This window comes from Lathyrus oleraceus, chromosome 7, assembly GCF_024323335.1.
Source record: "Lathyrus oleraceus cultivar Zhongwan6 chromosome 7, CAAS_Psat_ZW6_1.0, whole genome shotgun sequence".
Lineage (NCBI taxonomy): Eukaryota > Viridiplantae > Streptophyta > Magnoliopsida > Fabales > Fabaceae > Lathyrus > Lathyrus oleraceus.
The window spans coordinates 45797145-45869233 of record NC_066585.1 but is presented as its reverse complement, the minus strand read 5'-3'; the positions used below and the strand labels follow the sequence as shown (position 1 = coordinate 45869233).

Here is a 72089-nt window from a genome sequence, read left to right as displayed (position 1 = left end):
TGGCCTGTTACTTGGCCAGGCACCTGTCTGAAGTCCTCCTTAAGAGGCGATGTTTGTGCTTGTTTACTTTTGTCCCCAAGCAGGTAAAGACCTCTATGAGGCAATTGGCGGATAAAAGAGATATGCAATCTATCTCCCGCTATTCTATTGAGTCATCCCTCTGCTCACACCAATGTGTTGATGCATGGGGATACAAACCCAAGATCTTGTACAGTTGTACAGTTGAGTCATTGTCTTAAGTGTAGAAGGGTTCCCACTTCCTGGACCCACACTTCATTGTCTATAGCTCTCCCTGGCCAGGGATAAGACTGTGAAGTCTTATCTTCACTCACCTTTCATCTGCTTCACCTTGGCTCTCAATGTCAAGGTTAAGAGCAAAACTCACCCTGTACAGTTGGCTTGCTCTTGCAGCCCCACCCTTGTTTGAGCCTCACTTGTGTGCATATAGTGCGTGCTGTTTGTGATCATTTGCTATTGCTTGTGCTTTAGGATAGGCTTGCTTCCTGTGCAAGTTAGCTAGAAACCTTGACTTAGGGTTTGTTTTCTAACAATTTATTGAGTGTGTAGACTTTGAGCTTACTTAAAGAGAAGTAAAGCTAAATCTTATCCATAAAGAAGTTGAATAAAGATAGCTCTGAACAAATCTGGATGCTAAACAATGTTGATCAAATCAGACTTTGAACTCTAGTCCTAGAGAGACTCTGAATGCATATACTCTATACTCTAATAAAAGAGACTATAAACTTCGGACTTCATCAGAATCTAAATCAATGCTACGCTTGTAGAAGGTCTGAAGATAATTTGAACTCTGGTTATCACCAATAAACTCTTCTGAAGAAAACTCCTATGATGCACTCCGTGTCATCCCAACCTTATCTAGTCATCAGACTTTGATAGGTTCTAAACTCTGAACATATGTTTATCACTCGTATGTAAAAACATTGTTCTAGAGTATTTTAATGGGTGAAAAGGTACTATGTACCGTGCCAATCAAACGTAAAATCAATAGTACTACTTCAAATGGCTATACAATATTTTCTACCTACTACCCAAGATTTACTATTGATCCTACCTACTATATTGCAAAAAGTGTACCTCGAAGTAAGCTCCAATCCTATCCTCCAACATATCTAATTCTTCCTATATAAAGAGGTCAAAGGATTTATGTAAAGTAGATGATGAAAATGGATGATCAATAAAGATAAAGACTCCTGAGCTGAAACTTCATACTGAAGAAGATCCATTAAAGAAAATCATCATCAAGAAAGAAAAGATTGAAGATACACCAAATTTTTATTTCAAATATTCTCAAGTGTATAAACTGATTTTTAGTGTGTATAATCTGCTTGTGAAGAAGCAATCTTATAAACACAATCAATTATATTAAAAATTGTTAATATCCTTCAGAGATTAAGTTTAGTAAGAATTCTCAAGAAGTCATTGACGATTAGTCTTTGAGATTGTTTTCCTTGAGAGACTAAGTTTAGTCAATATTTGTCGAGAAGTCTTAGACAGTTGGCCTTTGAGTTGTATAATCAGGTTGATTATTGGATTAAGTCCTTTTTGAAGGTGAAATCACTCAGGTGGGTGGATTGGAAGTAGCTTTGTTAACAGCGAACCAGGATAAGATTACCTGTGTTCACTTCTTTATCACTAGTTGTCTGATATATTGGGATGCAAAAGTTTTTAAATTCATAAAAAAATTCAAACCCCCTTTCTTATGTTTTTTGCACCTTTTAGGATTAACATCGTCTTCATTTGAATCTTGTGTCAATTGTAGTATTTGTTTAACAGGTGTTGATGCAAAATTGCAATCTTCCATCTCAAATTTCTTGAGTATTTCCCTAACATATCTTGTTTGGTGTATCATCAAACCTCAATCACACTTGTAGAATTAAATTCCAAGAAAGTATGAGATGTTGTCAAGATTAGACATCTCAAACTCCTTGCTCAACTTAACTTTGAAATCTTCAATCTCCTTCTTGCAACTGCCTGTTATTAGCAGATCATCTATACATAGACAAAGTATTAAAAACTCACCTTTGCTTCTTCTGACATACACACCATGCTCAGTTCCACATTTAATAAGTTCTTTTTCTCTTAGATAATTATTTATCTTATCATTCTAAGCTCTTGGAGCTTGTTTGACTCCATACAATGCTTTATATAGTTTGTACACCTTGCTTTATTGGCCTTCCTTCTCAAAATCAAATGGTTCTGACACATAAACCTCTTCATCTAAAGAGCCATTCAGAAATGCAAATTTCACATCCATTTGACACATTGACCAGTTGTGCATGTTTTTCAAACCAACAAGCAACCTTATTATTTTAATCCTGGCCACTGGTGCAAACATTTCATCAAAGTCGATCCCTTCTCTTTGAAGAAATCCTTTCGCCACAAGTATTGCTTTGTGCTTCGTCACTTATCCATTGTATTTAGGTTCATCTTGTACACTCATTTCACATTAATTGCTTTCTTTCCTTGTAGAAATTCAACTAGTGACCAAGTTTTGTTGACTTCTATGGACTTCAGCTCCTTCAGCATAACATTCATCCAATTTGAATCCTTCAACGCCTCAGCTACATTAACACACTCATATAGCATATAAGGTATAATATATCAACTCACCTTCATTATTAACCACATCATCTGATGTGATCACACAGTCTTGCAACCTTACTGCATGTTTCTTGTCCTTTGAGGTCTGCTTGTGCCTGCTTGAACTCTGCTACCTTCTAATTGAATCTTATTGTCAGCTTCACTGCTGATTTTATCATACAATATTCACACTGAATCCTTCTTGACATTGTTATTCCAATCCATTCTTTTATTTCATCAATGATCACATCTCTACTGATCACAATCTGTTTTCTCCCATGATCAAAAAACTTGTAGCCATCAGTTGAATGATATCCTATCAGTACCATTTGGCTTGACTTGCCATCAAGCTTTCTTCTCAACTGATTAGGCACATATCTATATGCAATAGACCCAAACACCTTCAAGTGGCTTAGACTTGGCTTAACACTACACCAACATTCCTTTGGTGTAATTCCTTCTATCCTTTTGGTTTGACATCTATTCAAGATATATACTGCAGTGGATACAACCTCGCCATATAGTTCATTAGATAGATGATTTACCATCAAAATACTCCTCACGATGTTCATGACGGTCCTGCTCTTCCTTTATGCAATTCCATTTTACTGAGGACTGTATGGTGGCACCAGTTCATGCACTATCCTCTTTCTCTCACATAATGCATCAAAATAATCTGACATATACTCTCCACCACCAACAGACCTCAAGATCTTAATCTTGTGACAAATTTTCCTTTCCATCATGGATTTAGTGAACACCTCAATCACATAACCCTTCTTCTTAATCAAATATGTCCACAATTTTCTACTGTAATCATCCATGAATGTAACACAATATTTGTCACCTCCAATTAAGTCCATTTGGGTAGGACCACACACATTTGAGTATATGACTTCAAGAGTGACTTTAGAATTACTTCCTGCAGGTTTGCTAAAGCTATTCTTGTGTCGTTTGGCCTGAAAACATTCCTTACACACTTTATTTGGAAGATAGATTTATAGTAGTCCTGGAACCATGTTTCTCTAGTGGCTGATATCTCTGAAGTTGAGGTGACCAAGCTTGTAATTCCATAGTCATTCATCTTTGTTGTCTGCAATAGCTAGGCATTTGTGTTCCATCACAACAAGTTGAATCTTGAAGGTTCTATTATGAGACATAGGTACCTAATGGCCATAGTTTTGCACAACACTCATTTGCATAATGGCCATACTTTTGGCAATTATAACATTGAACATGAGTTTTATCGAGTTTCCTTTAATCCCCTCTTCCTCTGCTTACAACACCACCTCTATGACTACTTTGGTTTATATGTTGCCTTTGATTTTAAGAGTTTCCTTATTATAGATAACTTATTCCATTTGAATTGTTGTAACCTCCTCTACCTTTGTTGTCATTCCATTTTCCTTTTCTCTTTCTATCTTTTGCTAATTGCGCATGAAATGCCACGTCACTCTTAGTCTTACTTGTAGATCTTTCATTCATTCTTTGCTCATGAGATTCAAGTATACCTTGCAACTCCAACTTTGTCAAACTTGATAGGTTATTTGATTCTTTAATGACTAAAACAACATGATCGAATTTTGGAATCAACAATCTCAAGATCTTTGCAACTATCGACCTCGATGTCATCAATTCTCCACACATCTTGATTTGAGTCACCAGTCGAGTCATCCTAGTGAAAAAGTATGTTATACTTTCATTTTCTTCCATCTAAATAAAATCATACATTCTTTTGTGAGTTTGTAACCTCACTTCTTTCACATCCTTAGAACCTCCAAACGACTTCTCCAAGATATCACATGCCTTCTTGGATGAATCTACATCATTAACCTTTTTTAAATTGACTGGATTAACACATTGGTGGATTATAAAGAGAGATTTATAATATTTATTCTTAAATTATTTATGAGCAATCCTTTGTTCATCTATGACATTATCCCCAATTGGTGTCACTCTATTCTTCATAAGATCCCACACATCTTAATAGCATAAAAGAACCTTCATCTGCTTACAATAATTGTCATAATTCTTGTTATTTAAAACAGGAAGATTTGCTGGAAAATGCCCATTCGAGTGAGAAGACATTGCTCTATGCTTCCCAAAAATCGCAGGCAACGCTGTAGATACTAGATGTTGGAACAAAACCAGCTTGAACAACAACCAATCTTCACTCGATTGATTGATTAACCTTCACACCACTCTTCACTCAAGTGATACATACACAAAGTTTTAATGATTCAATCTTGGGTCCAAAAAAGGAATAATTAATACTTAGTTCATTCACACCTTTCACACCGTTACTTCTTAATCTTATAATGTTTAAATATAGTGCTAAAAGGTTTGTATCGTTGGCTGCATGATTCCTACAATAGGTTTGATTCATCCATTTGTTGAGTCACCCTATTTTGGATTCATTTTTTAAAAATTATTTTATGTGAATTCAATTTCAAAGTAGATTAAGTTTCTTCAACAAACTGAAACAGAAGAGCTTCTTCAACTATAATATGAGGATGATCAATTGAATTCAATTTGGAATAAAGTGCAAAAGAAAGGAAATGAAAAATTTGAAAATGAAATTCACTATACTATCCCTTTTATAGAAAAATTAAAGTTTAATTTGTAAAAATTTATTAAACTTAAATGCATTTTTGGTCTCTCTTAATTTTAATATTTTTAATCTTTCAGTCATCTTTAAAAAAATTCAATTTTTTGAGATTTCTTTAGTCTCCTTTCAAATTTGTCATTATGTATGTGGCACTAACCTAACATTATGTATGTGGCATCACGTCATTTAAAAAAATATATTTAATATAATTAATAATTAATTAATTGATTAATATTTACTATATAATTATTGGTTTCACATGTCAAAGAATGATTGGCTAATAAAATGAGTAATTAACAAAATAAGTTTTTTTTTCATCTGTGTAGGGGAAAATTCTAAGGTGAATTCATCAAATTAACTTTTTTTGATAAAGTCATAAATTTGTCCAATCAGAAAATAGTGTTGACTTAGTCAATGTCATACAGGATAATATGGTGCATACCATTACTGTGTATCCTTTGTGTATTTCATAGATCAAAATCTTTAATCTTCATCTTCTCATCTAAATCCAGATTTTCATGTTCATCTTGTACATCTATAGATCAATCATTAACAGCATGAAACACATTTAATTAAGATTTCGGAAAATCTGATAAAAAACTCTCATGAACTCCAGAACACAAAAATGACAAAATCATGATTCTTAATTGTTTCAAGCAAATGAATACACCATTAGAAGCGTAATTTCACCATAAGCACGATTCTATGATTATTTTTTTCATAAAAAATCATAACCAAGTCGGATCAAGTGCATTTGCGCTTGATTTTCCCGCCATATTTTTGCTTCGATCTATCAAATCCACGACTTGTTTTGCAATTTTGAATACATATTTGAAATCATGGTGAAATTCTTGTTCCAACGGTATATAATTTGTGAATTAATTAGTTGATTTGGTGATTTTTAAAATATTTATTCATAAGATAAGATGTAATTGAAGATGATGAACACACCCATCTTGGCAAGGCCTAAATTAGGTTTCACACCCATCTTGTCAATGTAAACTTTTTTTATACCATCATCCAATAGTCACATACGCATTCTCATTCTCATGCCAGTATCAATGTCATAGAATTAGTCATGCAATTTTTTTACGTAAAATTGGATGCTATCCAATCTTAACTCTATCAATATTACTTTGATGCCTAGATTCCATGAGGGTGGATACCATAGAGAACTTTAGACCAATAGCATTGGAGAACTTCCAGTTCAAGATTATCACCAAGATCATAGTTGATAGGCTTGCTAGATTGACTATGAAAATAGTCTCAGAGCATAAAAGTATAATCTTGAACTGAAAAATCAGTGGGAACAAACCCAGAAGAGCATATACTTTAGATACAAAATACCAATAAAGTTTCATATTTCGTCCTCATTATGTCATGAAATTAATCACAGTCTGACATACATTGAGGACCATACCTGCTGGAAAATTGGGAATGACCGAAAGATTGATCTATGATTAGATAAATGGATACCTTATAAGATTAAAGACATGCAACTGATTCTCCCAAAAAAAAATACAATATCTATAATACTCATTTGACAATAAAATAATGCAAAATCATAACTAGAACATCCCTACCATGTTGCGAGATTATGTATCTAAAATTGTAAAGAATGTCTTAGAAGTGCAACTTCCCTATAATGATATGGAGAAAGACAAACTAATATGGTCTAGCACAAATAACGGAGTTTTAACATTTAAAGGTTCTTATGATTGCTTTAGTTTTCGTGTTCTTTTATGATTTGTTATCATCAAAACTTAGGAATAGTTGTAGAACCAAACTTGTTCTAACAATCTCCCCCTTTTTTATGATGACAAACATTATAACTTTGATGAACAATTTTGACTTTTTACCAAAACAATTAATCAACTAAAAAATAGAGTTAGGTTTGTAAGTTCCCCCTGAATTTTAGACATCAAGATTTTCTTAGCTTAATTTCACAGAGTTAGGTTTGTAAGTTTTCCCTTAGACTAAAACTTAGAAAATTTTGATTCACAATAATTTAACCAATAAATCTAGACAAGTTTGGGTTACCAATATAGGGAAAAACATGTACCAAAATCATATTTTTTTTTCTCCCCCCTTTTTCATCAGTAAAAAAGAATATGATAAAACGAGAACCAAACTTTTTATAAACTTGAATAAAGGGATAACATAAAGGACTGAGTCACAAAAAAAGTTTAAACAAGATTTCAAGGTTGGGGTGAAAGTCTAGAAAGGATTGTTGACATCATGTTATGAATCTAAGTGTTGATCTCTTCTTGGAGATCTAACATGGAACTTACAACTTCATTATCTTTATTCAACTAAACCAGAGTCTTCAGAATTACAGAGGTAGCAACCTCATAAGCAAGAGGTTTAGAAGATGCAATCCCAGAAGTTGATCTAACTTCATGTTGAGAATCTAAGTTCTGAGCAATTCCATAGGATATTATGGCAACAGAAGTAACAACAAAGTTCTATTCAGGAATAGGAATCCCAAGGATTACTTCAGCATCTTGCTTAATTGCTAAGAGCTGGGCAGAGGGAATTTCACCTCCAATCTGAGGTAGAACTTGTTCAGGTGCAAGGAGTGCCAAAATCTTAGACCTAGCTAAGGAATCATCAACATACTTCTTTTTATCCAGAATCGGAGTCATTAGTTCAGTGAATATGGGAAAAAACTTCTCCATTACATCCTCATATGAAAGATTCTTGAGGAATGTTAAGCAGTAGATTGACCAGTCCATGCACCGATCCCATAATGCATTGCTTTCAGCAGGGTTAACATAGTTTGTGATAACCTGCCTCATAAAGCTCAAACTTTCAACTATGTATAATTATATATTTGTTCATACTTCAGCAAAAGAGGGTTCAAGAGAGGTATGTTCAGGATTGATGGTGGGAATTCTTGTCTCTGAATTAATTTCAGTTTCAAAGGAGTGAGATAAAAGTTCAATTACAGGTGGATCCTTATTAGACAAAAATTCTCTCTCAATAAGGAATCCTATGATAGGGATAAGCCTTCAAGAATAGGATCATGAATATGTGTATCATTTTGATTGGATTGAGGAGGTGAGATGTTCATGGGTGTGGCTTCAGAGACGGTTGGATGTTCAAAAATTATGTGTTCAAGAGAGAGTGGTGATTGAGATTATTGTTGGGTTGATTCAATTGTTGTTATTATTTCAGGTTGGCTGGTTGAGATTGTTGTTTGATGAATAGATTATGCTTGTTGAGGTGATGATGGAGGTTGTGAGTGAGATGGAGATGTAGGTTATTATGGCATTGTGTTACTATGTTCTGTGAAGTTTGTTCATTTGTAGTTGTGTTTTATGGTTCGATTGTTTCAAGTTTATTTGTAGTATCTAAATCATTTATGGTTAAAGATTCATTTGATGTATTGGTAGTGGTTATGATTGGAAAAAGGACAGATGAAGTATCAACAGTTATAGAGTCGGAAATAGTGGAGGTCTCAGCATTATAAGACTTACACATATTCTGATGAGCTATGGTTACAGTAGAATCTTTTTCAACTTCCTTGCTCATATGAATTGATTCCTCAACAATTTTAGCAATCTTTTCAACTTCAACAGCCTTTGCAACTTCAGCAACTTTAGCAGCTTCGACAGCACTAGCAGCTTCTGCAGCTCTAGCCACTTTTGTAGCTTTAGCATCTTCCTTTTTCTGGACTATAGAAGCTTCAGTATCTAAAAACCTCAAAGTCCTTCTTGAAGATTCATACTTATTTGGTTTCTTAGATGGAGATGGAGGAGGATTTGAGGTTCCTTCACCATCCTTTTTAGATTTTCTTTTCCTATTGAGAGTTGCATCTGGAGCAGCATCCATTATGTTTTGAATGTCCACACCTGGATCAGTTCCATCTTTCAAACAACTTTTCATGTATGTTGTCAGAACATCTAGAGGATCCAGTTTAGTGAATAAGGGAAAGTCATCAATCTCTATCCTTCTGGTGGAGACGGATTCTATATCTATCCCAACAGGATTCACAACATCTTTGATCATAAGCATATTTTTAAGATCCCTTCCATTGAAGGATTTGTCCATATTTGTATAGAGGTCATCACAAAAGTTCATTTCTTCCAGCCTGACTACCAACTTGCTTTCAACCAGGATATCAAAGATCAGCCTCCCCAAAAGAATTCACTTCCTTGGTTTGTTTCCTAAGTTCCTTATTGATTTAACCATCTCTCTCAAGTATTTGAACAGGATGGAAGGAAGATTAATTTTGATACTTTTGGCTAGATAATTGATCGGTCACCATTTCCATTGAATTCCCGCCGCTAATCCGACATATTTTCATCACCTTGGTAAGATTTATGTTTGTTTTTAGTTGCATTTGAGTCAATTAGCATGTTTAGTTGGTATGGTATTGCATTGCATTCGATTATGAGTTTATGTCAAAAAGATCTCGTTTATGCTTCGTTTGGTAGTGTCATTGTTACAGGTTTAAAAGCAAGAATGGTGAAGTTCTGGACACTCTGAAGGACAAAAATATGAAAAAACAGCAGGTCAACACGGGCACCCGTGTGCCACAACACTGCCCGTGTTGTTGATCAAGCAGAGCAGAGAGGGAGCAGAAAACAGAGATCAACACGGCCACCCGTGTGCCACCACACGGCCGTGTTGATTAAAACAGTGCATTAACACGGGCACCCGTGTGTAGGGACACGGCCCGTGTTGTTGCCACTGTAACTTATGCTGAAAATAATTAATGCTGAAGAACAACACGGCCACCCGTGTGCCACCACACGGCCGTGTTGATTGAACGCAGTTTGGAAAACCTAATTTTTGCTGTGTGAACCGATTCTGCTCATTAAGGGTAGTTTGGACCTTTAGCTTGGAAGAGAGTCATCTGAAGCTATAAGAAGGCTTGGAAGAGAAAGAAGAAGGGACCTTTTGACAGACGAACGAAAGCATTGCATTGGAGAAGATAGCGAATACGACGGATTTGAAGACGGCGAGATTCAAGGGTATCAACCATTGAAGATCAAACTCTCCTAATTCTTTGTAATGTCTAATCTTTACTTTATGAGTTCTTTAAGTACTATGAGAGGCTAAACCCCCTGATGCTAGGGGGGTGGTCCTGATGTTATCGTATGCTATGAATTTGTACCAATGATTTCTTGATTAGTATGTTACGTATTTCAATTCAATTGTGTGATGTTATTCTGCTTTTGTATCGGACAAATACAAATTAATCTATGACTTCCAATAACAGGATTGTAATTGGTAGGGTTTTCACACAATTGGGTTTATGAATGCATCATCTAGGACTAGTAACTTTCGTAAATCACCGTAAACCTTGATATTTTGTATGATTAAAACCAATGATTAATTGAATGGACATTTGAGTAAGAATTGGTAGTTTAATAGTTTCTTCCTTAAGGACTTAAGTAAGAACATTCTGAGGTTAGGTGATTGAATGTATCATATGTATTAAGGAAATCGGGACTGAATTCATAACCGGTTAACTCAACCACTCACCCTAGCATCTTTTATCTTAATCAATTATTTTTACTATTTTTGTGTCTACTATTATAAATTCCAAAACAACCAAACCATTATCTTTTTGTTCTGATAGAATCAAATTAAAATAAGTAATTCCTACGCAATCCTTGAGATCGATACTTGGAAATAAAACTCCTTATTACTACATCGGTAAAAATAGTACACTTGCTATTTTTCCGATCAAGTTTTTGGCGCCGTTGCCGGGGATTGCCAAACTACATATTTTAATTTCTATTCTATCGAAATTTTGTTGCTTGCCAACCAAAATTTTATCTGTGACAATTTTGTTATTCAATTCTAATTTTTGTCTAACTTGTTTATGCGAGGTAAGGCCTCAGCGGATTTTCCTTTTGACGCAGATCCAGAAAGAACTCTTCGCGTTCGACTCCGACAAGCTAAGAGAAAGAAACTGGAATTAGCAGAGAAAGCGGAGGAAGAAGTTGTTTCAGTGCACTCAGAGAATTCGGATTCAGACACGGAAACAGTTCCTGAAATCATGGCTGCTAATCCACCACCACCAGAGAGACTCCTCGGTGACTATGGTGGAACCAACACCCCGGGTGGTCGTATGACAATTGTCAACCAACCAGTTACTGTGGAACAATTCCAGTTGCATCCCAACACCATTAATCAACTCGAAAGAAGGTCCTTCTCTGGAAGAGTGAATGAAGATGCCAACAAGCATCTGCAAAGATTTTTAACCATGAGCACAACACTGAAAATGCCTGGACATAGTGAAGAAGCAGTCCGACTTCGTATGTTCCCATTCACTTTAGCAGATGAGGCTGAAGAGTGGTTCTATTCCTTACCTGCTGGTAGTATCACTACATGGGAGCACATGGAAACAGCATTCTTGCAAGAGTATTTTCCCGCATCTGTGTCATTGCGGAAAAGATATGAGATCCTAAACTTCAAACAGAAGGAGGGTGAGTCACTAGGAGATGCCTACAAACGATTCAAGAGAATCCTAGTGGCTTGTCCTACTCACAACATGGATGAAACTGAACAAATGCAAATGTTCGTAAATGGTTTTCGAATTCAAACAAGACAAATCCTTGATTCAGCAGCTGGTGGCTCAGCCAACTTTGCAACAGCCACCGGTATGAAGAAGATAATTGAAGATATTGCCTCGAACGAGCATTTAGAGTTATATGACAGGGTATCAAGCAAATCTGCAGTTATTGACTTGAAGCTTGAGACAAATAAACAGGTAAAAATTGAAGAAGCTGTTGCTGCAGAGGTAGAGAAAAGGTTGAGAGCACTAAACATAGGTGCTCAGAAAGTGGCTCAAGTGCAACAGGCACCGAGTGAAGTGTGTGACATTTGCAATGGACCACACAATACTGTTCATTGTTTTACAACACCGCAACAGATCGAAGATATAAAATTTTTAAAGCAGAACAATCCCTACTCCAACACATACAATCCGGGGTGGAAAAATCATCCCAATTTTGCATGGAAAGACCAAAGAGGGAACGCGCAACAGTAGGCACAGGGTCAATATCAAAATCAATATCAGCAGCAGCAACAACAGGTACCTAAGAAGGCAGATTGGGAGATCGCAATTGAAAAAATGGCAGCTCACAACATCCAATTCCAAGAGGAGACTCGAAATAATCAGAAAAACACTACAGCATCCATAAAAAATCTTGAAATTCAGATGGGTCAAATTGCCCAACAGTTAGCTTCAAACTCCCATGCACCTGGCACACTTCCTAGTAGGACAATCGTTAATCCCCGTTGTCGCATTACGCGAAAAACCGGCGGGAAAACAAGAACAACAGAGCCGCCACCGTGCGTTATTTATCCCAAAAGAGGGAAAGGAAACGCTCGAAGTAAACCTGAAAAAAGCATGGTCTCGCGACCAAAGAGAATGGGATCGGGAGTCGGTTATGCGAAGGGAAGGTATTAGCACCCCTACGCATCCGTCGTACTCGACGGGATCCACGCACAATAGGAAGGAAAATGGTTGCTAAAACACTGCTCAAAAACAAACAAATACTGGCTGAAAGAGACACAAGGAAACAAACAAGGCTGACTCGGCAGGATATCGCATCCTGGGCCTACTTAGTCTATTAAGCATAGACATCAGAGTCAAAGTAGTTCGGACTGGGGGAAAACATGCTCGCTAGGATGTCGCATCCTATGCATACGTATCTTCTTGGACGAAGAAGAATCAGAGCATTCGTAGCTCGGCTCACGCACACCAACAAAACCACACAAACACGGGCAAACATGGAACCCGAATGCCAATCGCTGGACTTACATCAGCTTCCGAACCAAACACACGCACACTGGAACCCGAATGCCACTCGATGGACTTACATCAGCTTCCAAGCACACAACAAGACAAAACAAAGACACAGGCGCCCGGAGAGATCTGCTCATCTCCTGCCTACGTACCTCATCTGGTATGAGGATCAGGGCGACGTAGTTCCCCTACGAAGGGATACAGGACTAGCCTAACCAGATAACAGAGGGAGACACAACTAGGGAGACTAACTCGAGCCTAGATGTTATCATGCAAACTCCACAATTAAACAAGGCTTTGATTTGAAGTTAATCTCATTATTGGATATCACCATAAAATAAGGTTATTATTTGGAAATATAAATAGTGCCTACAATGTTTGTGAGAACAGTGGAACTATTTGGAGTCTCGTGTTTATTGGAGTCACATAAGAGTAAGGAGTAAAATTGCATAAGTTAGGAGTTATATGATGAGTGACACATATATCAATTATTCAATATACAAGTGTCTTACCATCCATTAAAGTGGAGACAAAGTTAATACGAGGAAGAGCATTGTTTGTCATGATAGGAGAAATATAGGATATCCGGTGATGCTGCAGCAGTTAAAGAATTTCAATGTATTGATCTTGGATGGTAGCAAGAGATTGATGAGAGTTATAGGAGGGATTAGATGGAGTGTCATCAGAGGTGGAAACAGTGGTAATGTTGATGGAAGACTTTGAACTCTTGTAGTGGTATCCGAGAGGGTATCCATGCTTAAGGAAACATGTTTCCACTGTGTGATTTGTACGCCCACAGTGAATGCAAACATGGTTGGGAGAGTTTCCACGTCCCACGGTAGATCAACACAACCACGACCACGATAGGAGTTGGTATCACGAGTTCCCCCAGAAATGGATGTGGGTTTGAAGTTCATGGCCATAGAAGGATTCTCAAAAAGAGTATAATTAATTAAACGGCGTTCTTGACCTATTACCATGGAAAAAGTTTTGTCGAGAGAAGGTAGATGGTCAAGAAGCAAGATTTGTGACCGAAACGTAGAAAATTATTCAGTAAGAACTTTATAAAACTTGATGACGCGAACTTGATCTTTGTATTTACGCAAGTCAGAGGCGGTACCATAAGTGCACGAGATGGCGCGAGTGCAATCACACGTAGGTATGTGAGAATCAATTTACTCCCACGAGGATGTTAATTTGGTGAAGTATGTAGAAACGTCAAGGGTACCTTGTTGAAGATGCGTGTGTTAGTTGGAAATTCGACGCTAAGAAAATGTTTGAGGTAAACTATAAAGACCAAGGGAAAATATTATGAAAATAATACATGAAGTTGATTCTTTCGACAGAAGGATTTTTGGTCGAAGGAACCCCTTGCGTACAGAGAAATGCTGGTTTGGGACTTAGAAACAAATTGGATTCAAACTGAAATTCGACAGAAGCATTTCAATTGGGGTTGTCTTTGATGAGGTGTAAATTCAAATAAGGCTCGCAGCTATTTTTTGGCCTTATCTGATTCTTTAAGAAAACACGTGGAAAGTTGTGGATGATGAAGTGCATGCAGACGAAAACATGCCATCTTTTGGAGAGGAGACCATTTGTTACAATTATTTCGAATTAGTATAAATATGAGTCTTAATATTTAGGATTCAGGGTATTCCATCCTGTACAAAAATCTCAAATTCACTTTAAGTATATGTGTGTTGAGAAACGAGTTGTTGAGAATGTATGTGTAATCACCATATTGTTGTATTTTTTTAATATAAAGTCATTTACATTGTCGAAGCCATTTATCTCCATTACCAGTTTAATTCAAAGACTTTTTTATACCGTTTCTTTATATTGCTTCCTTTTTACTTTTAAAACTTTTGAATATTTTTTTCAAGTCAAGAACATTATTGAAATATTCGTCCTTTGTAAGACTTAGATTAATAAGAGCACATGTCCTAGGATAAATCTAGTTGATCCTGTGAGTAACCAAACTATTTTTGTTGGAAGACTAGCGCTTGTTTACCAAATTCGAAGATAAACAAATTGGCACGCCCAGTGTGACCAGTGCTATTGTCAAAATCTTTTGAAATAATCAGAAGTTCTTTTCTTTATTGTTTATTATTTATTTCCTTTAACTTCATCGCATGAGATTAAGGAGTGGTAAAAAAACCACTGATAATGAGGCGGTAACGAGAAGGAAATATGTGATAGAAATGGAGAATCTGCCAAGTAATAATGGAGAAATTACGGCCGCAGTATCTGCGTCCGAAGCAATTCCATCCACGGTGAGTACGACGGCCACAACGTCGAATACTCACATCGGACCAATCTTGTCTCCTGTAAGGACGCAGGGTCAACAAATGAACCCTCCTCCAGTAGGATCTAGCGCATTCAGGCTCTATGTGACAGGATTTATGATGCCTTTAAATGGCCAAGAACAACCATATGGCATGCCAACTTCGATGATGGAAAATTTACATAATACGACTACAACATTCGGTAACCCAATGGTGAATACATTTTCGCTCGTACAAGGGTCTGGATTTGTTGTTCATAATATGGGTCGAATCAACCCACCCTCGGGAATGGGGTTCTCGACCCAACAGATGCCCAATCTTACAACAAGCTTGGAAGCGGTTTTGAGGCAACAAATGCACGAAAGTAACCATGAGATGGTTCATATGCTTGCCCAGCAAATGGGCACGATATTCAATTCTTTGATTCAAAACACCACCCAAACGAACCAATAAATGGAAGCGTAGATGACGCGCATTGCGTATTTCTTTGGGGTCCCACAAGCCCCTCGACAACTTCAAAGAGAGCATTTGTTAGAAAACCAAGGAGCGACCCTCGAAGAGGACCCCGCCATTAACTAAACCCAGTGAAATGCGCACATGGTAGATATGGGAAACCAAGGGGTTGAGGTCGAACCTCCCAGGGTCGAACAACCAGTACCAATAGAGAGGGAACCAAGAGTATTGGTGGTGAATAGGAATCAGGTTGCTGACGAATTCATACGTCAAGTTCGACGTAATAATATGGCAACAGATAAAAATTTGGCAACCATGGTCGAAAGGATTATGACACCAAATAGGGCAAACGTTGGCCTCCATAGGCCAAACTATACGTCACTATTATCTGAGTATATTTTGCGGTCAGAGTTACCCCCTAGATGGAAAGTGCCAAATTTTATGAAATTCTCTAGGGACACTAGCGAATCTACTGTCGAACATGTGGCAAGGTACCTAATAAAATTAGGGGATATCGCAAATAATGAGAATCTGATAGTAAAGTGCTTCCCCAGTTCCCTCACTAAGAATGCCTTTACATGGTTCACGACGCTCCTAGGAAGTTTGATTCACGATTGGACTCATTTAGAAAGACTGTTCCATGAACATTTTTACATTGGGGCAGTCGAAGATTACTCTGAAGGAATTGACTAACATTAAGCGTAAATTCACTGAGCTAATCGACGAATATCTTAATAGGTTCCATTTGCTAAAGGCAAGGTATTTTACACAAGTGCCTGAGCACGAGTTAGTCGAAATGGCAACCGATGGCTTAGATTATTTCATCAGAAAGAAATTGGACACCTAATACTTGAGGGATATGTCCCAATTGGCTGATAGAGTTCGACAAGTAGAGCACCTGAAGGCTGAAAAAGCCAGGGTGAATAAGAATAACATGAGAGAAAGAGTAGCCTATGTCGAATTATATGGAGATGATCAAGAGACATATAATGACTTTTTAGATTTCGACGAAAGTGAGATTGATCTCGTTGAATTAAAATAAGGATCACCCTATTCCTGCAAGGTCCTTGCACTTTCGAATGGGAAAAATCCAGTCAAACCCGAAAAGAATGATAAGTTCTCCAAGAAAACATATACCTTCGATGTCACTAAATATGATGAAATTTTTTATTTATTAGTCAAAGATGGCCAAATGATAGTGCCTCATGGCGCTAAGATACCTCCTTTAGAACAACGAAAGAAGAGAGGTTTTTATAAATATCATAATTTTTTGGGTCATAAGACCTCACAATGTTTTCTTTTCGTAGATCTTGTGCAAAACACAATTAAGGATGGGAAGTTGAAGTTTAGAGACAAGAAGAAGTCACAAATGAAGATTGACTCAGACCTATTGCAGGTGAGCCATCTGTTGTCAACATGGTGGAAATATCTGAGGTCCATGACAGAAACGCTATAATGTTTGGAACCACTGGGGGTTTCAAACAAGAAACCACTGAGGGTTTAACACAAGGAAACAACATGACTAAGGCCATTGAAGGCCTTAGAGCCAAGTTGGAAAAACTAGAGATCACTGATGGTGCCAGTTTGGAGGTCAACATGGTTGAAATAGGCCAAGGAATGAAAATGGAGGCTGATGAACAGAGCCTCAAGCAAGATGAAGAACAAGTCAAGGTGGTATATCCCAAAAATGATGAAATCCTACTCGAATTTCTCCACCGCTACCAGCGGAAGAGATCTGAAGTAATGTTGTGCCCCAGGTGCAGTTATGTCTTTGACAGAGAAGCGGCGGAAAATATCAAAAGACGAAGGGAAGAAACCAATGGGAAGGAATTTTTTTTCCTCTCGAAAAGGGGAATCTGAGGATAAGTCTGAACAACCAAAGGCAGAAGATGACATGCTAACGGATAACTTCGACACTGACTCAGAACCTTCGTTAGATATAACTTGTTACGTGGTTTTGGTGTTACCAAGAGAATATGATCAGGTGGCAGAGGTTGAAGAACCAGAAGACACTACTGAAGCAGAAATGGCCAGATACAGGCCAGTATGCTATTATGTAATGAACAACGGTTGTGTCGAGGAGCATAATTCCTTTTTCGAAAGGTAAAAGGAAGCCATGAAAAACAATTTGAAACCCTTCTTTATTATGGGTAAAGTGGAAAACGTCGGAATAAATAAGATTCTAGTAGACGGTGGAGCGGAAGTTAATCTGATGCCGCATTTCATGCTGAAGAAAACAGGAAAAGACGACACTGATAACAAGCCTCACAATATGGTATTGTCAAACTATGAAGAAAAAGTTGGCACCACCGTGGGAGTGATCCAAGTGGATCTCACTGTTGGCACTATCACAAGGCCAACAATGTTCATGGTCATCACGTCGAAGGCTAACTACAATCTACTTTTGGACCGTGAGTGGATCCATGGCGTGGGAGCAGTCCCATCTTCGCTCCATAAACGAATTTTGATCTAGAGAAATGATGGAATAATGGAGAATATAGAGGCTGACCAAAGCTACTATATGGCTGAGGTTAACCTCGTAGATAAACGAAATTTTGACAAACACTTGGAAAACATAGCTCCATGTGCGCCTGCAGGGTTTGATTTTACACCTAGTGATGAGGCGTTTTATTCTCTTTACTTGCACCTAACCCATGGGTTTCAGTGGGATATGCAGGTCATAGGAGATGAAGACCTTGGATTTGGAGGAACATCAGGAATCCAACCAACTAGTTGGGGGACGAAGACGATGATTATGTATGAGTCCAAGACCTTGGAAAAGATTTCGGCTTATATAACTGAAAACAGACTAAAAGCGGCCTTAGAGGCCGAAGTTAAATATATGGTTGTCGAAGCCAACAAGACTGAAGTGCACCTCGAAGGGCCTAGGAAAGATTTCGAACCAGAGCCACCTGATAAGAGTCATGACAAAGTGTAGGGCCAGAGGATCGACGCCATCTACATGATGAGCCTTTGGGATTCGAGAGAGACCTGCTGAAACCTAATATAAAAATGCTAGCGCAGGATCCTCTAGAAGAGTTGGGGGAAGGAACAATCAAGAGACCAACATATATAACTGTGAACCTTGACCAGAACTCAAAGTCGGAGTTATTCAATTACTCAAGGAGTACAAAGATTTCTTTGCATGGGATTGCGACGAGATGCCTAGATTAAGTAGAGAATTGGTTGAACTAAAACTACCCATCAAGCCTGGAAGGAAGCCAATCAAACAAACTCCAAGGAGATTTACACCAGAGATCTTGTCAAAAATCAAGGAAGAAATCGAAAGGCTCCTCAAATGCAATTTTATCTGCACAACAAGGTATGTCGAATGGATTGCTAACATAGTCCCTGTCATTAAGAAAAATGGGAGTTTGAGGGTTTTCTTTGACTTTAGAGACTTGAATGCTGCAACCCTAAAGGATGAATATCCAATGCATGTGGCCGAAATGCTTGTTGATTCCGTTGCAGGCTATGAGTATCTTAGTATGCTCAATGGATATTCTGGATATAATCAAATATTCATTGCTGAGGAAGATGTGCAAAAAACGACATTTCGTTGCCCCGAAGCCATAGGTACCTACAAATGGGTGGTGATGCCTTTTGGTCTGAAAAGTGTTGGGGCAACTTACCAAAGAGCAATGAATTATATTTTCCATGACTTTATTGAAACATTCATGCATATTTACATTGATGATATAGTTGTCAAGTCTGTTTAAGGGAAAAGTCACATAGATCATCTTTGACAATCATTCGAAAGGATGAGGAAGCATGGTCTAAAGATGAATCCTCTCAAATCTGTGTTATGTGTGAAGGCGGGAGAATTTTTAGGCTTTGTGGTCCACAAAAAGGGAATCGAAATCAACCAAAATAAGACCAAGGCCGTTATGGAAACGAAAGTGCCATCAACAAATAAGGAACTACAGTCTTTACTAGGAAAGATCAACTTGTTAAGGAGGTTCATCTCGAATTTAAGTGGCAAGACTCAAGCCTTCTTTCATATTATTTGAATAAAGAAAGAAGGCTTTGAATGGGGGCAAACGCGACATGAAGCTTTCGAAAAGATCAAAGACTATCTTGTTCGCCCTCCAATTTTGTCACCTCCCTCAAATGCTTGTTCGCAAGTAAAAATGCTCATTTTGAAAATGACAATTGTAATGCAGTACTTATGACAGTTTTGAAACCCAAGTATATTCACTAAGATTATGGCGTATAGTGAATGAATCACTGATTAAGATACCCGATCAGTACCAATACAAATGACAAGCAAATTTAATGAGTCAATGATGCTTATTTGAAAATGTAAGTGTAGATGAATGATCTAAATGAACATGTCATGAGTATACAAATGAACTAAGGATCAAAGGCCAAATGAAATGAAAAAATGGTAGGGCAAATTTTGGGGTATGATAGGTATGCTTCGACGGTGGTATCTTAGTAGAGTACAAGTGTGTAATACATTAATCTGTATAAGATCAATATACTTTGTAGAGCTGAGATTACCCATAAGATAGGGGAACACGCTGAGATTTAGTAATCTCACTCCAATCATGTTGTTGTTCTTTTCAGGTACACTGTAGAATTAAAGAATTCAGTTGAAGATCCGGATTAGAGACATGGGTGATCAGATGGCATGAAGTATGTACCTGATCCTTTTCTGTTGTGCATATTTTCTAAACATATATTTTGTATTCAATTCTGGATGCAGTTTTGTAACATATAAAATTTTTTATATCGTTATTAGTTCTTGTATGCATCCAATTCCAAAATTTTAACATCTCACTAATATGATTCAAGACGCGCATTAGTGGTGTGTTACACTATGAATCATCTGAAAAATATTGATTACAACATGCTTATGTTTCAGGACATAAAGTCAAGTCAAGCGTGTACAATCATCTACAAAAGTCACAAACCACTGAATATCATGTGTGGTAGGAATAATGGACATCCCCAAAACATCAACATGCATTAATGCAAAAGGAGTATCCCTTTTATTTGAACTATAACGATAAGATACATGATGACTCTTGGCAAGAATTTAAGTGTCACATTTCAACATAGATACACCAAGATCATAAAATGAATGAGGTAACAACTGTTTTAAATAATTGAATGATGAATGCCCCAACCGAAGACGCCACAACAAAATTTTCTTATACTTGGTTCCCATAAAATATTGCATATGGTTAACTCTGCTTGTGGTGAAATTATATATATAAGACAACCTCATCATGACCAACGATCTCCTTGGTGAGAATATCCCAAAGAAGACAAAAATGAGGATATATTAGTGCAAACCAATCTAATTCTTTAATAACCTGGCCAATTGACATCAATTTGTTTGACAAAGATGGAACAACTAAAGTATGTTATAACAAAAGAGAAGGTGAAAGAGCCATATCTCTAGCTCCTATAACCATTTTCATTAGCAAAAATCAATTTATATCCATAAACCTTGGACGTTGTTTTAGTATATCTTAATTGATCCTTATGCTTGTATAAGTCTTGTAACTTTTTTGTTTCAGATCATACAGATGGGAGGTATCTGTGCCATTTATTGTGAGGTAATTAAAACTTGTGTATTATTGGCAATTATTATTAGTAGACGGTTAAAATTCATTTAATTGTAATTAGGAAATGGTAAATTCACACGTTACATTAGTTTAATTTTGTCTAAGTGTTATAAATACGCATTTTAATAAGTCAATTAAAATGTGAATGGAACAATGATTCATTCATTCATTGTCTCTCTCTCTCTCTCTGCATGATTGTTTACGTGAAAATACGATTACTTTCATTCCCTCTCATTTCCAAGAACTGATAACAACAACAATGAATCAATATAATAGTAAATTCTCATTCCAACAGATTGGCATAAGAGCAAGACGATCCACAGCCACGCACGACGGCGAACATGGCAGAAACTTCAAAAACCAATGATCAAATTCATGTGAAACTTCCAATCTTTGACGGCAGCAATTATGAAAGATGGACAATGCAAATGAAGGTTGTGTTTAGGTATCATGGTGTTCTAGATGTCATTCACAGTGGACGTTGCTTGACGCAACACCAATGGAGGCGGCGAGGGCAACTCACCATGAACAAATGAAGAAAGACGACAAGGCGATATACTTCCTCCATCAATGTGTAGATTCGAATGTCTTAGAAAAGATAATTGAATATGAGACAACCAAAGAAGCTTGGGATGTTCTTGCAACCACTTACACCTGCGATAGACAAACCAAGAAGGTGAAATTGATGGCTTTAAGGCGTCAATTAGGTCAATTACAAATGGAACCAAATGAGACAGTAGCGCAATTCGTGAATAGGTTAATTGTACTAACCAACCAGATGAAGAGTTATGGTGAAGCAGTTACTGATTCAATGAAAGTTGAAAAGGTTATCACAAGTTTAACACCCAAATTTGATAATTTAGTTGCTGCAATTAAACAATCTAAGGACCTAGACACATTGAAATTGGAACAATTAATAGGTTCTTTAGAAGCTCATGAATTGAAATTGAAGAATAGAGGTGGTGTCAAGAAAGATGAGAAAGAAACTGAGAAGGCATTGTTTACACAATCTCAGAAAAAGGAAGTGGTAGTAATGAATCTTGGAAGAGGAAAGGTAAAGGAAAGTGGAAGAGTAACAAGAATGATGGTGGAAATTCTAAGCAAGAATCTCAGAAGAAAGGAGGTGAGAGTGATGGCAAAGGAAAGAAGAAATCCAAGGAACACATTCAATGCTATAACTGTAAAAAAATGGGGTCACTTTGTAGAGGATTGTGTGAATTCTAAGGTGCCTAGGAAGAGAAATAAAGAGGCACAGTTAGCTCGTGACTCAGATGAAGAAGTTATTGCATTAGTGGCAACAATTAATGAAGAGGTGATGATGTTGATGACAGTTACTGAAGGTGGTGGAATAGAATGGTGGTACTTGGATACATGGTGCTCTAATCACATGACAAGCCATTTAGAATGGTTTTGTGAAATTGACAAAACTGTGAGAAGGAAGATTAGATTTGGTGATGGTAGTTATGTCATTGCAGAAGGTATTGGAAAGGTAGCCATTAGAAGGGAAGACGGAACAAAAGTAATAGTGAGTGATGTACTTTATGTTCCACAAATGAAGAGTAATTTCCTTAGTTTGGGGAAATTACTAGAGAAGGGTTATTCAATGAATATGAAAGGGAATTACATGGAAGTATTTGATAGCAAAGAGAAGGTAGTATTGAAAGTGTTTATGTCAAGAAACGTAACTTTCAAGGTTGGTGTGAATTCTATTGATAAAAAATGTCTAATTGCACAAGTAGATGATATAGTGTGGAAATGGCATAAGAGGATGGAACATTTGAACTTTAATAGCTTGAAGATGTTACAGAAGAAGAATATGGTGGTTGGATTACCTCAAATTGAAGAACCGAAGGATATATGTGGAAAATGTTGTGAGGAAAAGCAGCCAAGGAAGTCATATAAGTCTGCAATACCAACTAGAGGAACAAAGAAGCTTGCTATCATTCATTCAGATGTGTGTGGATCCTTTGAAGTCAAATCAATTGGAGGCAATTCCTATTTTGTGTCCTTCATAGATGACTATACTAAGAAGATGTGGATTTATCTTATACAGAAAAAGAGTGAAGTGTTCAGCATTTTTAAGCAATTTAAACTGTTAGTGGAAAAATAGTGTGATAGTACAATTAAATTGCTTAGAACTGATGGTGGTGGTGAATATACATCACATGAGTTTGAAAATTTATGTAAAGATGAGGGTATAGTTCATGAAGTAATGGCTCCATATACTCCTCAACACAATGGTACAACGGAGAGAAGAAATAGAATTCTGCTTAATATGGTGAGATGTATGCTAAGAGAAAAAAATCTTCCACATAAGTTCTAGGCAGAAGCAGTATATACAACTACTCATATACTGAACATGTATCCAACTAAGAGACTAGAAGGCATCGTCCCATGAACTCTGAAGTATATCGATTGTCTTTTTATTATAGAGAACTTTTTTCTTATCGTCATCGTCCCATGAACTCTTAATTTTTACCATCCCTACATTTTTTACAACACTCATGGGAACAAATAGACCATTTTTAACAGCATCCCAAATTTCTTCCCCTGTGCTTCTAAATGAGTCTTCATGCATATTTTCCAGAAGTCAAAATATTCACCACAAAAATAGTGGTGGTTTATTGATACTTGCACCATATTTGAAAACAGGATTTTCACTTGCGGAAGCCTCTTCTGGATCTTAGGAGCAAGTTACAATAACCTGCTTTGATGCCAATTGTAAGTTATGAATAAGCCTAGGGGGGATTAAGATTTTAAATTTTTTATCATGTTTAGATGGATAGTGGTTCTTTCTTTTCTGATTTGGTTAGGCGAAGAAAGCGATAAAGTGCATAAAATAAAGAACACCGAGAATTATCCCGATTCCCCTCACAATCCGAGAGTACTGCAGTCCTCTTACAACATGTAAGAGATTTTATTATAGTTAGATCCTCTAACCAAGTTATCAAGAACAATCCTCTAGAAACTTGTTTCATAAGAAAAGAAAATAATCTTCCCTTTTCTTGAACCTTATCTCCAACAATCCTGAACGATAAGTAACCACACCTAATATCAAACAATCCTTGATGCATAGGAATTACAACAATAATTTATACAAGAAGTAAGTTTGTATAATGAATAAGATGTAATTAAATGATTAAAATATTCTTCTCATTCAAAATATGAAGATTCAAGAACAAATTCTCTATAAGTGCTCAAAGATACTTTGTTGAATATGATATGAAAATGTATTTAAAAAAGTATCTTAGTGTAAAAGTTCTGTTGAAAATTATGCTGAGAGATTTTATGATTAATTTGAAAGAAGTGAATGTAAAATGAAACTTTAAAATGTATTTATAGTGTTGAAAGCATCTCTTGATAAAACATAACAAGGGTTGAAAAATATTTATGAAATATAATGAGATTATAATTAGGAGATGCCATGAAAAAGAGTGAGTGAAGTAGTGAACACCATTCAACATTCTTCCAAACTTGCTTAGGTGCAATCGATTGCACAATCCTATCAATCGATTGCAAGAGCTAGATTTTTAAAAAAATAAACTGATGCAATCGATTGCAGCAAGATGTTAATTGATTGCAGTGGTTAAAATTTTGAATTTTAAACTTTCACTCAATCGATTGCACAAAGATGTTAATTGATTGCTTGCTGAACTAAATTGAAAAAATGTCTAAGTCCACAACTTCATGCATGCGTCAAAATTTATTTTCAAATAATGCAATAAAAATATTTTAACAAAGCATGACATGAATATTTTCAAATGTATGATTAGTAAAATTGAACACTTTAAGATTGCATATGATATGAATTTTCATATATTTTGATTGATCAAAAGCAATTTTCCCTCTTCTTCTTTGATAATAATATTTGAGCTTGAATTTATTGTCTTCATCAAAATTTGTTGGAAGCTTGTCTTCACAGTCTTCCACTTTTTGATGATGACAACCATATGTGTAAAGAAGAATAATTTTGATCACAATGCTCCCCATTTCTTTTAGAATCATATGCTTGGATAACTCCCCATAAATTTGACAAATCATATTAACTTTGATTCTTCCCGAAAAAGTTAGATTGCAAGCATGCACACATATATAATATCTTCTCCCCCTTTAGCATAATAAAAAAGAAGAGAAAAAATTATAATTGAAAGTAAAAAAATAGAGAGAGGATATAATGATCCAGAAATAAAATTTTAGAAACATAACCAATGTCTTAAACAACACATAGAAATAAACCATAATAATTTAAAAGTACAAGTCTTATAATCGAAACACAAACAGAAACTTCACTAAAACATAAACTTAAATATAACAATAATAATAAAAAACATAGAAAAATACATTTAGTCTTGATTCATGTATTCTTGGTCAAAGTTTTCTTGTGAATTTGCTGGGTTGAAATTTTGTGGTGGAGCATTAGGTGGTTGACGAAATGAATAATGATAAGGTGGAATTTTAATAGGAGGCGTTTGAGTAAGAATGAAAATGTTATTGATTTGGGTAGATAAGGAGTGATGCATGTAAGTCATATAATCCATAACATGTCCCATGTCTTCCATCTCTTGAGTTATCGGAGGAGGATTCTCAACTTTATAATCTAAATACCGGAGAGTCTTATCCTTGTAGTTATAAACTACATCCATTTTGTTGTTTCATAGATGAACAATAATCTTCCACTCTTTCATTGAAACCGGATCTTCTTTAATCAAATTTATCTAAAAATATCTAAAAATATTCATCTATATCTTATCCCATAAAAAAGATTTAATGATAAATAATTGGTATACAAATTTAAATAAAAATGATAATGCTTTAATTAAAAATTCATCTATATCTTATCCAACGTTTCACACCGCCTTATTTGAGAACAACGCGTAGTTGTTTTATTTTAATTGCATCAACACCGTCAAATGTTACACCGCTGGCGATATCACAGCCGTAAATCCAGATCCTACATTCTATATAAGCCTCCTCAACCCTCCATAATTGACCGATTTCCAAAATACCGAACCGTTCCCTCGTTTTTTTGTTCTACTTGTTTGTTTGATGAATTGAATTTGATTTGATTTGATTTCTTCATTCTAAGGTTTCGCTCATATTTGCTTGCTTCGTGATGGCTCGGTTCATGCTAAGAGGAAAATCGTTAGGGATTTGCGTATTGATGTGCTTTCCCGGATCGCAGTAGATATTGAGAGTTTCGGAGTTCTTTCGATTCTTCTTATATGGATCAATTATCAAGTATTTTTTTGATTTTGTTCTTCATTGGATAATCAAGATATTCCTTTATCTGTTTTTCAGCGATTTGGGATTCTTAATGAACGGCTTTAAAGAAATCAAGTTTCTTAAAAAAAATCAATTCTCTGAAGTACGAATTGAATTTTGAACATGTTTTTCAAAATTACGACTTCTTGGTAGCACGGAGTCCTGCATTTGATTTCTCTAGTAAAATCTTTTCGCCCGATTCTCAAATCAAAATACATAAGGGCTGGTTTTGACTTATTCTCAAGATTGTAGAATAATGTGATTCTGATTTCTTGATTCTCAACCTTTCCAAATTGGTTACGGGATGGCTTGATAGCAAATCATACAAATTGAATTTGCTGGATTGCAACTAATCATCAACTTTTGCAGGCTGTGTCCGATACTCCCTACTATTGATCCCAAACATGTGTGTGTTTTCTGTGGAACTAATGGCATGCAGACATTCACATACTTTGTGTTCAGCCTGGGATAAGATCAGTTGTGATATTACATACATGTATTAGCTTTCTTTATTTTGATATTTCAGTCTTGCTACCGTTCAAGTTTGTGTTTCTGCATCAGGAACGTGAATATGAAGCATACTAAATAAGTACATCTTGGGGGTTGAGGAATTTCAGACAACCTGGTTTGCCACACTTTTTTTTGGGTTGATTTTCCATGTTATAACTATTTTCTTGTCAATTGTGTCTTATATAAGTATAAAATAAGAATTTTCTTCTGTGTTCAATACTTTTCTTTTGATGGCACGTCTTGCTACAGTTGGGGTTCTTGTGTGTCTTTATCAGGAACGGGAATATGAAGCATACAAAATATAGAGTAAATCTTAGGGAGGTTAAGGAATTTCAGACAACCTGGTTAGGCGCAATTGCCTTGTTATAATTATTTCCCATATTTTCTTGTCAATTGTGTCTTATATAAAGTATAATAAGAATAAGAGTTTTCTTTCCCAAATAGATGTCTTTCACAGAATCTGCAATATGCTGCTGTTGTGTTTTCATGTTTGTGTTCTCTTCTCTAATTGAATTCTTCACTAATCATTCTTTCATGAGTTCTATGTGGTGGGCGTCACAGGGGGATATGTTAAGTCTTCGTTGCTAAGATTATCAATCACTTGTGTTTACTTTGGTTTTATAGGGGATTTTAAAGTTGTGGTGGCCATTATTAAGGACATGCTGAGAGCGCCATTGGATTTATAAGTTCATTTTTTCCTTGAAAATGCTGTTATAGTTTCTCAATTCTATAGCAATGTAATGTGCTAATGTTGATTTTTGTGTTCAATTGTTTTCGGAATTACAAATCTAATCATTAGGAGATCTTCAGTATTTATGATTTTATAGTTCATATACATCTCTCTCTTGGAAGATCGAATATGCATTTGGATATCTAGAATGTTTGAACATGCTTGATACAATGGATAAGGAAGTTGGGTTTGATCAAATTTCTCCAATGAGTTGTTCTTTACTATTTTTACTTTGACTTCTCTTAGTAAGGCATGCGAATTTGAACTGTGTAACTTATTTGTCTGTAATTTTGCTAGGCAAAATAATGTTCTTCGTAGCGCAGAGATGTTTCGATTTGGTGATCTCTTGTAACTTTTTGTTTCAGTATTTCTGTATCAATTATGAGATCATATATTGGTTTGTTATTTTCCTCTTTGGTGTTGTTGGAGAGGTGACATTTAGGTATATGAACACAATTCCTTCTTGTTCAGTCTTTCACTTCTATGATATTCAAGTTTTTATATTCTCTTTTTTCCCTTGGTTTACATTGGTCTTTTGATGTAGGGGTTTGACCGGGTTCTTGTTGGTTTTGATCTTTAAGTTGGCGGTTCATATTTTAATGGTCTTGTTTGGGTTTTAATGGATTGTCTTCCAATTTCTTTTGATAATACGTGTAGGTTTTTTTATTTTTTATTTATTTATATAATGCTTCATTTGATAATTCTTCAAATATCTTAAAATTAAAAGAATATTGACAATTATCAGAATTGCAGTGAGCTTACTTCTTAATATCTGGAGCTGTTGCAGTTATTGATTACATGCATAAGAACGATAATGGTATAGAAAGGAGTCATTCGTTATTATTTTTATTTTCGGACATTGATCACAAGACATACAATTTGAATTCTAAACCTGTTTTTCAGCAACTTGGTTTGTCAAAAAATAATATCCAACGAAGCATGGAGCCTGAGTTTTTATTTGATGATTTCTTTTAAAAGCATATTGTTTTCATAAATTCTTTATCCCTTTTGAAAGCATATTATTATTGATTTTTATTTCCTCTGGCCTTGCAGGAAAGGTGGTTTGTGAGCATATTATTCTAGTTTCTTGATTATGAGGTTTAAGTTTGTTCTGGCTTTTATCACCATACATATGAATTTAAATATGGCTGTGTAGAATAACATTCTGTGCAGTATCAAGCCTCTCTTAAGTGTTCTTATCATCACATTCTGTGCAGTATGAAGCCTCTCTTAAGTGTTCTTATCATTGATACTACTTTTCTCTTGCAAATGTTTGTTCTACATTTGGGTTTTTGTTTCAGACATTGCAAAAGTTTACATACTTTTAGAGACATCCGGACAAATTGACGGGCCTCTCAGTTATGATGCTAATCTGCGACTTGGTTTGTAGAATTCTTCCATATTCTTTCTTTATTTCTTGGTTCTTTTTCTACAACCTATCGGTCACAGTTTAATTTTTTTTACATTTATCGTCTGTTGTTGCCGGAGTTAGTTTCTTTGCCATCAAGTTTGTTGTAGAACAAAAGTTTTCTTAATTCTCAATCACACTCTCACCTTTTTAGTTGGTCTACAGTGGAAAAATGGGAGATAAGTGTGTTTGTTGCTTTTTATAATCTTCTATTTTGTTGCTTTTATTTATGATTTATAATATTCCTAAAAAGATACCTTCTTAAATACTGTGGCCCAAAGACTTCTCTGTACATGATTTTGCTGGATTCGAACGTATTGTATCAACTTTTGCAGGCTAGGTGTCGGACACTCCCTTCTATTCATGCACTTGAATTTGGTCATCACTACTAAGACTCTTACACTTTTGTTTGATTTGATACACGACATTTATTTTGTCTGTTCCTTTGAGTTGCGTCGGTGTTAGCCTATGTGTGTTTTCTGTGGAAATCGTGGCATGCAGAGTTTCCCATACATACTTCCCAGTCAACCTATATTGTGTCTTTGTTTTGAGATAATTGTCCTCTGATTGTGATTGTGTGTGTTGGAGTTGTGTTTTGTATTATGAGATTCTAGTCCATCTCTTTTGTCCTGCTGAGAATAAGGAGTTCTAGTCTTGACACTTTTTTTGCAGTGTTTATGTGATATATAAGACTAACAATTAAAATCTAGTACGGCTCTTTTGTTCTCCTAATGTGTCCCTCAATTCCTTTGTTATAAATTATTTTCTTGTCTTATTTGATTTATAGGAATATGAGTCTTCTTCGCCAAATTGGTATCCCACACAGTGGGGAAGTCCACCAAGAACAGATAAGGACATACAAATTGAATTTTGAATGTGATGTGTTGCAGCGTAATATTTGAACTAATAACCTTCTTCATAGCATGGAGCTTAGCGTTTTGATTTTTGGTTTGGTGCCCTCTATTAAATTCTTTTCATTTTCAATACTAGGTGAACACGTGATTTATTCTAGTCCTATCTTCCTCTTGTTTGATTTTCGTGGTTAATTATTTGGTTTCTTGATTTTTAGGTTTGATTTGGTTGTTGTTAGTTTTGACCTTGAAAGTTACTGAACTATTTTGTCGGGGTTTTAAATGTTTGTTCATTTCTGTCAACTATTATTCTTGGCTGTTTTGTGTTTAAGTTGCTGTTTTGCATTATCACCTTACTATGTAGTGTGTCATGCAACAATTGTGTTCTGCAACAATTGTGTTTTGAAACAAGTGTTTTGTGTGGTATCAAGCAATTTGTAATCAATAAATCAGGTTTCTTTCTTGGTATACTCTTTTGGATTGTGAATTGTTTTCAATTCATTTCTTTGTAGAGTTTTATTGTCCTGTTTTCTTTATTTACTCCTTCATGTCACTTTGGTGTTACATGTGAGAGCTACATATTGATGTGCGGTGAGAGATGAATTTTACGTTGGTAGTCTTGTTTTTCTCCTTTATGTCACTTTGGTGTTACATATGAGAGATAAGTATTGCTGTGTGGTTAGAGATGAATTTTACATCGTAGTTGTAAAGTCAACCTTGGTTTTTTTTATCCTATAAGTACTACTATTTTCTTACATTTAGGCTATAATCTTTCATTGCAAAGAAATTGGGCAAGCATTGTGATTATGATGATAATTATACTCCTAAACAAATATCCTCTTCCTTGCGGTGGTTAAAGCTGTGTCATTTCATATGGGTAGATCTTGCAAATTGGATGGAAATTTGTTTCACTGAATTTCAATCATTTATCAGTTCCTTGTGATTTGCTACGGAACTTATGGCAAGAAGACATTCACATACTTCGTGTTCAGCCTTGGATAAGATCAGTTACTGTATTACCAACCTGTATATCAGTTATTGGATTCGTGATACTTTTCTTTTTATGGCATGTCATGCTATAGTTGGAGTTTTTGTGTTTTTGCATCAGGAACATGAATATGAAGCATACAAAATTATAGAGTTCATCTTAGGGAGGTTGAGGAATTTCGGACAACGCGGTTTGGCACGCTATCTTATTTCCCCTATCTAGAATGTTTGAAAATACCTGATACAATGGATAAGGAAGTTGATAAATCAAATTTCTTCAACGAGTTGTTCTTTACTGTTTTTTCTTTTGGCTTCTCCTAGGTATGCGGATTGAACTATGACCTTATTTTCCTTTGGATTTTCTGCATGTATAGTGGGGAGACAGACAACCTATGAAAGTCTAGAGTGTTGTGGCACACCTCATGTTATAAGAAAATTCAACACAACTAAATCAATAAATAGAAAAACAAACAAATGCATACTATTATCATGAAAAAAATAAAGAAAATGAATAAGGAGAAACTTCAAAAGATGAGGAACATCTACCATTGTAACAAGTGTAGGAAGTTTCATCGAAGTGAATTAAAACACTGTAGTGATCTTCGAATGAAGCCATTCTCACATTGTGCATTTCAAGAATATGGTGAATAAATAAACCACAAAATATGTCATGTGATTTGGTACTCCTACAACACACGCCAATGGTTTCTGTCCAACCTAATTCACACACAATTGGAAATTGAAAATGAAAATTCAATTTAAGAAGATTGAATTGAAGAGGTTGGTGAATGATACCGGAAGAAAAGGAGGAGATTTGTTGGGGAAGACATACATTAGGCTGCACATTTCTTGGATTCTACTTCTAGGGTTTCTAGAAGAGAAAAGTGGAGAACTAAGAGGACTGTTTATTGGGAATTTCTTATCTTTCCTATGTAAATTCGTAAACGCACGATCTACCATCTTATGGCGCACCAACTGAGTGGAACCTTAGATTAAAATAAAAAATTATTTTGGAGATGCATTTTCGGATATTTTAAGCAAATACATCGATATTTGAGCAGCCTGTAGATATTCTGGAGTTGCATCTTCGGAAATTTCTGTGACGTTTGCATGTCTAATTTCTGGCGATATCACAGCCGTAAATCCTGATCCTACATTCTATATAAACCTCCTCAACCCTCTATAATTTATCTCATTCCAAAATACAGGAAATAGTTTGTTTTTATCTTTCTTCTATTTTTGTTCTACTTGTTTGGTTGATGAATTGAATTTGATTTGATTTGATTTCTTCATTTTAAGGTTTCACTCATATTTGCTTGCTTCGTGATGGCTCGAATCATGGTTTGTTTTTGTTGTTTGCTTGATCTGCTGTTAATATCGTTGGGGATTTGCGTATAGTGCTTTCCCGGATTGTAATAGAGAGTTTCGGAGTTCTTTCGATTCTTATATGGATCAACTATCAAGAATTTTTTTGATTTTGTTCTTCATTGGATTATCAAGATATTCGTTTATCTGTTTTTTCAGCGATTTGGGATTCTTAATGAACAGCTTTAAAGAAATCAAGTTTCTTCAATCATTTTTAATTCTCGGAAGTACAAATTGAATTTTGAACATGTTTTTCTGTGGCGTGGCGTGTCAAAATTATAACTTTTAGATTCAATTCTTCATTTAATTAAGAAATGCATTTATCCGTTTCACAACATGCCAGAAGTTTGGATATCCATAATGTTTTGATACAAGAATGGAGAATAACTCAAGATAACTACATTTAAGTTTTTCAATGGGTCATTTTTTACTAGTTTAATTTTGGGCTTTGATCGCAAGTATACAAGTTTAATTTTGATCTCATGAATACTACTATTTTCTTCTTGTTTTATTCCTTTATACTTGCAAATTCAACCTTGGGGTTTTCTGATCTCATGAATACTACTATTTTCTTCTTACATTTAGGTTTTTGACTTGTAATCTTCCATTGCAAAGGATTTTGGAGAAATTGGGAAAGCTTTGTCGGGCTTTCTTTGTAACTATAATCTTCCGTTACTATTTTTAAAAATTCTTTTTGTTATTTGTGATTTAAGTTGATGATTATACTTCTAAAAAGATATCCTCTTCCTTGCAGTGGTTCAAGATCTCCTTTGTCTTCATTAGGATGAAGATAAAATTGTGTCATTTTTATATGTGTCATTTGTTATTTCCCCTATTTTCTTGTCAATTGTGTCTTATATAAGAATAAGAATAAGAATTTTCTTCGCATTCGATACTTTTCTTTTGATGGCATGTCTTGCTACAGTTGAAGTTTTTATGTCTCTGCATCAGGAATACAAAGTTACATTGGTCTTTTAATGTAAGGGTTTGATCGGGTCCTTGCTGGTTTTGATGTTGGAGTTTGCTGTTCATATTTAATGGTTTTAATCGATTGTCTTTCAATTCTCTTTTGATAATGTGTAGTGTTTTTATATAATGGTTCATTTGATAATTGTTCAATGCTCTTAAAATTAAAAGAATATTGACACGCAATTATCAGTATTGCATCGAGCTGATTTTTTGATATCTGGAGCAGTTTGCAGTTATTGATTACAATGGATAAGAATGATAATGGTATAGAAAGGATTCGTTGGTTATTATTTTTATTTTCGGACTTTGATCACATGACATACAATTTGAATTCTAAACCTGCTGCAGCTTGGTCTGTCAAAATAATATCCAATTAAGTATGCTAATCTGCAACTTGGTTTAGAGAATTATTCCATATTCTTTCTTTTTTCTTGGTTCTTTTTCTACAACCTTTGTACATTTATCGTCTGTTGTTGAGAGAGTAAGTTTCTTTGACTTCAAGTTTGCTATACAAGAAAAGTTTTCTTAATTCTCACTCTCGCCTTTTTAGTTGGTCTGCAGTGGAGAAATGGGAGATAAGTGTGTGTCTTTGTTGCTTTGTATAATAATCTATTTTGTTGCTTTTATTTATGATTTACGACTGGAATGGGTCACCACCAACCTTTGCAAGCTGTGTGTCGGACACTCCCTTCTATTAACGCACTTTAATTTGGTCATCACTACTAAGACTCTTACACTTCTGTTTGATTTGATTCTCAACATCTATTTTTGTCTGACCCTTTGAGGTGTGTCGGTATTAACCCATGTGTGTTTTCAGTGAAACTCGTGGAAGCAAAGTTTCTCATACATACTTTCCATTCAGCCTATATTTTGTCTTTATGTGATATATAAGACTAACAATTAAAATCTAGTACGCCATTTTGCTCTCCTAATGGGGGATTTTTTACCTGCAATGCCATTATGATGAAATGAAAATCCCAATATGCCACCTGTCCAAAATAATTTTTCATTATGCCACCTTTTTTTGTCTTGTAGTGAACACTTTTTATTATGGTCCTCCATTTGAGATGGTGGACGTCCCTAGAGGTGCAGTTGGGGTGCGCCATCTCCGATGGAGTGTGTATTTTTTTATTTTTTTATTTTTAAATTAATTTAAAATCATTAAAATATTATATTTAATGTAAATTAAAATAAATTTTTTTAATAAATTAAACACTGCTATATAATATTTTTCATAATTATTTAATATTAATTAATTATATTACTTTTTATTTAATGTTGTTTGTAATAAATATATAATATTAATTAAAAATTACTATTTAAAATAAAATTAAATAATAAATCATTTTAAAAATAAATTGTTTTAAAAATAAATTTAATAATAAATAGTTATATACTATTAAAAATATATTTTTTAATAATTATTTAATATTTCGAAATTATATAGCTTTTTATATAATATTTGTAACAAATATGTAATATTAATTAAAAATTAATATTGAAAATAAAATTTAATTTTTTTTAACAAATTAAATAAATTGTTATATAATATTTTTAATAAATATGAAAAATTAAATTAAAAAATTAATTATATATTTTGTACATAAACATAAAATATAATTTTTTTCGCCCAAATAATTTTTCGATATAGATTTTTCCCGCGTAAACAGTATTATAATATTATTTTTTATTTCCATTAGGTTTTCTATAAATAGAGGAAGCATATGACAAATGAATATATTAGTTGTGAATCATATCGTGTGTTGTATTGTTTTCTTTGAAACAGATAAGAAGATGAGGATTTGTTTGAATCCACAATGGAAGTTCAGGCAGTTGATTTCTGCCATCAACGCAAGTTTTGGACAGCTGGGTGGTCCGATTCGACGTGTTAGAAAAATTGAATATTATTGTTCTTACATAACTCTTACGGATGCTAGCCCAGGTGGTACATACATGCATTATTGGGATCGTGTAGAAAATGATCTGGATGTTACTTGTATGTTTTCTGCGCATAGTGGAGAAGTTAGTCGAGGTGTTGAAGATCCACTTGTTTTAGTTGTTGTCGTTTAAAATAATAATATGATAAAAAGGTGTTGGAGTGATTAGTAATTATAACGTGTTGGAATAGTTGTAGTTTTTTTATCTATTTGAAGTTGTTATTATGTTGTAATCTGTCTTGTGTTGTAGACGATAATGTTATGCTCTAAATAAAACTTGTTGTTAAAAAAGGAAATACACGAAATATAACAACGATTGGATATACTAAAACTTCAGACATAACTAAGTCAAAGGGCCATGCCTGGTTGGACATTTTCTGCGCATATGTCCTATTTCTCGACAAATACCACACCTCCTTTTTTCTTTTTCAACATTGTCCATTTCAGTTTTAATCCGACAACTGTTTGGGCGACCTTTCTTATTTCTCCGCATGCGGTCATTGTGGCAAAGCGTGTCACCTTCATATTGTGACCAACTTGTTTCGGTCGGGATCCCGAGGAAACTCTCCTCGTAGACCTTAAATACGTTTACAACTTTGAACACGTCAGTTATATGCACAGAATAGTCTTGTCTTATGCTTGAACACGCTGCAATAACATGTGATAAAGGGACATGAAACGTTTGGAACTCTCCACACTCATACGTCAGATTCCGAAAGTCGACGTTGTAATGGATAGTCGGTCTGTCGTCACTATGATGCACAGTTTCCTGGACCAGGAAGCAGAACCTCTCACGATCAAATTGCATAACCGTGTGGCTATTTGATTTGATTACCTCCTCAATTCCCTTCATGCAATTTTCAGTGAACAGTTGGCCAGAACCCAACATTTTAGTCCAGTCATGTCCTCTTTTCCCAAACAGTGTGCCCAATCGATAATATGTTGATTTTACCAAAGCAGTAATAGGTAGGTTGTGTGTGGATTTTAAAACTGAGTTCATTGATTCTGCAAGGTTGGTAGTCATATGACCCCAACGTTTCCCTCCATTGAATGATCTCATCCATTTTTCTCTTGCAATATTGTTTATCCATTCTAACGCTGTTATGTTAACTTTACGTATCTCTCCCCAGTAGTATTCATATGTTGCCCCGTCTAATGCATACCCTGAAAATGAAAATGAAAACTAAATTAGTATGTAGAAGTTACTGTTAGATATGTTAACAAAGATATGTTTTGGAAAATACCCATGTTAACAATTTTTTTCGAAGTTCCTTGTCTCTGAATTCCCTCATGAAATTTTGTGCTATATGTCTGATGCAATAGACGTGTGAGGAGGGAGGGTGTTGCCATCCATTATCCGGGTTGTTATAGGCACTCTTTATTGACTCATGTCGATCTGATATCAAACATAGGTTGGGTTGTGGTGTAACATGCATTCTAAGATTTCTCAAGAAAAAACTCCATGCTTCTCCAGTTTCACCCTCTATCAATGCAAAAGCTATTGGAAATATGTTCCTATTTCCTTTTTGTGCCACAACCATTAACAAAGTCCCCCTGTACTTTCCATATAACCATGTGCCATCTACTTGAACCATCGGTTTGCAGAATGCAAAACCCTTGATGCATGGTTGGAAAGCCCAAAAAAGACGGTGAAAAACTCTAGCACCACTAATTTGAGTCCCTTCGTTTGAAAATACAGGAAGGGTCTCGAGTTCTATTATAGTACCTGGTAGAAATGTTTTCATGACCAACAACCATAGCGGCAGGTCGTTGTATGAAGTCTCCTAGTTTCCATAAATAGCAGCGATAACCTTATTCTTTGAAATCCATGCCTTTTTGTAAGAGATTGTATAGTTGAATGTCTCCCGAAGATGAGCGATGATGTGTTTCACTTTTAGTGAGGCACCACTGTTGATTAGAGACTTGATAATGTCACATATTAGATTAGAGTCAAGTTTTCTATGATCTTGAGACATTGTGGAAGACATGCATGTGTGCGGACCGCTAACCTTAGTGATCACCCACGTACCACTCCCCTTCCCCACATTTGCTCTGCATTTGAAGGCGCATTCTTCGTTAACACACTTGATTATGAGTCGTTTAGAATTAGACTTATAAACCGAATAATCAAGACAGTTTCTGATATGAAATTGGCGAATGGCGAATACACATCCCTCTTTGCTATTAAATTCCATGCCAAGCAACCCCCTCCCCTCTATCCGAAGTGGCTCTGTGGTTTCAAAAATTGATGCATCTTCGTCATGTGAGTATGTGGGATTTCTCATGTGTAGTGGTGGATTGTGCAGATCCTGCACTTGATCTTGATGCATCGCAGGGATATTGTTGTCAGAGTTGTCACTTTCTCCACTAAAAAGATTTTGTGTATCTACGTATCGCGCTTCTTCATAGTCACTATCATCCCCGACATCCTCATCTGGAACTGATGTCAACGACAATATAGTCTCTTGACTCATTTGATATTGATGAGATTGAGAGATTTGCGTCGGATACGTTACTTGAGCACCCTCATTATGGTCTACTAAGGATACGTATAATTCAATCACACCTGACAAATTATACGTCGAATGACACTGGAACATTAACCCAACGTCATTGTCGTCTTCTATTTTCGTTGTTGTATAAGTCACACTATTAACGCCGTCATTAAAATATGGATATCGATAATAAATATCAGATATTTGTTGTTGGAGCCTGTTTTCGAGTCTTTCTTTTAGACGCGTGTAATTGGATTTGGGGTGTATTTTGAGTTGCTGTACGTTTGTGTTTTGAAATATGACTCCGACATTAACATCTGGAAAATACTTCCATTATAATGGATTTGAACTGTGGTATTGTTTTGAGCCATTGTGTGTATGATTTAATTTGAAAATTAAAGGTTCAATTATATACAAGGGTTGTTTGGAATGGAATGTGGAAGCCATGCAGAACACGTCCGCCATTTGAGATGGAGGACCTTAACTACCTTCTGAAAAGTAAGAAGAGGTCCGCCGTTTGAGACGTAGGGGCCATGTGCGTGAGATTCCTAGTGTGAGGTTCCGCCATTTGGGACGATGTGTGCATGCAGCATGAGTAAGAGGAGGTCCTCCATCTTGGTTGAAGGACCTATGCGCGTGAAAAAAGGACACGTTAGGATGCGCCATCCTGCATGGAGTACACCAACAAAATTTTGAAAAGCTATTATTTTAGTCCACCATCTTGGAAGTTGTATATATACTGCATGTTTGGTCTTATCAAACACAGTATAAAAGCCAGACCTGAGAAATTCAAAACGCATAAGCTATCTACATGGCTCTCTTAATTGGTCTAGTATACATTATTAAGCCAATATCATTTGAAAAAATTGATTCTTGCAATAGTATTTCTGATCCAATATCAATCAGAATAATGGAAAACTTTGGTTTTGACGACATCCAAACTCAGATACGTCATGTTACCGAATTTGAGAGAGAAATCGTTGCTCTGCGCTATCGAAAACCATACATCAATTCAAATGGCATGCTGCTGTATGAAGAAATTCGAATTTGTAATGACGAAGATGTACCTGAAATGTTTGACAATTATTTAAATTTCATTAACTTAGGCCCATTAGAGTTGTATGTTAGTTTTCGTAGAACAACAGATGAAATTGTTTCATTATGTAAAAATCCTAACTAGAACACGTCATGAAAATATATCTATAAATACTCCACCATCAATTCATTTTTACCACAACTCACACTTCTCTATTTTGCAACTTATCATCATTTCATTTTTACCACAACTCAAACTTCTATCATTTTTACCAAATCTCAGTATATCTCAAACTCCTTTTTTTATGGGTGATAAACATAGGGGAACTAATGATAACATTCAAGCATTAGTAAGTGATACTTATTGTTTTGTTTATTGTTTAACATTTCCTTTGTTATTTTTTTTATAAATAAATATATATTATGTATTTGTTATTTTGTTTATTGTTTTCGCTGGATGTATCAGGTGGAACCCGAAAGAGCTTTTAGAACCTGAAACCATAAGTTAATTGATGCCCCACATAATATACAACCTTTTTTGGATACCTCCAGTTTTGCAAACGTCGCAAAACTGAAGGATATAGTAATTGATACAAGTTCCATATATGCTCTACTTGAACGATGGATACCCGAAACACATATTTTTCACTTTCCAACCGGTAAGTTCCATATTTTTGGGTCTACGCGTCAATGGTAGAGCCGTCGTAGGACCATAAGAGATTAGTGCAAGTGCATGGACCACGTTTTTGGGCCGTCAACTACCAGAAAATCACATTAAAGGTAGACATGTCCTTATCTCTTGGTTAAAACAAAAACTAGAAGAAACTCAAATATCTGAAAATACCTTCCATGACGAACTAATTATATACACAAGAATTTATAATATATTGTGTATCTCCCTAACCTTATTCCCTGATAAATCGGAAAAAGATGTACATAGTATGTGGATACCATTTGTTCTGGATTTGCGTCAGTGTGGTGAATATAGATGAGGATCAACTGTGTTAGCATTTCTATATAGGGAAATGTGTAAAGCAGTTGACGTTGATGTTGATGGTATGAGGGGGTGTTATTCTGCTACAAACATGGGGATTTACACGATTCCCATTTATAGCACCAATTAGTTCTGCAGTTCCAAGTCATTCATATGCATCAATGTAAGTCTTAATATTTCCATGTAAATATATTGTTTTACATTTCTGTTTTCTGTGTTATATAATATGTTAATTTTTCAATGTAATGTTGCTCTATTTTTTAGATGGGCTTCTGTTGAAAAGTATATCTTCGGCAAATATTTTTATATCGTATCCACAGAGATTGGTTGTTATTACCGCCGTTCTATAATCCAATTTGTTATAAGTTTGAAAAGTAACAAAGTTGTTTTGTTTGGAAAATTATCTTGTGAGTAAATGTAAAAACAGTAAAATGGTTTTAATCAAGTGTAAAAGCTTGACAAGATTGGAGTTCACTATTCTAAATGCTTATGATTCCTTATGATAACTATATAGATTTAAGATTATTGATGATTTTCAAGTATCCTCTCAAAGTCATTTATGTCTAAATGATATTGTGATAATCACTATATTGATCCTTAGACGATCTCTCCACCTAACTATCAATATAGCAATCTTTAATGTTTAATACCAAAGAAGAGTAATGAATAAACCTATCTCTACAACTTATTCACTACTTGAAAATCTGTTTTATGTCAAGACTCAAATAATCTCTTTCAACAACTACTCAAATCTGGTTTTCAACTTAGGGCAAAAACAGTATTCAATACATCAACAATCTTTATCATATACAAAAGTCAAATGGAATTCATAAACAAATGAGAATAGCTATTACCTCCAATCTTGACAAAAGGGAGTTTAGCTCCTCATCGTCATTGTTACAAAGCAGAATGTTAATAGAAGAAAAACTTTGTTTTTCTCTCATACAAAATATCTCAATGTATCAATGTGTAAATAATAATGAATGTCTTAGAATAATGTGTTCTCCTCTCCTAAAAGAGTTGACATTTCCTTAATTGATCATTTCCATCCAAAGCAGAAAAGCTATTCCAAGACAGACACCAAAATGGCAAGACAGCTGATTACAGCAACCTTGGCCCAAAATCAGCTTGCTGGATTCGTAACCTTCACGGCGCGAATTGAAGCTTATCCAGCTTCCTTGCTTTGCAAGCCTCATCCAAAATCTTCCAAATTGTGATGTTGCATTCCAAAAGCTCTTTCATCTAAAAATTCTACAAAACTAACAAATCTGTGAAATAACTATTCAAAACAAAATGAATTAAATCTAATTGCATTTATACAAATTAATAAGAATAAAAGTGTGTAATTACATCAAAGTTTGGTAAAAGGGACCAATAAAATGATATAAAAAGTAGTACTAATTGGTCCCTAACAACTCTCCCCAACTTAGCATTTTGTTTGTCCTTAAACAAAAGTTTCCACCCTCACAACCAAAGCAATGACACAAAAGATTGGAACAAGGATTTACCAAGGACATTCAAATGGTTCAAAAGTGTTTGGCAATTTCTCAATCCACCTATCTCAATTCTAGACAAAACATGAATAAGGAAAATGGTTGAGTGCAAAATCATTCCAAGGAATTCAAAGCCATATATGTCAAAATTGAATCAAACTTACACACATTATAATAATGATGAATAACATGAAGGGTTACTTTCACTCATCCAAGCAATTAAATCAACAACAATTCAAATCATGCGGTTATCACAACAAATACCAAATCATGTAAAAAATGAGAATCAAGAGGTCTTTCAAAGGTTGTAATGTGGCCTAGGTTACAAGAAAGGATATGATTAAGATAATTCAACAAAGTTGTCTATCCTAAGAGAGCATTCCCAAGCATTCAACTTCTACACAATTTCCCTTTCTTTGATCCCTATTTTTCTTTTTCTTTTTTCCTTTTTCTTTTTTCCTTTTTCTTTTTACATCCACACAACCATGAGCATTTTCTTTGATTTCTTTCTTTCTTTACTTTTTTTATTTGCTCTATGGTTTCAAGGGTGATTTCTTTTTCTTGTTTCTTTTCAAATTTTCACCCTTTTATAAAAACTCACTTTTCCAAGTTTCTAATCAACTTTTCACTTTACTCTCCCCAACTTTGGATTCCAAAACCAAATTTATTCAAAAATGCTCCCTACTTAGAAATAAGCAAAAGGCAAAATTTGCAAACAACTCGATTTGGGGTTTCAATTGGCACAAAAGAAATTAGGATTCATTTATTCCACGATTTTCAATTGATTTTTCAGTGATCAATAAAATGAATCCTAAAATAAGCTCAAAGGGGTTTAACTAAGGATTATTCCTCACAAGGTTAGTTGATTCAAACTTTTTGGTCAAGTGGTTTTTCTCACAAACAATGCCTCTATCATTTTCAAAATTTTCACACAAAATTAGATTGATGCATGATTTAGCATGATAAGAATGAGTTAAAATAATGCTTGGTTTCCCGCTTTTTAGTGTACAATGGAAAGCTTCCTCACAATTGGTTAAGTCCTATTTTGATTCAAAGGTGACATACATTTCAATGAGTTTATGATATGAAATTTGCACACACCATCAATTACTCATGTTAAGTCTAGAAAGTGATAAAGTGTACCTTGAAATGCCGACACTAATTCTTATCATCACCACTCGAAGTGTCCTATGCTTCTTTCTTTGCGATCATTTCTCGGTTGCTTTAAGCTTGACTTAAGATTAAGAACAATTAAACAAAAATGTTGGTAAATCAGTTTGATTGTAACACACTTAATTCTCAAATAGTATTCATGCAATTATCAAAACAACTTAACAAAAAACAAAGTTTTGGTGAACTAGAGCCACCCAAAAGTACATCAAAAATTTTCAAAAACAAAAATAATAAAAAGAAACTCAAAATGACAACAACTCCTCAAATTCATCAACTCCTCAATCCTCCTCCTCTTGGCCACCACCTACATCACCAAGGACGTCATCTATCTCTTCATTAGGGTTTGCACCACCTCCTGCACCCCCCATAAAATTTGGCCTGCCCTCAGGCCAATTAACATAAGCCACATATTCCGCCTGAGAAGGAAATGTGCGGGCTTCTGGTGCAAGAAACGTGTTCTGGAACTGTTGCTGCATAGCATCGAAGATAAATGATTGAGACCTCCTAGAGGCCTTAAAGCTCTCGCAACAGTAATTGGCAAACGCCATCTGGTCAAAGACTGGAGTAGTGTGGGGTTGGGGTCGGGGTCTGACTCGGGGTCTGGATGACGAAGTCCCAGCTCCGTCAGTTCTATCCATTTGGCTTTGGCAGAACCTATTCAGATATCCATCGTTGATCACACTGGTGATAGAGAAGTGTACTTCCTCTGGAATGGTAATATTCGCCTGACGGCAAAGTCCCATGATCAGCCTCGGGTATGCAAGCACACCTGATTTACCACCGAATTTGGTTCCACTTAAAACCATCTTTCTCATTTCTCCCGCGATGATGGATGCTACATCCACAGATTTCCCGATCATAATGCAGTAAAGCAAACACCCTACATCCAGAGGAATCGTCGTGGTGTGGCTCCTTGGCCGAATATTACTCAACAGCAGCACAAGAAAAGCCCTAGCTCCCAAATTTAAATTTTCTCTTTTCCAAGATTTTGGATGTCCTTGATCATTTAGGTCAAAGGATTTTCCTTTAAGGCACAAGGTAGCATTTACCGCTTCTAGATCCCACCTATTAGCCAATTCCATGGTACGATACTCACACCGCTCGTTCTCTCTAAGGGTTAGAGGATTACCAAGATATGAGTTAATGGCATCCCTTCCAAAAGAAACAAGTCTGCCTCTTACCCTTGTTCGGTAGATGAAAGCTACCCCCTCTTCTTGATGCATGGCATTTGCATAGAACTCCTAAACAATATCATAGTTGATTGCCGTTTCTGATTCACACAGTTTCATCCACCTTCGTCTCTCAAAAGTTGAAACCAAACTCTGATAAGTCCCACCCGGTGCTAAACGGATGAACCTCTCTGGCAAGATTGTTCTCTTGATTAAACTCTTGAATCGTTCTTCGTGTTCGTCGCTTGTGAACCTTCTTAAAGAACGAGGATGAGCGGGAGCCGTGGTTTTGGTTCTTTTCGACATCTGCATTCAACATCAGAGCAACCACAAAACAAATATGGAAAGGGTTAGCAATCAATCAGCATAAAAACATGGCCCTGGAATTTCCCAGTTCGCGGCGCGAAGGCTCGTTCGCGGCGCGAACCCTGCGAACCAGGAAATCTCCAGGAGCTTCCTAGGGTTCCAAAAATGTGAGGTATGTTACTTCTAACAGTCAAGGTCTCCAACTCTATCCTATTCCTAATCTAAATCAGACATGCATAGTGATTTCAAGTGTCAATCTTCAAATTTTTCCAATCCCTAACCAAACCTAAATGTGAACCCAAAAGGAAATGGAGAAGAGGAATTGAAAAGCATAACATACCTTACTGAAGCACTTGATTCTTGTTAGGAAATGAAGATTAGGGATTTGGGAAAGGAAAATTTTCAGTTTTGGGAAGTTTTTTGGGAGTGGAAGTGAAAGCGAGGCAAACTTGGTGTTTTGAAAATGAGTTGAAATGAAAAGGAAATTATAACCTAATAGAACTTAAGTGGTTCTGCCACGCACTGTTCACGGGGCGAACCTTGTTCGCGGCACGAACTGAAGCTTTGCATTCAGTTCGCGGGGCGAACGGCAAAAAACAGAACCCAATTTCACAAAATTAAACACAACAGAAAATCAACACAGCAGAAAAAATAAAATGCAGACTTACAACGTTGGGTTGCCTCCCAACAAGCGCTTTGTTTAACGTCGTTTAGAGCTCGACGGTCCACTGATTAGCCCGGTCCAGATAGAGACACGACACACACATCACGATTTACATCGCCACTATGGTAGACTTTGAGTCTTTGACCATTTATAGTCCAACTCTCTTGTGACTTTGGATCCTCGATCACAATGGCTCCATAATTGCGCACCTCTTTGACAACGAACGGTCCTGACCACTTTGACTTCAACTTACCAGGGAATAACTTCAACCTTAAGTTGAAAAGCAATACCATTTGTCCAACATGAAACTCCTTATGACGGACCTTTCCATCATGATATGCCTTTACCTTTTCCTTATACAGCTTATTCGAATGGTAAGCATTATTCCTTAATTCCTCCAATTCATGGAGCTGTCCTTTTCTTCTTTCTCCAGCTAAAGTGGAGTCGAAATTCAAGAATTTAAGAGCCCATAATGCCCTATGCTCCATTTCCACTGGAAGGTGACAAGTCTTCCCATACACCATTTGAAACGGAGTTAGCCCAATAGGTGCTTTGTAGGCGGTACGATACGCCCACAAAGCTTCATCCAATTTTAAAGACCAAACTTTTCTTGAATTCGAGACTGTTTTTTCAAGAATCCGTTTGACTTCCCGGTTCGAAACCTCCGTTTGACCATTCGCTTGTGGGTGGTAGGGAGTGGTCACCTTGTGCTTTACACCATAATGTTGTAAAACTTTTTCTAGAGGTGTATTGCAAAAGTGTGAGCCTCCATCACTTATCAACACCCTAGGCACACCAAAACGTGAAAATATGTTTTTCTTTAAAAATTTAATCACTGTTTTGGCATCGGCCTTAGGTGAGGCAATTGCTTCTACCCACTTCGAGACATAGTCAACGACCACTAGTATGTACTCATTTGAGAAAGAAGAGGGGAATGGGCCAACGAAATCAATACCCCAACAATCAAAAACCTCTACTTCTAGAATGTTGGTTAGAGGCATTTCGTCCCGTTTTCCTATTCCTCCACTCCGTTGGCATGTATCGCAACTCTTCGCATGTTCATGCGCATCTTTAAATAAAGATGGCCAATAAAAGCCCAATTGGAGCACTTTAGTGGCTGTTCTCAAACCGCTATAGTGACCTCCATACGGAGAGTTGTGACAGTGCCAAAGGATGTCTCTTGACTCCTCAATTGTTACACACCTTCTCAAAATATTGTCTGCACCTACTTTAAATAGATAAGGATCATCCCAAACATAATATTTTGCATCCGCCAAGAATTTCCTTCTTTGATTGTAAGTGAGGTCTTCCGGTGTTAAACCGGTTGCTTTGTAGTTAGCAAAATCAGCAAACCAAGTCGTCACTTGAATCGCATACAGTTTTTCATCTGGAAATTCTTCTCTCACCTCCTCTTCTTTGTTTTTAATGTCTACATTGACCAAACGAGACAAATGATCCGCAACCAAATTTTTGGAACCTTTTTTGTCCCGGATTTCCAAATCAAACTCTTGCAGTAAGAGAATCCAGCGAATTAGTCTTTATTTGGAATCCGGTTTGGTTAGCAAATATTTTATCGCCGAGTGGTCAGTGTAGACTACAACTTTTGATCCAATCAAATAAGCTCTAAACTTTTCCAATGCGTACACTATGGCTAGTAACTCTTTTTCAGTTGTCGCATAATTGACTTGTGCTTCATTTAACACTTTACTAGCATAGTGGATAGCATGAAAAACTTTATCTCTTCTTTGACCCAACACCGCACCAACCGCATAATCACTTGCGTCACACATAAGTTCAAAATCAAGTTTCCAATTTGGTGCCACGATTATGGGTGCGGTGACTAACTTTTCTTTTAAGTCAAGAAAAGCTTTGAGACATGACTCATCGAAAAGAAAATGCGTACCTTTGTTGAGCAAATTGCTCAATGGCTTTGCTATCTTTGAAAAATCTTTGATGAATCTCCGGTAGAAACCGGCATGTCCGAGAAAGCTCCTTATTCCTTTTATATTTGTTGGGGGTGGTGATTTCTCAATGACTTCCACCTTGGCTTTGTCAACCTCTAATCCTTCGGAGGAGATCTTGTGACCGAGTACAACACCTTCGGTGACCATGAAGTTGCATTTTTCCCAATTGATCACTAAGTTGGTCTCCACTCATCTTCCCAAAACCACATCAGGATGTTTTAAGCATAAATCAAAAGATGATCCGTAAACGGAGAAATCATCCATGAACACCTCAATGCATTCTTCTATTAAGTCCGAGAATATAGCTTGCATGCACCGTTGAAATGTTCCCGGTGTATTACATAATCCAAAAGGCATTCTTCGGTAAGCAAAGATGCCAAAAGGACATGTAAAAGTTGTCTTCTCATGATCCGCCGGATTGACCGAAATTTGATTGTACCCTGAATACCCATCCAAGAAACAGTAGAAATTTTTGTCGGCTAACCTCTCCAACATTTGGTCCATGAAAGGTAGTGGGAAGTGATCTTTCCTTGTAGCTTGGTTCAACCTTTGATAGTCAATACACATCCTCCACCCGGTTACCGTTCTTGTCGGGATCAACTCATTTTTATCATTTTTGATAACCGTCATGCCACCTTTCTTGGGAACTACTTGTACCGGACTCACCCATGCACTATCAGATATAGGATAAATCATTCCGGCTTCCAAGAGTTTGATAACTTCTTTCCGAACTACCTCTTTCATCGACGGATTTAGACGACTTTGAGGTTGTGCAACGGGTTTGAAATTCTCCTCCATCATGATCTTATGCATACAATAGGCTGGACTAATACCCTTCAAGTCGGATAAAACCCATCCTATTGCACCTTCGTTCTTTTTCAGCACTTGAATCAATCTGTATTCCTCTTGTGTGGACAAGGTGCTGCTTATAATCACCGGTTTAGTACATTCGTCACCAAGGAACGCATACTTTAAGTGTGAAGGAAGCATTTTCAACTCTAATTTTGGTTCTTCCGTTTTCTTCGTTGCATCCAAATCCTCCTTTGTTTCTTCTTGATAAGTAAGCTCACCACAAGATTCTAAATCATGCAACATTGCTTCAATCTCTTTTTCCTCATTTTCGGTCAACACATTGTAGGCTCTGATAAGAGATCTTTCTAGAGAATTAGAAATATTAAATTGGTTTGCGACCTCTACTACTTCCTCTTCGATTGCATCAATTCGGAAAGAATCATCCTTGTCATTTGGATGCTTCATAGCTTCAAAAAGATTAAAGGTCACCTCTTCGTCTTGCACTCTCACCTTCATTAGTCCATCATCTATGTCAATCATCATCCGGGCTGTTTTCATGAATGGTCTTCCAAGAATTAGAGGAACATCACGATCCTCGTCCATCTCTACTATCACGAAATCTACCGGAAACAAGAATTTGTCCACTTTCACTAACATGTCTTGAGCAATTCCGTATGGTGAAGTGGTAGACTTGTCGGCTAGTTGTAAAGTCATCCTTGTCGATTTGATCTCAACATTTCCCAATATTTTCACAATGGATAGGGGGATTAAATTGATGCTAGACCCCAAGTCAATCAAACCATTACCAATGTATGTGCTTCCAATGGTTACCGGTAAAACGACTCGGCCCGGATCGGATTCCTTCCTTGGGAGAGTCTTTTGAATGATGGCACTACAACGTGCATCAAGCAATATGGTCTCGTCTTCCACGTGCCTCCTTTTCTTTGTAAGAATGTCCTTCATGAACTTTGCATACCGTGGCATTTGTTCTAATGCATCGGCAAATGGAATATTGATTTGAAGTTGCTTGAATATGTCCATGAACCGTGCATAATGCCTAGCATTGTCCTTCTTCGATGGAGCATGTGGATAAGGTAGATGTTGGGTTGGAATGACACTCACACCTTTCTCTCATTTCTTCTTCTTTCTTGGTTCAACATCCTTTTTCACCTCCAATTCAGGCTGCTCCCTTGCTGACAAATCCTACTCTTTTCGCGGCGCGAAGGGGGATCGCGGCGCGAACTGTGAAGTTCTAGCCACTTTCTCCCTTCCACCAACCATGTCCTCTTTTTCCAGCACTTCTTCTATATCATTTTCTACTGTAATTTCTTCACTTTTTTCACTTATCAGCTCTTTACCGCTCCTCGTGACAATTGCTTTACAATGCTCCTTTGGATTGGTTTGAGTGTTAGCGGAAAATGACGATCCTGCGTTTTGTTCTGACAGTTGTTTCGCAAGTTAGCCTACTTGATTTTCCAGATTCTTAATTGCTGCTTCATTACTCTTCTGATTTTCCATGGAAGCTTGCATGAATTGTTGAAGAGTGTCCTCTAGCTTGGAACTTCCTCCTTGCGACTGCTGTCCTTGAGAATTTGGATGTTGATAAGGGCTTTGCTGCTGAAAATTTTGATTGTTGAACCTTGATGGTTGATAGCCTTGATTGTTTCTTGATTGGTAACCTTGATTGTTAAGAGGTTGTCTTTGATAGCCCTGATTTTGATTGTTCACATAAATCACTTCTTCTAGTGGAGGACAAAAACCAGTAGGGTGATCCCCTTGACATAATTCGCAACATGCTACTTGATGCCGAACTTGAAACCCTTGAATTTCTTTCATTTGCTGTGGAAGCTTTGCCATTTGTTGAGTGAGCAACTCCACTTGTTGAGAGAGTAGTTTTTTTTGAGCAAGAATGGCGTCATTGGTATTCAACTCAAGAACTCCCGGTTTACGTTGTGAAGGGCTACGATCATGTTGACTTTGGCGATCATTGAGTGCCATCCGATCAATAATGACTTTAGCTTCTTCCGCATTCTTTGACATAAGCGAGCCACCCGCGGTAGTATCCAAAAGTGTCTTGTGAGTTGATTGGAGCCTGTTTAGAAAAATATGGATTTGAGTGAGCTCATCAAAACCATGACCCTTGCATTTTCTCAACATTGACTTGAATCTTTCCCAAGCCTCATTTAGAGACTCGTTGCTTCCTTGAGTGAATACTGTAATAGCCGTTTTGGCTTCCATGAATCGGGATTGAGGGAAATATCTTTTTAAGAACTTTTCTTCTAACAAATTCCAATCCGTCATCACTCTCGATGCTTGATCAAGGTACCACTCCTTTGCCTTTCCCACTAAGGAGTGTGGGAACATCCTTTTGAATAATGCCTCTTCACCCGTTTCATCAATTCCCGTAGAACCCGCAATCTCATAGAATTTGATGAGATGGGTATACGGATCTTCATGGTCCATTCCGGTGAATGGATTTGCATAGAGAAGTTGGAGGATTCCGGTCTTCATCTCCGTATTTCTTCCTCCACGGGCAAATTGAGCATTTCTTCTTGGACTATTAGCAGACATTTCGGTACGATTGTCATCCGCCATGTTTCCGTCACAAGCTTCTACAACCACTTCTTCGATTTGAACAAGTGCGGAAGTAGATGCTTCTTCTCTCCGGTTCCTCTCTTCGGCTAGTTTCCTTCTTCTTCTTCGTGTTTTGCTATTGAGCTTCCGAAGTGTTCTTTCAATTTCGGGATCGAATTGAAATTGCTCCGCGGTAGCTTTTCCTCGCATGCACTAGAATCTACAAAACTAACACACCAAGTGAAACAAAAGAGAGATAGTAATACAAGTAACAAAACTTAAAACAAAGAATTATTGCAATGCTTGTAATATCGAACACCAATCCCCGACAACGGCGCCAATTTGTTGAAAAGTATATCTTCGGCAAATATTTTTATATCGTATCCACAGAGATTGATTGTTATTACCGCCGTTCTATAATCCATTTTGTTATAAGTTTGAAAAGTAACAAAGTTGTTTTGTTTGGAAAATTATCTTGTGAGTAAATGTCACTAAAAACAGTAAAATGGTTTTAATCAAGTGTAAAAGCTTGACAAGATTGGAGTTCACTATTCTAAATGCTTATGATTCCTTATGATAACTATATAGATTTAAGATTATTGATGATGTTCAAGTATCCTCTCAAAGTCATTTATGTCTAAATGATATTGTGATAATCACTATATTGATCCTTAGACGATCTCTCCACCTAACTATCAATATAGCAATCTTTAATGTTTAATACCAAAGAAGAGTAATGAATAAACCTATCTCTACAACTTATTCACTACTTGAAAATCTGTTTTATGTCAAGACTCAAATAATCTCTTTCAACAACTACTCAAATATGGTTTTCAACTTAGGGCAAAAACAATATTCAATACATCAACAATCTTTATCATATATAAAAGTCAAATGGAATTCATAAACAAATGAGAATAGCTATTACCTCCAATCTTGACAAAAGGGAGTTTAGCTCCTCATCATCATTGTTACAAAGCAGAATGTTAATAGAAGAAAAACTCTGTTTTTCTCTCTTACAAAATATCTCAATGTATCAATGTGTAAATAATAATGAATGTCTTAGAATAATGTGTTCTCCTCTCCTAAAAGAGTTGACATTTCCTTAATTGATCATTTCCATCCAAAGCAGAAAAGCTATTCCAAGACAGACACCAAAATGGCAAGACAACTGGTCATGAATTACAGCAACCTTGGCCCAAAATCAGCTTGCTGGATTTGCAACCTTCGCGGCGTGAACTGAAGCTTATCCAGCTTCCTTGCTTTGCAAGCCTCATCCAAAATCTTCCAAATTGTGATGTTGCATTCCAAAAGCTCTTTCATCTAAAAATTCTACAAAACTAACAAATCTGTGAAATAACTATTCAAAACAAAATAAATTAAATCTAATTGCATTTATACAAATTAATAAGAATAAAAGTGTGTAATTACATCAAAGTTTGGTAAAAGGGACCAATAAAATGATATAAAAAGTAGTACTAATTGGTCCCTAACAGCTTCGACCAACAAGAAAAAAAAATTGCTCTAAAAATCCTCGTCATTACCTTGATGGGTACCATGTCATGTTCGATCACATGTCGTTAACAAACGTAATTTTGGTTTCTCTAGTTTTTTTATTGCATGTCACTCAGACAATAAATGGTAAACTTACGTATTTTTTTAATACAATAACAGTTTATATGGAGGCCATATCTTGGATACCCCCCTTGGAGAATGATGATCATTTGATTTGGAGCGCAACAACACCTATCTTGTGCTTTTGGATCGTTGAAATGCATCAATCGGATAGGGTAAAATTGCAATTTGGGTATTATCAAGACATACCCAATCCTTCTAAATGCCTACAAGAACAACATACCATGACTATGCAAGAGTCATGGAATTATAGCTACACAATGTTGAATAGAAACGAACAACAACTTTGGGAAAACAGACACCAACTGTGTTTGATTGGGGTAACGTTTTAGGGAGAAATGAAGCCAACCGAAGAATGTATTAATTGGCTACGACATCTTCCATTACGATACGCGTCAATTGAACAACTACTTATTGACCCCCGTCAGCACTGTTACACATCACATATGTCGACTACATCGCGACCACAATTAACAAACCCTCAAACAAGAATCCCTCCCAACCGATATTATACACAAACTTTGACTTCCACCCAATATGAACCACAAACTCAATATACATAACCCTACCAACAACAAACACAAAACACCCAATACCATCAACCAAACTACCAAACCCAAACACAACACACCTCATACCAACAACCAAACTTCCACACACTAACACAACAAACACCAACTAACTACACATACCAAACACCACAAAACCCTATAAATTACACTTCTCAAACCCAATAACAACCATACCTACGCCCCCCACATAACTAGGGGTGGCAAAACGGGCCCGGCCCGCTGGGCATGCCCATTTTGCCCGCACTTTAGTGCGGGGCGGGCCAAGGATTTAGGCCCTCACCCTCTAATGTGTCCGCCCCGCCTCGCCCCATTTTTTTCGCAGGCTTTTGCTGGCACGTGCATTTACATAAACTTTTGCATTTTTAGGCTTAAAGAGTGTAGTGCCTGCGGGCTTTCCCCGCCCCGCCCTCACTTTTTTGCAGGGCAGACCTAAGTTTTAGGCCCACATCCTCAACTATGACCGCCCCGCCCCGCCCCATTTTTTTGCGGGCTTTTGCGGGGTGGGCCTTAACGCGGCGAGCATGCCCGTTTGCCACCCCTACACATAACTACACACCCATCCCACCACCTAACTTTGATTGTTCAACTACACATCAACAATCAACAACCACTGATGTGAGTGATTATTACATCACAACCATAGAACCTTCAAACCCAAATCCCGCCTCATTCACACAAATATTAAATAACTTTTCTCCTAATATGGATTTTGAGAATTTTGAGGCATTCGAAATTTTTCGTGAGCAACCACCCATTTTTCAAACCACTATTCATCCGTCCACAACTACTGCCCCTCCTATACCTACCTCAACACAACCATTAGATCGTGGTCACCGGATTTGAGTACGTGCAAGATGTGAAACTGGTAGTCATTTCGTCGATGAAGATCCCAATCAACGTCGAAGTTAATTTCTTTTTAATCTCTTGTTATTTGTAATTATAGTTAAAAAAATATTAAGAAAGTAAACATTGTAATTATCGTTTTTAATCTCTTGTTATGTAACATATTATTTAATTTGTTAAAAAAAAATTTAACTTTATTTTCAATATTAATTTTTAATTAATATTACATATTTATTACAAATATTATATAAAAAGCTATATAATTTCAAAATATTAAATAATTATTAATAAATATATTTTTAATAATATGTAACTATTTATTATTAAATCTATTTTTAAAATGATTTATTTTTAAAATGATTTATTATTTAATTTTATTTTAAATATTAATTTTTAATTAGTATTATATATTTATTACAAACATTAAATAAAAAGTAATATAATTAATTAATATTAAATAATTATGAAAAATATTATATAACAAAGTATTTAATTTATTAAAAAATATATTTTAATTTACATTAAATATAATATCTTAATTAATATTTAATATTAATTAACTATTTTAATAATTTTAAATTAATTCAGAAATTAAAAAAAAATGCACACTCCATCCCAAATGGCGCACCCCAACTGCACCTCTGGGGGCGTCCGCCATCTTGGATGGATGACCCTTAAAATTAATAAAAAAATGCTTACTACAGGACAAAAAAGATGGCATAATGGGAAATCATTTTGGGCAGGTGGCATATTGGGATTTTCATTTCACCATAGTAGCATGCAGGTCAAAAATCCCCTAATGGGCATCCTTCAATTCCTTTGTTACAAATTATTTACTTTCTTATTTGATTTATAGGAATATGAGTCTTCATCGCCAAATTACAGTGGTGAAATCCGCCAAAAACAGATAAGGATTGAGAACACTACTGATAAATCTAATTTTTCAATGATTTCTTCTTTGTTATATTTATTTATTTGCTTTGATGTCAAGACATTCGAATTGACCTCAGAACATGTTTTCCATGTGTCTATGTCTAATTAATAATTCTATAGAGCATATATTTCTTTGATTAGTTTTGGTGTTGCATGAGAGGACATGCTTTCAGTTTCTTGATTCTAATTTATGCTTGTGTTGTATTCTATTTTCTCTAGTTTCTTGATTCCTTGATTCATTGGTCAGATTTTCTTGATTTCTTGTGTTCTACTTTTTCTAAGCATATCTTCCTTAATTTGATATTTACTCTTTGGTGTTAAATAATATTTAGTATGTGAACACATGATTTATTCTAGTTCTATCTTCCTCTTATTGTTTAATTTTCAGGGTTAGCTTTTTGGTTTTTTGATTCTTATGTTTGATTTGGTTGTTGTTAGTTTTGACCTTGAAAGTTCCTGTCTACTATTTTGTTGGGTTTTAAATGTTTGTTCTTTTGTGTCAATTATTATTCTTGCCTGTTTTGTGTTTAATTTGGCTGTAATACTTATTGGTAACTTGGTTGTATTTATTGGTAACTCATTATTTTGCATTTATAATCTCATTTGAATTGTTAATTGAAATGATTAAGAGTCTCACATCAAACGTTTAATCTATGGTTTGAGCATGTTTTTATAAATGGGGACAATCTTTATCCTATAAGTCGATTTTTATAGGGTTGAGTAGGTCTAACCATATTTCTTAACATGATATCATGAGTCTTTGGTTTGAGTAAAGGAACCATGTTTATTTGTATTGCAATGTCTAGGAAGACATGTATTGAAATGCCCAAGAAGAGGTGTCAACGGTGGTGTAGGTGTACGCGGATAAAAGAGTTTTCAATGAGAGGGAGCATTGTGGACTCATCCTTAAAGGGAAGTGTTGAGAATAATAAGTCAAGTGTGATTTGGAATCACCACATTGGTTATAAATGTGGAGACTTCAACATTATAAATGGAAGAATCCACACACCTATCACCTTAAGGTTTTGGCCGAATATGTGGTGTCTCTCTCACTTATGTGTTGTACTTAGTTCAATGTTGACGCTCCTCCTCATGACCCAACAAATGGTATCCGAGACTGGTTTAGTATTCGATGGATCACATACTATTAGATTTCCGCTATCGGGCCACCTATAATTTATTTTCATGCTTCAGATGTTCAGTCCTAGACGTGAGGGAGTGTGTTAAGAGTCTCACATTGGATAATATATGACTTCAATATGTCTTTATAAGTGCGGACAATCCTCATCCTACAAGCCGTTTTTGTAGGATTGATTTAGGTCCAACCACATTTCTTAACATGATATCACGAGCCTTTGGATCTAGTAAAGAGACTGGTTTACTTGTATTGAAATGCCCAAGAAGAGGTATATCGAAATGCCCAAAAAGAGGTGTCAACGACGATACAAATGTAGGTGGACAAAAGAGTTTTCACTTGATGGGGAGTATTTGGACTCACACTTGAGGGGAGTGGAGAATAATAAGTCAAGTCTGAGTTGAACTCCTCACATTGATATATATATGTGGAGACTAGAGCATTTATAAGTGGGAGAATCCACACCCCTATCACCTTAAGATTTTTGGTGAATATGTGATGTCTCTGTGTGTTGCACTTAGTCCAATGTTGATACTCCTCATGATCCAATAAATGGTATCAGAGTTTGATTTAAGATCCAGTAGATCATCTATTATTAGATTTTCGCTATTGGATCATCCATCATTTATTTTCACGTCGCAGACGTCCAGTCCTGGGCGCGAGTGTGTGTGTTTAGACTCCCACATCGGATAATATATGACATGGATATGTCTTTATAAGTGGATAAGTGGGGACAATCCTCATTCTATAAGTCGATTTTGTAGGATTGAATTAGATCTAACCACATCTCTTAACATAAAGATCTATTGTTTTTTTCCATGTTTTGTAACCAGAGTTTTATTTTCCGGTTCTCTTTGTTACATGGAGAGATAAGTATCGATTTGCGGTGAGTTTGTTTTTTACTCTTTTATACTTGTAAAGTCAACCTTCGGATTTTTTAATCCCATAAGTACTACTGTTTTCTTACGTTTAGGTTTTTGAATATAATCTTCCATTGTAAAGGATCTGGGAGAATTTGGGCAAGCTTTGTGGGGGTTTTCTTTACAACTATAATCTTCTATTATTATCTTTTAAAATTCCATGTTTTGTTAATTGTGTGATTTATTATGAATGATTATTATACTCCTAAGAAACATCCTCTTCCTTGCCGTTGTTAAAGTACTCCTCTGTATTATATTAGGATGAAGCTAAAATTGTGTCATTTCATATGGAAATTTGGAAAATTGGAAATTTGTTTCACTAAATTGTCATCTTTTGCAGGTTATGTTGTATACTTCATAGTATATACTATTGCTAGGCCTTAATTTAGTCATCTCTACTTAGACTTTTCCATTTCAAATGTTTTTCATACGCAGGATCTACTTTTATCAGTTCCTTTTGATTTGCTATGGAAGCTATGACAAGAAGACATTCACATACTTCGCGTTCAGCCTTGGATAAGATCATGGATTCGTGATACTTTTCTTTTTATGGCATGTCTTGCTACAGTTGGAGTTTTTGTGTTTTTGCATCAGGAACATACAAAATTATAGAGTTCATCTTAGGGAGGTTGAGGAATTTCGGACAACAACTTGATTTGCCATAAGGAAGTTGAGTCTTGATAAATCAAATTTCTTCATTTCTTTTGGCTTTTTCTAGGTATGCAAATTGAACTATGAACTTATTTTTCTGTAATGTGGCTAGGCAAAATAGTTTTCTTCATAGCGTCAGAGCTTCTAGTTTTGATTTGGTGATCTCTAGTAACTTAGTTTTTAATATGTTTTTCTTTTGATAAAAAATTGAATAATATATTTTTAACAAAGAAAGAATAGTCTTTATTTAATTAAAAAACTCTGTCACACATCTTCTTGTAGCTTCTTTGAGTGTATTATTCTAGATTATCCTTTCGGTGGGCCCTCTTAATAATTTTGTAATTTGGTAAATGGTGAAAGCGTAACTGAATGTAATATATTCCCTACAAGCTATTTTGTCGTAAGTATATTCCCTACCAGAATATATTTCATACACTTACCTATGATTATTAAAAATAAAAAATAAAAAATAATAAAACAATCTCAAATATACACCGTTCGTTTAATGGTATTTTGTACTCGTAACCAGAAAAAATAGCTTTAAGGAGTTTTAGTAGTAAAAAATATGCTTTATGGAAAATAAATTATGTTTTCAACAAACTTGATTACGTTTTCATCAAAGCATTTCACTAAATCAGGGTAGGGTTTTACTTGGCCCGTTGGAAATTAAGGGTATTATGCGTGATTAACCCTATTAATACTGTTTTAACACTATTAATTATTAGACTTTAACTAGCTATATTTTTATTTTTAAAACAAACTCTGTACATTAAAAAACGTTATTCTTTCCCCACCAGTCGGGGTTTGTGTCGGGTAGGAGTATATATGAAAATATTATCGTGACGCAAGAGGTAGTTAGTATGAAAAAAATGAAGTGTAAAAAGGGCTTCTTTGCGATGAAAGTAGACTTTTCGAAGGCTTCTAACAAACTTAACTGAAAATTTATTTGGAGAATATTGGAGGAAGCAGATGTCAATATCATCATGCATGGAGTGACTAATGTTGAAACTAACATGGAATTGCACCGCATCTGATTATTTTTGCCCTCGTAGGAGATCCTATCCCTACTACCTCTTCGTAATGTGTTTAGTTAAGTTTCACATCTCATAATGCATAATGTTGATAAAGAAGAATGGAAAAGGTTGGCAAACATGGATCTGATGTGTCACACCTTATGTTTGTAGAGACCTCCTGCTTTTTGGGGAGGCTACGACCAATGAGATGAAAAATGTGACAAGTATCTTGAACAAGTTCTGTAAGAGAGCAAGTCAGTCGCGAAAAAACCAGAGTTTTCTTCTCGAAGAATGTGGGTAGATGTAAAAGGGAGTTTAGTCAAATGTCGGGGTTTGGTGGAATTAATTCTCCGGGAAAATACTTAGGTGCGCTTTTAACTTGAAAAGATTGGCAAACATGGATCTGATGTGTCGCACCTTATGTTTGCAGATGACCTCCTGCTTTTTGGGAAGGCTACGACCAATGAGATGAAAAATGTGACAAGTATCTTGAATAAGTTCTGCAAGAGAGCAAGTCAATTACAAAAAAAACAGAGTTTTCTTCTCGAAGAATGTGGGTAGATGTAAAAGGGAGAAGTTTAGTCAAATGTCGGGGTTTGGTGAAACTAGTTCTCTGGGAAAATACTTAGGTGCACTTTTAACTTGAAATGCTCCAAGGAAATTCGATTATCAATATATTCTTGATCAAGTGAACATCCAGTTAGCAATGTGGAAAGCGAATCAACTTGCTTTTGCTAGAAGAATGACTCTTGCAAAGAGTGTGATAAAAGCTCTTCCCATCTATCCAATGATGACCACCATGATTCCAAAGGCGTGCATTAATGAAATAAACAAAATCCAAAAGAGATTTATCTAGGGAGAGAATGAGAATAAGAGGAAATATCATATTTTTAATTGGACGAACATCACTAGATCGAAGGAAGAAGGAGGATTGGGATTGAGAAATTTTGAGATCATGAACGAAGCTTGGTTGTCGAAGCTTGGTTGGGAACTTCATAGTGGATGTGAGGATTTATGGTGTAAAGTGGTGTGGGGTAAGTATGAGCGCGACCATGACAGAAGCAATATGAGCTTGAAGAATACAAACTCTAGATTTAGAAAAACATGGCCAAAATATGGCCAAAAGTTGAAGAAAATTGCGGCATTGTTAGTTGGGATTTCGACGTGATGACGTAGTTGTTGGTTTGGCTCGTCGAAGAGGAATTTCGATGACACAAGGGGGTCATTTTGACTGAAGAGGGAAAACAGGGGTGTAAAATGAAGAAAGAATGCTGAGAAGATTGTAAACAACATATCTTCTTTTAAGCTTATCGACGTCCAAATGTTGGTTTGAGAAAGCTAGTCGAATCTCGTGCGTACACTATATGGTTCAGGGGACTTAGTGGAAATTCATGCAAAGGGAAATGATCTGCTCAACTAGAAACAGTTGAGAAATAGGATAGATGGTCGTCGTTCAACCATTTTCCAAGACAGGGGTCACGTTGAAACACTTCTAGAGGCAGTTTTACATGCAACCATTTTCCAAGATAGGGGACGCGTTCAACCATACTCTAGTAACAAGTGTTGGTCGAGCTTTGAAGTCTCGAAAGCTCACGTCACGTTTTGTTGGCCCATACCAGATCTTGTAGGTGATCAAAATTTTGATTAATATAATTTTCATATTTTCGCATCAAACCTTCTGCTCAGAAATTTGAAAACACTCTAATAACTTTTTTAAAAAGCGATTGACTTTTATTTGAGTCTATTCACCCCTCTTTAGAACGTTTTTCTACTACATATTCACACCTAACACCTGACGCCCATCAGCGTATCCCAAAGAAGTGTCTTCTCCAGCGCAATATCGGTTGGCCCATCACGAAGGTGAATCCCGTCACCACCGTGCAAAATGCGGCTTAGTGAGCCTGGTTTGTGCAAGGCGTCACTCGTTGAGAAAAGGTTGGGTTTGGTGGAGGGCTCGTAGCGGGGTGGCTGAAGGAGGGAGTTAAGGTTGTTTCATGGTGAGTGAAAGGGTGAACGGACATAGTGAGTTGAGGTGGAAAGATGGTCAATGTGGATTTAGCGTAACAATGATGATGGTTGGATTCTTGCTAGCGTGGGTGTTGGTCATGTGGTTGACCGACGCAACATAGGAAGTTTATTAGAGAGGAATATGGTGTTTGAAGTTGTTTTGATGCGGTTGAGGGAGGTTGTGAGTCTCACACAATGAAGAGGTGGAGAGAAGGTGAGTTGGTGTTCCAACGAGTAACTCGGGCAGAGGGAGGGTTTAAGTCATGGTGGTTGCGGAATAGAAGATGTGAGGACGTAGAAAGCTTGGCTCATCGTGGAAGATATGGAGAGGAAGTAACAATTTTATGCAGAATGGTGGCGAGATGCTTGTCGAAGAAGAAGTTGAGCGAAAATGTTTTCATTTTTGTGTTTTGTTTTTCAGGTTTCTTTAGAGAGAGATGAAATTTTATCTGAAATGATATGCCTATCGTTCAACAAAACCTAAATCTATCCTTCTACTCAATGGTTATTTTGAAAATCAAAACCAAGAGATCCTCACATGCCGCGTGTACCGGTTTGATGGATTACTCTCTCCTCCTTTCATCAGTAACAATACTTAGTTTATATATCATGTGATTATGGTTATTTTTTAATTTTTTTTTACTGAAATGCCCGTTCTTTATCATTTTAGTGACAAGATGAACTTAAAACAAATAAAACAAAAGATATCAATTAACTTTAAATAATCGAAACAAAATTGAAATACGAATCCAACTAATCATATTTATTTGTTTTGAACATTTTGACAAGAAATAAAAAATAAAAGGACTCAATGAATAAAAATTGGGCACAAAATGCTCAAAAAATTAAAATGAATGCACTAAGATGATCGCTGCAAAATAAAACTCTGAAAAATAAATAGGTTTTGATCAAATTTTGAAGTAAAAAATATTGATTGAAAAGGCTTAGGCTAATCAAAATGCAACCGTAAAAAGAGTCGAAAAATAAAACAAACACGCCAGGTTAAACTATCTGAACCGTAGATTAATAAAATTGATGTCTGGAAGCTCGATCTCGAAATTGTTCTCCTGCTAATTTTATGTACATTTGAGAAACGATTCAACGATCTGTCTGTAGAATTGAAAATTTATTCTGATCGACATTTTAAGTATTATGAGAGATGAAATGCATGTTATTCTATGTAGATGCTTAATTTGGAGGCCCTGGGCTAAGGCCCGTCATTCCCTTGCTCAAGGTCGGCCCTGTATACGAGTTAGATCATCAATGATTATAATAAAATACATATTTTGCGCATATGAGATAAGGTGTTCATAGGACCAGACACATCTATGTAAACCAATTCTAACAATTCATTAGCTTTCCTCGCTCCTTCCTTGGGAAATTATCGTCGATGGTATTTTACAAGTAAACATTCCTTACATACTCTATGTTTCTTTTCAATTATTGACAACCCAAACACCATATTCTTTTGAGAAAGCAAAGTGAGACTGTTGTAGTTTAAAAGTTCAAGTCACTTGTGCCATAGACAAGAGTCGCCTTCTACTCTAGCCATCAAGCTGATATGTTCTCATAATTAAGAGAAAGTGTAAAGCTTATGCTTTTGGTTGTTGTTTTGAATAAAAAATTATGCACTCTTGATTCTCAAATTGGAGAGAATAATCATGCTAAGTTGTCCAATGCTCAATAAATTTTCATTTAACTTAAAAGCATAAAGATGTCATGAATTATCTTACCTCCTTACTTTGTTACAACTCAAATGCTTCCTTTATCTTTAACTTCAACATATTCTTCATTTTCCAATCTAACTTTAGAGTCAAACGAGGGATCAATGTCAATGAAAATATCTTTATCTTCCGTCATATGATTGCTACACCCAATATCCAAGTACCACATATTTTTATATTCTTTAGTTTCTTTATGATAGTAGCAAATAACAAGTTGGACTCACTATTTTCTACTTTTGCAAATGATATATACTGATAAATTTGTAAGCGAAAATCATTCTGCATATGCCTAAACCTTTTGCAATTATGACATTGTAGATTTCCTTTGTTCCAGAATTCTTTCTTTTCATGAATATTTTTTTTAAATGCCACGATATTTATTTTAACCTCCAAAATTTTCTCGCTCTCCATAGGTGTTTCTTCCCCTTTCACGTGAGTTTGCGCCTTAACCTCTAACAAATGTGTCACCTCTAAAAGACTCAAAATTATTTTGGAATAATGACTTCTCATAATTTAATTTTTAAAATGGAGATTAAAAATTAAAAAAAAATTAAAATACGATGATCAAAAATATATTTAAGTCAGATATTTTAAAATTTTTTTTTAACTTAAATAAAAAATCATAAAAAATCCATAGAAACTAAATTTATATTTAAACTTATTTTCTCTTTTTTACAATAAAAAAATAATATTTTTAAAAGTCAAATAAAAAAAAGTAGCTATTGCAAAATGGAATTTCTCATTTAATAAATAGTCAACAATCCTACATTTATAGTAGAAACATGTATTAATTGGAAATAAAAAGTTATCTTAATGATACCTATTAATTGATGAATTAATTAATTAATTAATTAATTACTATAATTAAAGTAAGTCTGAACCTGACATAGATCTAGCAACATACACAGACACTAATTGACTCTCATCATTGCAGTACTATTTCCTCTCCTGAAAAAATATCTCAAAATCTTCCATGCTCGGTGTAACTAACTTACCATCAAAAACTCGAAAAAATTTCCGAGTTTGTCGAAACAGTAACGTACTTCACTGAGTAAGAGAAAGAGTTTCTAAGAAGAAATGAGGATTGATTCTTCTTTCAATTTCAACCACAAAAATTACCTTATCAAGTTACTTCTCACTGTTTTCTTCTCAGTCCTCGCTTTTCGTCTTCTCTTCTTTCACTCTCTTCCCCCTCCCATTTCACCTCTCATCGATGAACCTCTCATTTCAGCTCCTTCTGAGATTTCACAACAAGTTTTCCAAAATGAACAAGATAAAGTTTCTCCCACCGACACTGGTTAGTGTTCTTAATTTTCTTTTTTAGATCTGAAATTCAATTTTGTGTAACCAATTTGTAACTAACTTGTAACTAATTTGTTTGTAACTATTTTGTAACTAACTTGTAACTAATGTTAATATCTCTAACTAATTCAATTTTGTTTTTTTATTATGCAGGAAAATGTGATTATTTTGATGGTGATTGGGTACGGAATCCGTTGGGTCCAATGTATACAAATGAAACTTGTGACCTAATTGAATCGCATCAAAATTGCATGAATAATGGGAGACCTGATAGGGAATTTTTGTATTGGAAATGGGCTCCTAGGGATTGTGAGTTACCTATATTTGATCCTCAGAGGTTTCTTGATATGATGCGCGGGAAAGTTTGGGCTCTTATTGGTGATTCGATCTCTCGTAACCATGTTCAGTCTTTGCTCTGCATGCTTTCTAAGGTTTGTTGCTAAATTGAAGTGTTGCATTCATTGTTTTCTTTAGTATGTCATAGTGTTGCTCCTGTTGTGAAAATTTGTACAAAATGGAATGGACAAAGGTGAGAATCTTTAGGCTCAAGCGTTGTTTTCCTTTTTTTGTATGTGTTTTGTGAATGTTTTGTTTGAGGTTAAGACAACTGTCTTTTTTGTGTTTTTTCGGGTTTGGACGGATCTTGTTTTTTGGTTCCAATGCAATGCATAATAACCTTGGTAGTTTTTTGAGTTTATAGATTAAGTCGAGAATATGTTGTTTTGTGTGAAAATGTTTTTGGATAGCTACGCTAATGATGTAAAGAGTAGAGGACAAGTCATTGATCTAGTTGCATCGGAATCTCGCTCAATATATAAGCCGAGGGGACCTTGTTGCGTTATAATCTTGCTATGGTTTATAACTTTATACAGCTAAGGCGCCAAGAGTTGGGTTGAACAAGAACTCTGAGATTTTGTTTACCAGCTCTAAAGTAATTGAGGATAGAAGCATTTTAGTTTACAACATTTGATAGTTGAATGTTGATTGGAATGGTTATTCAATTTGTAGTGAAAAGCTTTTTTTAGATACTTGTGTTGTGAATAATGCTAAAATATGAATCAAGTATAGATTAGCAAAACTTGAGAAGCTTTCAACTCAATTTAGAAGAGTTGAAAAGGATAATGAGAATGAAGGCTAATAGAAGAATATGTTTAACTCATATATTAGTAGGAAATATTCTTTTATGCAATTGATTTACTGCATTTTGTCAATTTGTGAAAGCCGGACTTTGTTACCGAATGTTTGGACTGAATTGAAGCATGGTTTGATCATGAAACTAATCATATAAATTTTTGCAAAGGAAGTGAGTGTTATTCACTTGTACTATTTTGACCTTTAGGTAGAAAAAGCTGTCCTTGTTTACCATGATGAGGAGTACAAGTCCAAAATCTGGAACTTTCCGTCGTACAACTTAACTATGTCAGTTATTTGGTCACCATTTCTTGCGGAAGCTGCTATTTTTGAAGACATAAATGGTGTTTCTAGTTCTGATGTTCAGCTACATGTAGACAAACTGGATAGTAAATGGACAGATCAGTATCTAAACTTTGATTACATTATTATTTCAACTGGAAAATGGTTTGTCAAATCTGCAATCTACTATGAGAACAACACTATATTGGGCTGCCATTGGTGTACTATTAACAAGAACTATACAGAGATAGGGTTTGGCGTCGCCTATCGCAAAGTCTTAACAAATGTCTTGGATTTCATATCGTCTTCCGATCACAAGGGCCAGATTTTGTTCAGGACATCCACGCCCGACCATTTTGAAAACGGAGAGTGGTTTAGCGGAGGAACGTGCAACAGAACCGAGCCAATTAAAGAAGGTCAAATGGAGATTAAGAATTTGCTCAAGATTCTTCGTGACGTTGAGTTAGACGAGTTTGAAAAGGCAGCTTCCAAAGCTTCGAAAAACGGAGTTAATTTAAAGCTTCTTGATTTAACGCCGCTTTCGCTTTTGAGACCGGACGGACATCCGGGTCCATACAGGCAGTTTCAGCCCTTTGCCAAGGACAAAAATGCTAAAGTTCAGACTGATTGTTTGCATTGGTGCTTACCTGGGCCAATAGATTCTTGGAATGATATAATAATGGAAATGGTTGTCAGTGGATGACAAAACATGTCAAATGGTTGTTATAGGCTCTACCTTACCTCATGCCAGTTATGCATGTGGGTGATTCATTCAGTGAAATGTTTCTCTCTGGATACTATGATTCTTGATAATGATAATACAGATGTAAGATGGAATGCTGTAGAAATTATTAATTATAGTTTTACAGTTCATCAGAGCTGGAAGTGCATGATCATAACAATCTGTTTTCTTTAACCATTTTTAGTGTTTTTTTGTGTGAAGGGGTCATCAGAGGTTGGTTGAGACAATATATTCCAATCTTTGATGTCTTTAGAAAGATTAACCGTTTGTTTGTTTGATTTAGTTGTGGAAAAATGTTTTTTAATTATTAAAATTTGAAAAAAAAAATGGTTATTCAATTTTACAAAAATATTTTTGAAAATGATTTTATCTATAAGTTTTGAAAACTAATAAATTAAAATAGATTTTGGTTTTTATTTTTAGAAACTCAATAGAGAAAAAAACAATAAAAGTAATAGTTTTCATTAATAACATATTTGAATGCGGACGGTGTCTTTTGAATATTCAAAAAAACAAATAGGGGATAAGTACAAATATTATACCTAACCCTCTTAAAAATAATTAATATAAAATAAAGTGAATTAAATGTTAATACTGGTATTCTAGATTCAAAATATTAGGTTTACATGCTCTTTATTTTATTTGATTCACGAAATCACTCTCTATTTTAAAATTAAATCGTTTTAATTTTTTTTTATATTTTTGCACTTTAATTAATAATGTGTCTATTTTTAAATGATGTATCTCTTGTGAAATTTGACAAATCATCATATAATTTTTTTATAAAAGATTATAAACAAAAAAATAATTTTAAAAACTGAAATTTTAATTAATTTATAATGAAAAAGTTAGAGAATGATTAAAACTGTTTAATTTTAAAATAGGAGGATTAATTCCGTGAATCAGATAAAATAAAAACCAAAATTATAATTTAGTCAAAATATTAAAAAAAAGCATTTTTAAGAATAAATATAATAAATATTATACTATAAATTTAATATAATAAATATTCACTATAAACAATTCAAAGTATATATTATTTTATAAGTAAAACTTTATACTACATGTGAATTAAAATAATACTAAAACAAAATGATTATATTTGGGTTAAAACAATATATGATGAATTTTTTTAGCTTTTTAAAATTTTAAAATATATTTTAAAAATAAATATACCAACCAAGTTCTTTTCTTCATTTTTTCATCTATAAAATAATTTTAAAAATAAAATTAACAAACTTTTTTTTATTTATTTTTCTTTAAACCAATTTTTTAAAATTATTTTATAAAATAAACTTGAACATTTTGCAACCTCGAACTCCTTAATCTCCAAATTTGAATTTTTAATCATCGACTCATTTTACATTGTGAAGCACGAGTAGTCCATTTTAGGCAAAGTACCGGTACCAGATACGTATTACCGATACGCGTATGATACTCGTACCGTACGTACCGACACTTCACAATCCAAGAAGTTTGGATGTTGCTTATTTAAATAAAAAACACTCATACTTGAAGAGAATAACATGTATGACATTCATAGTCTAAACTTCAGAGTTAAACAAAAGTATGACATCCATAGCCTCAACAAATCATCCATGCCAAAAGGGATCAAATAATTACTTTAAATGAAAAGATATGTAACAGAATAACATAAAGAAAATAACATGTTCCTCGGTATTACATATCAGATCAACTCCACTAGTAGACTCGACTGATAACAACATGAGGTACATCTCCAACTACTCATGTGAAGACATGCTTCTCAAGTGTTTTGATGACGACAAGATTCTACAAAGCAATAATGGATTGACAAAAAGAAATGGCTCAAAGATTTCTAAAGCAAAGACAAGTTTCATATTATGTCAAGTCTTGAAGAAATTCTTATGGATTGATCATGAATGATAAGGTATATAGCATTCAACCTTTCTAATGAGTATACAAGTATTCAAGCACTCATACATTCATATCATGTTTGTTTAAAATGTTTGGATGCATTTGACCAAAGTTTTTCTCTTTGAAAAATAACTATTTTTGCGTTCTACAGGGCTGTTAATCGGTTAACAACGTTGTGCTAATCGATTAACAAGCGGAATTTTTCAAATCTTTTGCACGTTATAAGGGTGTAATCGATTAACCACTTTTGGTTAACCGATTGCCACTGTACTAGTGCCTGAAAAAATGCATTTTTCCATTCCTTTGGTTTTTAAAACTAGTTCTTGAAGCATGACATCCTTTCATGATTTGTATTCATTTGTAGAGGTGTATTAGGGCTATATAAACACTATTTCTTCAGATTTTAATGACACCTCCTTTTGCAAATTTTCAAACATTCAAATATTCTCTTCATCTTTCAAAAATTCTCTAAGTGTTCAAAACCAGAATTTTAAGAGTGAAACTTTCTGCACTTAACCTTCATAGAAAAACATTCTAAGTTTCATTTTATTCATAGTGAACACTTGTATATCATTAAGAGATTTATTTGTTATAAGGAGAAGATCAATCCATTGATTGATACTTATACAATTCTATTTCACATATTTATAAAAAATTCAGATTACTTTGTGTATCCTTGTTGTCCAGGATTGTTGGAAACAAGAGGTTCATTTAAGGGAGGATTGTTCTCTTTTTGAACTTAGTGAAAAATCCAAGAGGATTGTTCTTGGTGTGATTGTTAGTGTTTGTATAGGAAGACTAGGAAGAGTCTTGTATAATTCCTAACAATAGTAAAATCTCTTTCATGTTGAAAGGGGACTAGAGCACTCTCGGTATGTGAGGGGAACCAGGATATCTCTTGGTGGTCTTTATCTTTCTGTATTTACCGCTTTCATCATATACTAATCACTTAGGAAAGATTCTTAAAACAAGTTTAAAATCGGAAAAAAAATTCTTAGTACCTAATTCAACGCCCCCCCCCCCCCCCCCACCACCACCACACACACACACACCTTCTTAGGTGCACACTCAACTTACAATTGGCATCAGAGCAGGTTGTAGGTAACTTGTTCCTTCAAGATCCAGTATGGCTTCCGCTGGCACAAACCCGAGTTTCAAAGATGGTGGTAGTAGCAACAAACCCCTTTATTTTCTGGAGAATATTTTGACTTCTGGAAAATCCGCATGAAGGTACATTTAGAAGCACAAGGAAATGGTATATGGGAAGCCGTTGAAAGTGGTTTGCATAATCCAACTAGTGTGGTTAACGGTGTTGGCACTCCTAGGGTTAAAAGTTTTTATGATGAAGATGATAATAAAAAAATACTTAATGAAAAGAAAGCTATCAATCTTCTTCAAAGTGCATTAAGTATGGACGAGTTTTTCCGTATCTCTCAATGTAAATCGGCAAAAGAAATATGGGACGAGTTAGTGGAGACTCATGAAGGAACCGCTGAAGTTAAAAGATCCATATTGAACACATTGAGTCAAGAATATGAAATGTTCAGAATGCAACCCGTAGAATCCATTGTTGCATTGCAGAAAAGATTTGTTCACTTGACGAATCATTTAATTGCACTTGAAAGTACCTTTACAAATTATGATCTCAACGTTAAAGTGCTAAGATCCTTGACTAGAGAATGGCAACCAAAAGTGACAGCTATATCGGAGAAGAAAAGTCTTTCTACCCTAACGTCCACATCATTATTCAGAAAACTCCAAGAACATGAACTTGAACTTGGAAGACTTGAAAAGCATGAAAGTCAAGAGAAGAAATCCAAAGGCATTACTTTGAAAGTAGATTCAAAAGAAGATAAAGATGATGGCACATCAGAGGAAGATGAAAATTTCATGCTTCTTGCTAAAAGGCTTGGTAAGTTTTTTGGTAAAAATGACAAATCCTTTTATGTAAAAATAAATAAACATTTTAGGAAAAGGGAGGCTTCCATGTCTATACAAGATGTCACATGCTATGAATGTGGAAAACAAGGTCATATAAAGGTGGCTTTAAAGGCAATAAGGAATTCAAGAATAAAAAAGCATATGTTGTATGGGAAGATAATAAGATAAGTTCTTCATCCGGATCAGAAAGCGGCGAATGTGCAAATTTAGCATTCATGGCTTCACACCATTCTGATGATGAAGAAGATGAGGTTATTAACGATTTTTCTCTTTATGATAGTGATGCACAAGATTCCATAAATGAACTTCTTAAAGAATACAAAATTCCGTATAAAGCAATATCATCACAAAAGAAACTAATTTCATCTCTAGAAGAAAAAGTTGTGACAATGGAAAAAGATGTCGAAGATGAAAAACAAAATATGATAAATGAAAAACAGAATTTTGTATGTCAAAATTGTGAATCACTTTATTTCCAAATTGTCCAATTAAAAAGTTATGAGAAAGGACAATTTGAGTTGGAAAGTGCCCTTAGTCAACAAAGATATTTCAATGATAAAAGTGGACTTAGTTATTCAAAGTTTTTAAAATCAAGTTCTAGTAAAACTATCTTTGTTAAAGCTAATGACCAACCATCCAAAGAGAAAGTGAACAAACCAAAAGTTGTTCATCACAATCCTAAAAGGAAAAGATTTGTTAAAAATAAATCTTATGTTCCTAGATATAAAAGCAATTTTGAACCTACTTATTTTTATTATGGAATAATTGGTCATACACCTAATGTTTGCTATGTTAGAAATTTTAGTGTGGCAAGTGGGCATTATGTGTGGGTAAAGAAAGGTACTAACTATGAAGTATCCAAAGCAATTTGGGTACATAAAAAAAATTATTTCTTTTGTAGGTATGCTTGAAAACCGCATCAAATATTTGGTATCTCGATAGTGTTGTTCCAAGCATATGTCAGGAGACATTAACTAATTTTCAAATCTAGTGCTTAAGGCCAATGGTTATGTTACATATGGAGATAAAAAAAAGGAATAATTCTTGGCATATGCAAAGTTGGACAACCACCTTTCACATCCATTGAAGATGTTCTTTATGTTGAAAGACTAAAGCACAATCTTCTAAGTATTAGCCAACTTTGTGATAAAGGCTTCAAGATCAAGTTCACCAAGGATGAATGCTTGATTGAAGATGAAGTCACACATGGGGTAAAACTCAAAGGAAAAATATTTAATAATATATTTATAATTTCCCTTGATGATTTGTCTTTTAAGGTAAAATGTCTCATGACAAACAATAATGATTCATGGCTTTGGCATAAAAGATTCGCTCATATTCATATGAAACATTTGAATAAACTAATAAAGCATGATCTTGTTATTGGATTGCCTAAGATAGAGTTTATCAAAGATAGATTATGTGATGCATGTCAAAAGGGAAAATAAACCAAATCAACTTTCATATCAAAGAATATGGTGCCCACTACAAGGCCACTACAATTGTTGCATATGGACTTATTTGGTCCATCAAGAACAAGAAGCTTCGGAGGTAATATGTATGCTTTAGTTATTATTGATGATTTTTCTAGATACACTTGGACAGTCTTTTTAGTACAAAAAAGTGATACATTCAAGGCGTTCAAGAAATATGCGAAGCAAATCCAAAATGAGGAATCACTAACTATTACCTCCATAAGAAGCGACCATGATGGAGAATTCCAAAATGCCTCATTCGAAGAGTTTTGCGAAGAACATGGAATATTTCATAATTTCTTGGCACCAAGGACTCCTCAACAAAATGGAGTGGTGGAGATAAATAATAGGTCACTTATGGAACTTGCAAAAATAATGCTTAGCGACTCAAATCTTCCAAAGTATTTTTGGGAGGATACGGTGAGCACGACATGCTATTGCTTTATCTTAAACACTGAATAAGACAATCTCAATAAGTTTGATGAGAAATCCGATGAAGGTATTTTTATTGGATATTATCTTTCTAGTAAAGCCTTTAGAGTTTATAACAAAAGAAATTTAACAATTGAAGAATCTCATCTCACTGATGTAAAGAGAATAATGAAGTATCTCAAAGGAACATCCAAATGTCAACTTATGGTACCCCAAAAGTAGTATATATAGTCTTGTTGGTTTCTCTGATGCAGATTATGCAGGATGTAAGACGAACAGGAAAAGTACAAGTGGAACATGTCACATTTTTGGAAATGCTCTAGTCTCTTGGTCATGTAAAAAGCAAGTGAATGTGGCTCTCAGCACTGCAGTGGCAGAATATATCGTCGCTGGTAGTTGTTATGCACAAATACTTTGGTTGAAGCAACAACTTCTTAACTATGGTATAAATCTAGGTAGCATCTCTCTCAAATGCGACAATGCAAGTGCAATCAATATTTCAAAGAATCCAATCATGCACTCGAGAACCAAACACATCGATATTAGACATCACTTCTTAAGGGATCACATTCTAAAAGGTGACGTTGATATTTCTTTCATCGATACTCAAAATCAACTCGCGAATATCTTCACAAAGCCGCTTTCTCGAGATGCTTTTTACAAAATTAGAAAAGATCTTGGCATTTTAAATGAAGGTGACATATAATTCTTCAATATTTATTCATTACACTCTATAATGAATCAAAGGTACACAAAATTTTAACTTTCAAATTTTTTATTTAATTTTCAAGAATGTGAGTTTTTCATTGTATTTACAAATTTTCATTTTACATGATACTAAAATAATTTTTATGACATGTATGGTTAATCCAAAGTTGCATTATTATATGTTATAACATGTCAAAGTGATAAATTATGGAAATTTCATGTATGCTACCAGTTATGAAGTCACTGTTTTTTATGCGTTAATGGTTAACCAAAAGTGGCTAACCGATTAACACCCCTTTTCATGCGTGTTTTCTGCATATTTTAATGTTGTGGTCGATTAACCATATACGGTTAACTGATTACACCTGAGATGAATTGCCACACGTGTTAATTTATTTGTGCATAAATGTATTTTATTCATGTTTTGTCTTATTCATTTAAGTGTTTTTTTTAAAAGTCTTCTTTCCAACTTCTTCATTGATACTTTTCAAAGCTTTCCACTCTCATTTACTCTCTTCTTCAAACTTCTTCTTCCCCAAATATTAACTCCATTCAACCAAATTTAAAATTCACTCCACTAAATCTTCTTTATAACCCCTTCACACCTCTAAACTTTCATCTCAAAACCCTCTCCTTTCCAAATCCGAAAAAGATCTTCTCAAACCCTAACTCTCAAAACTTTCACTTCCAACCATGTCACCAACAAGAAAAGATATAGGAAAGCTTCCAATAGGAGAAACTAGCTCTGACCCAGCTCATGTAGAATAACAAGCTCCTA

At 35.3% G+C, this 72089-nt stretch overlaps 3 protein-coding genes and 2 long non-coding RNA genes across 5 annotated transcripts; 4 read left to right on the top strand and 1 right to left on the bottom strand.

Annotated features, from left to right (window-relative positions):
- Nucleotides 1–15859: 15859 nt before the first annotated feature.
- Nucleotides 15860–16757, top strand: LOC127101941 (uncharacterized). The gene is made up of 3 exons (XM_051039366.1): nucleotides 15860–16252; nucleotides 16380–16474; nucleotides 16595–16757. The coding sequence occupies exons 1-3, from the start codon at nucleotides 15860–15862 to the stop codon at nucleotides 16755–16757; spliced, it is 651 nt and encodes a 216-aa protein (XP_050895323.1).
- A 9374-nt stretch (nucleotides 16758–26131) lies between these two features.
- On the top strand, nucleotides 26132–31320 carry LOC127108247 (uncharacterized). Its single transcript, XR_007795984.1, has 2 exons — nucleotides 26132–26529; nucleotides 26923–31320. It is a non-coding gene; the product is annotated as an uncharacterized LOC127108247 (long non-coding RNA).
- A 5774-nt stretch (nucleotides 31321–37094) lies between these two features.
- Nucleotides 37095–38471, bottom strand: LOC127101940 (uncharacterized). The gene is made up of 2 exons (XM_051039365.1): nucleotides 38294–38471; nucleotides 37095–38122 (listed from the first exon to the last, which is right to left on the bottom strand). The coding sequence occupies exons 1-2, from the start codon at nucleotides 38469–38471 to the stop codon at nucleotides 37095–37097; spliced, it is 1206 nt and encodes a 401-aa protein (XP_050895322.1).
- Nucleotides 38472–56023: 17552 nt separating this feature from the next.
- LOC127108246 (uncharacterized) lies at nucleotides 56024–56790 on the top strand. The gene is made up of 2 exons (XR_007795983.1): nucleotides 56024–56347; nucleotides 56443–56790. It is a non-coding gene; the product is annotated as an uncharacterized LOC127108246 (long non-coding RNA).
- Nucleotides 56791–62290: 5500 nt separating this feature from the next.
- On the top strand, nucleotides 62291–64995 carry LOC127108245 (protein trichome birefringence-like 24). Its single transcript, XM_051045687.1, has 3 exons — nucleotides 62291–62699; nucleotides 62858–63135; nucleotides 64044–64995. The coding sequence occupies exons 1-3, from the start codon at nucleotides 62480–62482 to the stop codon at nucleotides 64818–64820; spliced, it is 1275 nt and encodes a 424-aa protein (XP_050901644.1). The 5' UTR covers nucleotides 62291–62479; the 3' UTR covers nucleotides 64821–64995.
- The last annotated feature ends 7094 nt before the right edge of the window (nucleotides 64996–72089 follow it).

What these genes read in the sequence shown, in the direction of transcription:
- LOC127101940 (XM_051039365.1), bottom strand. Translation starts at nt 38,471, where the DNA reads ATGGCGCATCCTAACGTGTCCTTTTTTCACGCGCATAGGTCCTTCAAC. An exon ending in CTCTTCTTACTTTTCAGAAG is followed by an intron (nt 38,123 to 38,293) that starts GTAGTTAAGGTC and finishes AGTATTTTCCAG; the next exon opens with ATGTTAATGTCGGAGTCATA.
- LOC127101941 (XM_051039366.1), top strand. Translation starts at nt 15,860, where the DNA reads ATGGTAGATATGGGAAACCAAGGGGTTGAGGTCGAACCTCCCAGGGTC. An exon ending in CAAATAATGAGAATCTGATA is followed by an intron (nt 16,253 to 16,379) that starts GTAAAGTGCTTC and finishes ACATTGGGGCAG; the next exon opens with TCGAAGATTACTCTGAAGGA. An exon ending in TTCCATTTGCTAAAGGCAAG is followed by an intron (nt 16,475 to 16,594) that starts GTATTTTACACA and finishes ATTGGCTGATAG; the next exon opens with AGTTCGACAAGTAGAGCACC.
- LOC127108245 (XM_051045687.1), top strand. Translation starts at nt 62,480, where the DNA reads ATGAGGATTGATTCTTCTTTCAATTTCAACCACAAAAATTACCTTATC. An exon ending in AGTTTCTCCCACCGACACTG is followed by an intron (nt 62,700 to 62,857) that starts GTTAGTGTTCTT and finishes TTTATTATGCAG; the next exon opens with GAAAATGTGATTATTTTGAT. An exon ending in TGCTCTGCATGCTTTCTAAG is followed by an intron (nt 63,136 to 64,043) that starts GTTTGTTGCTAA and finishes TTTGACCTTTAG; the next exon opens with GTAGAAAAAGCTGTCCTTGT.